The sequence below is a fragment of the Clarias gariepinus genome, chromosome 14 (genome assembly GCF_024256425.1).
Source record: "Clarias gariepinus isolate MV-2021 ecotype Netherlands chromosome 14, CGAR_prim_01v2, whole genome shotgun sequence".
Classification (NCBI taxonomy): domain Eukaryota; kingdom Metazoa; phylum Chordata; class Actinopteri; order Siluriformes; family Clariidae; genus Clarias; species Clarias gariepinus.
The window spans coordinates 25,257,448-25,318,395 of NC_071113.1; the positions used below are offsets into that span (position 1 = coordinate 25,257,448).

A 60,948-nucleotide genomic window follows, 5' to 3' on the forward strand; every position below is an offset into this window, starting at 1 on the left:
TAAAACCAGTTTACTTTTTTCTGCAGTTTTACACCTTTATCCACCAGAAATTTCCTTATTAAGTATTGGTTTGACTTGAACGACCCTTATAATAAATAGATGATACACCATTTATCATATACCATTTTACATTCATCAGATGTTGTGATGGTGCGTTTTGTGAGGTCCTTGGCCACCACACCATGCATATACTTCCCCAGTCTCCTTTTTTTTCTGGACAGAGATGTACAGAGACAAATCCACAGCCTAGAGACAGAAGAGTTGATTAGCCTGGTTCTACCCATCATGCATCATGTTGACAAATGATTGACTTGGAACAATATCTAAAGTGATGAGGATAAAGTACCACTATTCGAGTCCTCAGCAGAATTCTAATGTCAATTAGGTTTTGTGCCACAGCCCAAATGGAGATTATACTCTTGGCATTTAATCTCTCTCTCTCTCTCTCTCTCTCTCTCACTGCACCTTATCTCCTTAACCTTTAGTAATCATGAATAAGTAAAATGGTAAAAGTTCTTACATAAAATTTCAATCACTGGGCTACTTCATTATGCTCCAGTCCCCAGCCTTGCTCCATCAGCACTACGAACAAAAGGAAAGCAAAAAAAAAATCAAGATATAGAGATAGCAACATGAAAAGTAGAAAGTAAGACACAAATAGGCTTTGAGCTTTACCGTTATTAATGACTTGCTCCAAAAGCTCCCCACTTTTCCAATCTCAAAGAGAAGCGCTTGAAGGAGCTCGTAGATGAGGACGACCTTCAGAGCATTCTGTGCTCTTTAGTTAAGAAATTCGCTCTCCATTATGCCATCATTAGGGAAACAAGGATAAAATTACCTCATGCTTAATGATCTATGGAACCCACACCAAAATTTGTCTCGGATCTAATAAAACCCGAGCTTAATACACACAAATGAATCACCAGCCTATGTAAGGCCAGGTGCTGAATTATGGAAAATAGATTTGCCCGAGCAACTGAGACTGAAGTTTTTCAAATCAGCTCCTGGAATAGACTGTTATGGATGATTAAATTTCTTCATGTCTCAACCTAATAACTTTTAATATGGAAAATTCTTTAGGTGTGGTCCAAATGCTAGGCTCCATTGGATCTAGAAATATTAAGGTACAAATATAAGATATCTTTTAGAAGCCAATCAAATGACCATTCCATTTTTCCATCAGAATAATTTCTTTACGATTGATAATCTATTAAGTCTGTTACATTAAATCTAATAATTTACCATTTAAGCCTTGGATTTGTGCAAGCATGATTCTGCATTTGCATCTTCAAAGCAAGCTGTCCTCATTATTTTAATTCCTGGGTCATCATTTGTGTAAAACCTCCTGCCTCGCTGTCTCTGCTGCTTATCATTGCTAACCAACGCACCTGACCATCTACAGATCTGCCTTTTCTAGTACATATCCACAAATAAGGACAGATTTGATTTACTGATTTGTCAAAATACGGATAGCAGCATGGCAAACAGACAGCGACAGGCTAGTGCATTTTCTCTGCAAAGCCGGTTTCTGAGCCATAATGGCTTTTGCTGTCTTTAAACTTTAATCTTTCCTATTAATTCCCTGCAACTGGAGGACGTGAGCAAGTTAATGTCCTGTGAATGTGCTGCTCACTCCACAATCTCTTCAAGCTAATTACACTCAGGAACTAAATGGGTGGGAAATTGCTACCCGTTTGGAAGAGAAAAAATTTCAACTCCCCCTCTCAAGCTAAAGATTCTCTTCTTTTAAAAGACCCACACTCTTATACCACAGTGAATGAAGATTTTAAAAAAGAATAATATTCACAAACATGCTCTCTAAAGCTCTCCAAAGATCCATCCTGCATCTCACAGTTGCCTCTGTTGGGGTCACGTAATAGCCAACAGATGTTTTGTCTTGGAACAAGGAGCTGAACTGCTGTCTGTCTCACATAGATCACAAAAATTATGATGAGGAAAAACACGAGTTCAGCTGGCGAGAGAGGTTTTTATTTCAGCTTTGTGGTTAAACATAGATACAATATTGTAAGCTCTGGAAGAAGTAAGCTATGCAGTTTATGCGCAATATTTTTATTAATAATATTATTATATTCGTTACATTTGTATGCAGAAAATCTTGTGGAAAACCAATCAACTATGCTTTCTAGTCACGTTAATGTGTTGCAGGGTTTCTTTTATCAGGATATATTGTCTCAAATTTAACAGAATGTATTCCCAGCTTGACAAAAAGGGTACATATTTTTTAATTAAAATTAAGCAATTTAAACTCTCACAAAACACAGTTAAATGTAAGTGATCTAAAAAATTCAAATAAATTAAAATAAAAATTAATCCTTTAACTATTTTACAGGACACATGAGAGCATATTTTCAATATTTACGTCTCTGAAGGTTGGATGTTGTAATTTAAAAAAGGGACCTTTCTTTGATGCTTATTTGTTATATAAGCAAGAAATATAATAATATAAAGATATGTATAGTTAATGGAAAGAAAGAAAGAAAGAAAGAAAGAAAGAAAGAAAGGGGTTTACACTTGAGGGTATAGAAATCTTATATTTTAAACAGGGACAAACTGACCATTTTGATTCATACAAATTCACATTTCATACAAACCTAAATAATTCTTTTGACTATGTAAAGCTGCTTTGCGGCAATGAAAATTGCTAAAAGCGCTATACAAATAAAATTGAATTGAATTGAATTGAATTAAAGTGTTTAACGTTAAAACAAAGAAATATATATATATTAATAATTCGTTTAATTATATAGAAATTGGTTAAAGAAGTCTACAGTGCTACAGTATGTTCGCTTTCTTCTGCCAGAGCACCATCATCCTGTAGGTGGGGAGGTTGAGTGCAGAAGGAGGGGTTAGTCTAGGGGAGAGAGCCTCTTAAAATCAGCCAACCTGCAAAAGTAATGAATATTAAATCTGAGCCTAAATAACTGAGGTCCAAGTGTGACACGGTGGGATTACACCTACCGATTTGTCCTCAGTGCTCAGCCAGGCCCCGGTGATAACCAAATCAAATGAAATCATGTGTAACTGAGCACAGCCTGTGTCTGTCTACCGGTGTGTACATTTCAGCCCATCCGCTGAGAGGAAGAATCAGTTCCATAATAATAATTGTTTGCTGTACTAACAATTTCAATTCCGGTGATAGCTGAAAAGTCATACCAATAACATATACAAGCCAAATCCAGTGGGTTTATGGTGTGGAAATTCCACAAGGTCAGTGCAGTGTCCGTTAAACTACACGCTTTATACTTCAGTTCAATCATTTAAACATGGGAAAAGTCTAAAATCAGTGGAAAGATATGACAGTGTCTTTACTGAGCTCTTCTAGCTGAGTGAAACAAACATGCTTCACTCCACCAAATGCTTCTTCTGGTGTAAATGATGGCTGCCACACTATCTTCTCAAGCTACAGTGTTAAAGTTACACACAGCACTCGAAGAAGAACATCGCTTTGTCATGTCTGCTACATGACCATGGGTAATCATGTCCTCGTGCACAACCATGATTGACATGAAGCACAGCGGGGACTTGAACCAGAAACTCATCATCTTTACAAACACCAGTTTTAATAGTAGACGCGAATATGATCTATGTCTCTATTCATTCCTCACCTAGGCTTTCAGTAATTTAAATACTGTACAATCGATGTTTGAAAGTTTTTCAGCAATGTATGACTGTGTATGTACAGTATATGTACAGTATGGTGAATATTATTGTTGAAGCATGGTTTGTTTTTTGTGCAAATATAAGTTGGATTTTATTTGACTTACTGTACTTTTAATGTACTGTAAGTAGGAGAAAGCACAATTGCTAACCTACCTCTAAATCTCATTTAATCATTTAATACACTTATGTTTTTAATAAATTTAAATGGCTAAATACATAAATTAGTCAGTTGGTGTATAATTTGCTCTGACAGCTGCAATTTGAAATTGCAAATGTATACTTTTAAGATACTTACTAAAAAAAAGATAATTATTTATCAATAATGTTTTGATTGCCTTTGTTATGGGCTAATAATAACAACAATGTTTATTTTTAACAGATCATAATATAGGTATTTTCCAAAAGGTTAAGATGTTGCATCATGGCAAAGGTATCAAAATACAGTATGCCAAAAAATGAAAATGTTTAAAAATATGTAGTGTAATGTTTTTTGGGCATTAATGTTAAATCCACTTATTTTTCTCATAGTATGCAAACGGTATTTGTTAAAATAACTCAACCAAGTGGTAGAGATGGCTCAATCAGATTAGGTTTAACACATTTTTCAGTATATTGACAAAAAAAGTGCTTTACTAAATAAATGAGCAGTACATAAAGTGCTGATATGTTATTGTTTCTATAATAACAATTTAGAAAATTAACATAATCTAAAGCAAAATATATATATTCTTATTTAACAGAGGAAAAATATTTTCCAGTATTTTAGTGCCAGTGCTCTGTAACAGGTAAGAATTTATGTTTTCTAGCTCAGGAGATTCTTGAGGACTTCTAGGTAACAGGACAAGATGCTTTTTTAACTCCAAGGAAATGGGGCTGTTAAGGAAACAACTGTTTATAGCTGCTATAAAATAAGTAATAAGAGGAGCTAGCTTGTATCAGGGACATTCCACAACTTAAAATGCAACTATAAACTGATCTTTAAAAAAGTACATTGTTCTTTAATAAGCAAACAACTGTAAGTAGGGGCAAATTGTTGTGGTCTAAGTAGAATAAAACACATCAGGTTGTGGTGTTGTAGGAAAATAATAGCACGCCATGTCTTGTTTTCCCCCTTACTTGTATCTAGTGAATTGTAACAAATTCGAAGCCATGAGATCTCAGTGGAGAAATGTTCCACTGAAATTCTGTATTAGATTTTACAAGCTACTTGGGTCTAGATGTGTTTCTATTTACAGAGCTGCCTTTTTCTGTAACTGTAGTGATTTTCTTTCCCTCCACAACATTGTGCTGGGAGAAGAAGGGGGGCATGGCAGGGCCATGCAGCGAGTGTGTCTCTACCCTGTTTGATCTCCTTCTGTGGATGACACAGTAGGAAGTGGAGGATTAAAGGCCTTTTCAAACTGCTATCTAAATGCAGAACAAGCAGAGAGAAAGCTGCTCATTTCCTTCTCCTGAATGACACATTCACTCTCAGCGGGCATCTCAGTATTTAGACCTCGGCACTCTCAATAATGTTGGTTTGATGGTATTGTTTTGGCTGATGGATGAGGGAAAAGTTTACTAATAATGAAGTGATGCTAATTATATTTCAGTAATGATGTAGCAAACAAGATAATGTGATAATGTGATAATATTAGAACAGGCAAAGTAAAATGGGCCTAGTGTAGTTATGTAACGTTTGCTAAAGTACAATGCTGATGGTGAATATGTCATGACTGGTGTAGGATAGGGGTTCAGTAGGGTTTCACAAAAATTAATGACTATGAAATCAAACGGGTCACGGTGACGTACTGGTTAGCACTGTGGCCTCACACCCCCTCGGTCGAGGGTCTGATTCTTGCCTCGGATCTGTGTGCATGGTTTTTGCATGTTCTCCCTGTGGTTTGTGCGTTTCCTCTGGGTACTCCAGTTTCCTCCCACAGTCCAAAGACATGCGGATTAGGTTAACTGGCATTCCCAAAGTGCCCATTGTGTGTATGTGTGGATGTGTGTTCCACCTGCAATAGATTGGATATATGATAAGCAGTATAGATTAGATAGTATTTTACATGGCACTATTGGACATGATGCAGACATAATAATGAAATCTAGAATAGCAAGTAAAACTTAATAAAATCTTACCTTTTGGGTGATAAAAAAAACTGAACTGGAGATCCCTGCAGGCCACCTGCACTCCAAAAGTGTCTCTTTGATGCCCTTTTCTTTATCAGTCCAGGGTCACCACACGGAGCGACGGAGGGAGATCACTCGACTGAAAACTCTCCATGCTAATCCAATTTGCCACCTCCCCCAGCTACAGATAATTACTAAAATTAAAGAGAGGGGGAGGGGGGGGGGGTTAGGGTTTGTTGAATCGCTCTCTTGTCTCTATGGGGGAAACTCAAGCAAAGGCATTGTTCAAAACTAAGAGAGTGTGTTAACTACGGAGACTAATGGAATTCAGTGTCCGGGAGAACATTTACAGCCAAGTGTCACAGCATAACACACAACAACATACACAACAACAAACCTTTGATTTTTGTTCATTTTATGTTTGTTTCGATGGCAAATGGTAAAATTATTTTATATGTTTTTATTTATTAAGGAATTTTAAGGAAATTTGTAAGAATGTTTTTTGAATCCCCTGAATATTCTGCATAGGTCATTGTTGAATAACTTTATACGGAGTATTCTGCCAGTGTGAACTGAACACTGTTGCATTCATTCCTTGACCCAGTTGTTTTTGCAGATTGTGAACATGGAAATGTCCACATTTATAGTATAGTATTGTGCAAAAGCCTTGAGTTATCAATTATTTCTTCATATTTTACTTCCAAAGAGTCAGACTGTCTAATATTTCTAATGTAGTCTTGAGGAATACTTCTCCATGCTTCGTGATGGACATTTTAGGGGTTTTTTTTAGCTCAAGTTTTTGTCTCTGGTTTTCAGTCCAGTCCCTGTATCTGACCTGTTTCAGAGGAATGTTTTGTTTGTTAAGCCACACTGTGACCTATGCATCATTCAAGCCTAAAACACATCTAAATCAAGGCATGAACCAGTGGGAAACAGGTACAGATGAGGACAGATGTTTAGGCTAATTAATATACTGCTGATGCTGAATGCTGAGTGGTTGGAACAGACAAGAGGGGAAATGAGGTTGCTGCTGAGGTTAATACATTACCAATGTTTAAATTGTATCTTTAGACACTTTGCAGCCTGCCCCAAAAAATATATGTTCCCATTTCTTTAATTTAATATAATAATTAAATATAAAGAAATGTGTGGTGGCTCAAGACTTTTGCGCAGTACTATAAATCTTAGCATAAGGTGGCCAATAGTTAGTTCAAATACTGTATAAAGCCCAATTAGAATTGAGACTATGTAAAAGTTTAAAAGGTGAGAAGAGGTACTTGTTGTAACTGTCATTGGTAAATGTTTTTATTTTAAACATTGTTTCGCTTGTTTGTTGTTGTTGTTGTTGTTGTTTATTTGTTTGCTTTGTTGGGGTTTTGTTTGGTTTATTTTGTTACATTTTATTTTCAATTTTCTAATTGTGCAAATAACTTGATGAAAACTGTGATCACTCGCTCAATGAGTACTGTTACTACTATGAAACTGATAAAAAAAAATAGTTTCACATTTTCAAGAGACACCAATACAATGAGACCAGTGAGTCTTATACACAGACTCAGAAGCTATAGCTTACCTTTTAGGACAAATCCCATCAGACCATTTTCAATTATGTATGAGTAATTTTATACAGTATAAGTGGATTCTATTTGTATATAAAATATTAATAACAATAATTTTATGTTTGTATTTTTTGTTTTTGTATGTATTTGTATTTTTTTGCTTTGTTTTAAATTTGTGATATAGTGTATAGATTTAGATGATATATGATCAAAAAAGAATTTGTCCAGTTACCTTAATTTCTTAACACATTTAACTATTCACAGTCAAGCAAAATGTAGGCAATCTCACAACAATGATGCTTAAAGAGGCGCAGAAATTAAGTTCCTCCCATATTACATAACTACATGGAAAGAGTTGTGTTGTTAAATGACAGAATTTATGTTAAATGACAGAATATCCCATATCACTTTTTATTTTACATGGGAGAAATTAAAGTATATGCTGCAATTTTACTGCACATTGCAGTTTTACCTTTGGGAAAGTAAGGTGAAAGGCTAGAAACACTCAACTCTACATATCTCAAGGGGGAAAATTGCTATGGATGTAAAAGTGGAACCAGAGAGACGAATGTTTTGATGTTACTGCATGCAGTGAAAAGTCATCTCCTTTCTCAGGTACAGTGAATATTCATGCTGGCTTTTTACTTTTTTATTTTTACAGAGCATTCTAAAATATTTCACACTGTACTATTATTTTAGAACCAAATACACACATAACACACACAACACACAACAGTCCTCAGTCCCCTGGTGTTAATAAATGTACCCCCACATAGATATATACATATCACACATCTCTATATACAGGACAAAAAGTGAGATCAAATAAAATTATACCGTTTAAATAGAACTCTTTTATATGGTTTTAAAAATCTACAAAGCACTTATCTGGTTATCACTATACTAAAATAGTGTTTAATAGTATTTTTTTATATTTATCAGTAATCACTCTATTGCACCTAACATTTCAGTACAACTACAATCATATAAAATTATTTGATTAAATGTAATTATTATAGGTTCATATTCATTACTTGTAAAAAGCTACTTCTCTAATACTGCTAAAGCAAAAGGTTAGGAGAGCAACAACTGTAGTGTTCTACTGCCCTCTAGGGGTAATCTCTCTCTCTCTCTCTCTCTCTCTCTCTCTCTCTCTCTCTCTTTTAATTCCTATACCTGTTATACATAACACTGGTACTGCAGAATTAGGATTAGAGCCTGAACCAGTGTTTTTAAACCTCAGATTAACAAACATTTATAATGCAGCAATTAAAAGTGTACTTAAGATATAAAACAATGATAAGATCATTATTACATTATAAAATTCTGATTCTTGTGTTGGTTGTTGTTGTTAGACTAAGAATTTTTTATTAATAACTATTAGATTATTACTAATTTCTTTTAAATACTATTATATTAATAATTAATAATATTAAATTTGACTTCTTACTGTCCATATTTCCTTTCTAGTTTCTCAATTCAATATAACAGTAGACAAAAATACTTCCTCCTACATATGAACTTGCTCTTTCAATGATATCTTTATGTTAGATTATTACTATGCCACAGCATCGCGCAAAACTAGTTGGACAGAATTTAATGAAACTTTTGCAGTACTTAGATATCTGCCTGAAGTTTATCCTGCATCATAAGTGAAATCTAAATGTTGAGTAAAAGCCATATTATAAACGGCTATGTGCCATATTTAATAATCTAATTTACATAAGGTACTTGCTCAATGTAAACAAACATCTGCACCAATACATATTAATTTGAAAAGCTGAACTAAATATTTTTACTGGGATTACTTAATATTCTAATAATATATATAAAGCTGAACATTTTCCATCAATGCAATACAAGATCAATTTAAATTAATAAACTGATAATATACCTCCAGGGATGAGTCTTCAAATCCTCTCTCCAGGCTGTGTGTGTTCCCCTCATGCTCTGAGATTTTTTTCTTCTTCTTTTTTGTTTGTTTCTTTGTTTTTCCCATAGTGTATGCGCACCTGTGCCCTGTAATGCGTTGACACCCCATTCAGGTGGTCCCTTATCTTCCTTGGCAGGTGGTCCTGAGTTCCTTGGCATAGGATCCAGGCAATCTGTTAACCAGCGCAGGATTATGTATTGATACTAATGATAAATAATATGATTTTTTTTACTAACTTTAGTAATAACTTATGTGGTCTTAGTTTTACTATAATTAGCAGTCCATAGTTACCTCACATGATCACTAATATGAGTAGGAACCCTTTACTCTAAACGTATACCTAAACATTTCATCAGGTTTATATTTCAGTCGCCATCACGCAGAGATAATCCAGTAGGTGGCACCTAAAACACTCACTCATCTTCTATACAGCTTTATCCTGTATTCAGGGTTGCGGGGACCTGGAGCCTATCCCAGGTGACTTAGGGAATGAGGCAGGGTATAAATCAATCGCAAGGCACACACTCATACAAACACTCATTTACAAACTATGGGCAATTTTGGAACGGCAATTAGCCTAACTTGCATATCTTTGGACTGTGGGAGGAAACCCACCAAGTGTGGGGAGAACATGCAAACTCCATGCACACAGAGACGGGAATCGAGCCTGGCCGTAAATCGAACCCGGACCCTGGAGGTGCAAGGCGACAGTGCTAACCACTACACCAACGTTCCACCTCACCTAAGACATCACATTATTTATTTACCCAATAACTGGTGGTTATGACAGGGATTTCCTGTGTAATTATTCCGTGCCTGTGTCCTGTGGTCCATTACTGTGATCATTAATATTGTAGCATGAAGACTGATGGAGCAGAACTGGCTGATTTAAGACTACATAGCTGAAACCCAACTTGGCTGAGTTTACACTGGGTTGATTGACAGGTTTTAGTTAACACTATTACAATGTATCACACAGTAATGTGGTTGTGTATTATACATGAAGATGTATATGCACAAGGATTTTGATTAATAAATAAGTAGATCATGCAGGGAAATGGGCCGCGTGTCTATCTGTATGTAGAAATTGAAAGATTTTCATTTTAATATGCACTTTCTAGGTTGATATTTATTCATTTAAAAAGATTAAGGGGGCAAATTATATTCTGTAATGAAACAGGTGTCTGCCTAAAGTTATACTTTCAGAGGTTTGATATTCACTAAACATGAGCAAACAAATATTTCACCACTGCCTAGCGTCTATATTACACACACACACTGTACACATTACCCAATCACTGAACGGCACAGAATTACCTAATAATGCTTAATCTTTTAGTAATTATCTGTAGCTGGGGGAGGTGGAAAATTGGATTAGTATGGAGAATAGTTATTCTTTTCCAAATGAGACAAAATGAGATGAGACAGACTGCATACATTGAAAAGCAGAGTTTCATTTTGCAGTGTTGAAAAAGGAAGCATCTCACTTGGTTGCTTCCTTATCAAACCACAAAATCACACTCTGATAAATACTTAAGGCTTGTTAATCAGCTCATGAGTTGTGTTAGAAGCTGTGGGGAAAAAATAAAATTACCATAACATGATCAGAATTAAAAACCACATGACTACAAAACAGCTTTTGTGTTCTGCTAAACTACTGCATTGACTCAGGTTTCACATACAGGTGTAAATGCAGAAGAATATTTTGTAGCTACAATTTACTGGGGAAAAAATAATTTGATGCTCGCAATCATAGCACACAATCATGACTGCTGTTAACTTCAGCTTCTTCTTCCACAGATTTCCAGGAAGTTTAATGACTTACAAAAGCTATAATGCTTCTGCAAAACAGAGTAACATTTTGCGTATTTTCAGTGACTCAAGTCATTTACATTTATTTCAGGGTAATTTCACTGTACATTAAAACCACCTGTCTAATACAGTATATTGCAGGTCCCCTTGTGCTACCAAGCTCAGGCCCATAGAAGTATGGATTTTTGAAGGACCTGTGTAGCACCAAGATATTAGCAGTAGATCCTTAAGGTTCTGTAAGTTGCAAGGTCAGGCTCCAATAAATCAGACTTTTTTGTACAACACATCCCATAGTTGAGATCCGGGAAATTTAAAAACCAACTTATCCACATGAACTCTTTGTCATGTTTCTTAAACCATTCCTAAACAGTGTTTGCAGTGTGGAATGGTGCACTATTCTGCTAGAAGAGGCCATTGCCATCAGGCAATGAAGTGGTGTCCTTGGTCAGCAACAGTGTAACATCCACATAATTGCAAGGACGCAATGTTTCCCAGCAGAACTTTGCCCAGAGCATCACATTGCTGCTGCAGGCTTTTCTTCTTCCCATAGTGCATCCTTGTGCTTTCCCTGCCTTTGCTCCTTATATACATTAATGTTTCTTGGGCACCCATAATCCAGCCCCCCCTTAACTGGTTGCACTTCCTTGGACCTGCCTTTTTATAGTATTACTGTATTTTAAAGAACAATTGTGAAATTCAATTAGCAATAGCAATAGCAATATTCTCATTCATCTATCTAAATAAACCTCTCTACTGACTGACAGACGTTTTAAAGTCACATTGTTATAATGTTAGACTGCAGGTTGTCAAGTGGAGAGAGACACCTTCACTTTCATTCTATGGAATTGACTTTAAACTTAGTTTCTTAATGCATGGAAACAATCAATCAACCCTTTTTAGAAATGACCTAATGTTTTTAAACGTGTTTTGTTTTCATACAGTATACTTGTCACCTTTTTTTTTCATAAGTTTTCAAGCCCTTCATGTTGGAACTTGATTTCTTTCTGTTTCACATGTTCTTTTATGCTCTTTGTTTACATTTCTTTTCATGTGAACTGGGCCACCTTTTATAACCTGCAATGACTTTTCTCAGGGCAGTTTTTAATTTTTAACGTTTATTTTCCAAAATAAAGTGTATAAATATGTTAATACATTGCATTAAATATATTCTTTATTTAAAAAAGTATTTAATTAATTGTAGGAATTACGTAATATTTTAAAATTTAAAATGATTATATTTTTATGTTTACAATTTATCTAAATGAATTTTTATATGTGATATTTAATAATGTGGGGGACACAGTGGGGGACACCTCTGTGCATGGAGTCTCCAAGTTTCTTCTAGGTGCACTGGTTTACTCCAACAATCCAAAGAATAAACCAGTTTTCAGTTTGTAAATTGCCCATAGTGAATGACTGGTTCCGTGAGCATGTATGTTAAGCAGTTGGTGCAACTCATTTAGAGTTCCCCATCTTGTGCAACAACTTGTGGAATAGACTCCAGGCCCCCCATAAACCCACACAAGATACACATTAGAGAAAGTGAATAAAGTGTAATAAAGTGAATAGAAATTAGGTCTGTTGGTAAAGAATGTGGAAAACAGATAACAGATTCATAAATATTATGTATAAAAGAGTTTTTAAATGATAATTTTATTTATTAAGGGAAGAAAGCTGTCCAAACCTATGTGACCCTATGTGAAAAAGTAATTGCCCCCTTGCTAAATCATGAATGAAAGCTGAGTTAAATTTCACTTGCCACACCCAGGCCTGATTACCGCCAAACCTGTTGCAGCAAGAAATTACTTAAATACATCTTGTCTGAAGTCAAGCACAATAAAAATCTAAAAAAGCGATCTGAAAAAAAGATGAGAAACAAAGTGAAATCATCTTCAAGAACAGATAAGAAACAAAAAAGTAATTGACATGTGTCTGGAAAGGGGTTACAAAGCTATTTCTACGGTTTTGGAGTCTCCGATAAACCACGGCCAGAGCCATAATTCACAAATGGAGAAAACTTGGAACAGTGGTGAATTTCCCAGGAGTGACCGACCTACCAAACTCTTTCCATAAGCACAACGATAACACAACCTGGAGCTTATAAAATAACTCTAAAAAAACATCTAAAGAACTGCAGGCCTCACTTACCTCAGTAAAGGACAGTGTTCATGGTTTAACAATAAGAAAGAGACTGGGCAGAAATTACATCTTTGGGAGGATTCCAAGGTTCTTACCAAAAAGAACACAAAAAATTTCTCAATCATTCCCAAGTCTTTTGGGCAAATATTCTGTGAACCAATGAGGTAAAAGTTTAACTTTTAAAAAAATGTACATCCTGTTACATCTGGCATAAAACTAACACAGCATTTCTTAAACAAGCATCATACCAACAGTCAAATATACAGTAAAAGAATGCCTGACCATCAGTTCCCGGCCTCAAGCTTAAGGGTTATGCAGCAGACAAAACAACCCTAAACACACCACCATTTTATTTATTTATTTCATTATTAGTTAATTTACAGTGCTAACATTATTTTAAGGGTTTATATACCAATGATGTTTACTGCCACTTTTGTGTTTGGTGAGCAGGTCTTACAAGGGAAAACTGATCTGATGGAGAGTTAACAATACTACTTAAGGGGCTTCTTTTAACTTAGGCCATTAAGTTAACTTTCTGCCAATCAGATTTAATGTTCATTTAAAGAAACAGTGTGCCTTTAAATCGGGAGTATTTTAATTTATTGTGCTTATGTCGTTTCATTGTGAGATGTTGTGCAAATCTTGCATGGTTCGATAAATTCTGATGACTCACTTTACAAGAATTTCTAATTCTTTAAAACGTTTATAAAGAAATAGCTATACAGCTGTGTGTGTACAGTATGTGCGTGCGTTCCTGTGCGTGTGTGTGTGTGAAAGCGAGTGGGTGTAGAGGAAGTATGCTGGTGAAAACATCGATTACACAATGTGATTTTTGCAACAACAAAAAAAATCGAAGCACATGCATGCAGACATTTGAAGGTAAGCGAGGTTAATATTTTTGCCGACATTACTAAAAAAATAAACAATGTTATAAATAGAAATAGAATTTTAACAAAACACCAAAAATAATGTTTCAGTTGTCATTATGTAGGAATAAAATACCATTAATGTATCTAAAAGGATATTTGTCAATGTGTATGAATAGATTCCTATTGTACATTCCGAATATTTGCATTACGCATCCTAAAAGAGACATAATTGTTTTTGATGTATTTGTATAGTAACGTTGCTGAGCATTCCGTATACAGTGTGTGCAACAATTAAGAAAAAGAATGCTTTGCATGTTGAGGATAACATAATGCACGTACTGTACACTACATGTAAACTGATAAATGGTGTTGTGTGCGGTTTCTGTGTCCGTGCTGTAGGATGGCTGCGGTGCTGTTTGAGAGTCTAAGGGTCACGCTGTCTCGGATGCTGTGCGCTCGCGCTCTGCCCGGTGCGCTCGGTGCGTGCGCGCTCGCGCTCGTAGTGCTCCTCGCTGCGCGTCTCGCGAAGCTGCTGTGGAAACGGAAGCGCTTCTCCTGCTTCAGCTGCCCGCCGCAACGCAACTGGTTTCTGGGACATATGGGCATCGTAAGTTACTGTCCACAGCGTGCAGGAGAAGAGGATGATTAATAATAATAATAACAATTAGTTATATTATTATGAGTATTATTATTGTTGGTTTTGTTGTTAATAATAATAAAAATAATAATAATAATAATAATAATAAAATATAGCAGAGTCAAAAATAAGGACCCTGCAATTACAAATGAAATGACAATAAAGTCAAAAACAGATTTGCAGAAGGCTGTTAAGAAATGATAGAAGATACACTGCAGAAGACAGACAAGTATTAAGGCTGTGTAAAATGTAGAAAGATAGTTCAGTTTTGAAATAAAATTCATTACACAGGCTGACTGATTTACATAGGCAAAAGTATGCAAACCAGCTTTCCTTTAGCTGCAGCTGATCTCTCTCTATCTCTCTCACACACACACACACATGTGCTGTTCTATATAGGGGCAGTTTTAGCTCAGAGAGATGAGTTTCTGATCAGAAGGTCAGCGGTTCAATACTCATCTCCTCCAGATTGCTATTGTTAAGCCCTTAAGCAAGCCCCTTAACCCTTTTTGCTCCAGGGGTGCTGTATCATGCCTAGCCCTAGGGTTCTGATATATTAAAAGATAGAATTTCACTGTGACAAATAAAGGCTTAATTTAACTATCCTGGAAATACCTTTAGAAAATGCTCCAGAGAAATATCTATCACATCCAAATCATTCTGCCCACACAGGTTGCACCCTGCATGTGTTGAGAGCATAGTTGAATTCTTACTGGGAAAACTTTTTACACAATGATCTTGTCAGGACAGAAGACCCAAGGGCTTTTACACAAATAAATATGTTATACACAGCCAGGATACAAACCAGTTTGACAGCCTTTAGAGGAGAGAGTAACAGTCTTTCATTTATAGTCATCAGTATTATTTTCCTGTCTGAAATGATATGATGGTTGCCTGTGATGCTTACATTTTAGTTTAAAGCAAGCTAGCTATTGTTGAAAGGAAATTTTGTCATTACTGTTTGCTAGATACAGTTTTGCTTAAAAGTTTGCATAACTTGGGATAATTTTCAAGATTTTATTATTTTGTTTAAGTGAGCATTGAGCATTAAGGCAAAACAAATGTATTTTATTTCTTACTGGACTCAAGTGCGTATGTAAGGCTGAAGGTGAGATTTTTTTTATGTCTTTTTCCTTATTAATAAAGTTCAACAACATTATTAAGCAGGTCCATTGGAAGTTCTTCAGTCTTCCCAATGGTGCAGTATTCAGCCAACTCAGTGCATTACCTCATGAGCTGAGAAAATTACTGAGTCTTTATGCACAGACACTAATTACATTTACAATGAGTCACAGGTGTGGAAACCTTTCTTTAATAACCATTTAAATCTGTGTAATTGCAAAATATTAAAAGATACTCAACTTGGCTGTCCTCCAGCATCTATCACTCTTTACAAATATTAAATAGAGTATTAAATACAACAGAACATATTGACAAAGAGCTAAATAATACCTGTATATTCTACCAAGGTGCAGTATCAAACTACCACTGGCTCAAAATTTATTCTGGGTCACAATTCCTACTGTATATAGTGTTAGAATAGTGCCGGGCCAGTGCTAGCAAAAGCCAACAATGTTTGAAATAAAAATTACACTGGTCCGCACTGGCACTCAACACTGGCACAACAAAATGGCTAATGGTGACCCAACACTGGGTAAAAATAATTTGCTACCTGGTTAGACAGCTGGCTTAAGTGTTTGCAACAAACCTTTCTATTGACATGATGGCCTGGTCATTCAGTACATTCAGGTCATCAGCTGACTTAATTTTTTTGTCACCTAACGTTGCTAAGCCTAGACCTGACCAACTGAAACAGCCCTTATCATAAGACTGCCTCCAGAGGCATTGTACTGTGGCCACTATGCATGATGGGTGCATCGCGTCCAAAGTGCTTTTCTTCTTACCCTGATGAGCCCATCACCCTGAGCTCATCAGATCACGTGATTTTTTTTTCTATTGGGTCAAAGTCCAATCCTTTTTCTCCCTACCTTAAAGGGGTCATACAGGCCTACATGCACTTTTTTAAGCTGTTTGGACTGAACTGTGTGTTAGGAGAGTGCGTACACAACCACTCTACGATGACCCCTTTAAATGATGTTTAAGTGATCTCTAGTAATAATTTTTTTAACAACTTTTTCTAAGGGGTTGACAGTTTAGCATTGTCCTTCCAGGATATATTTAATAATGAGTTGGAACATTCTTAAACCAATTTCAATCATTTAAAATTTACTAAATGGTTTGGGCTTCCCATAATTCAGGCAAATAATTTGAATTGCACAAAAAATTCTTCTGAAGCACTGACCCTTTTTTTTTCTTTCGCTGAGGCATACAGTATGTAGTCTTATGTGCAGGTTAATAAAAGAGTGCTGGTCCTATTTATCAGCTATGCAAATTATCTCTACTTCCACACACCAAAGATGTATCAGTTAATTCCTGGAAATTCAGCATAGTTTACAACCTTATTACTGTACAACTGCCCTGCTAATGTCTCTCTGGTCTTTTCTCTCTTTCAGATCCGGTCTGATGAGGTGGGTCTTCAGGAGGTGGATGAGCTGATAAGGACATACCGTCACTCCTGTGCCTGGTTCCTTGGCCCTTTTTATAACCTTGTGCGTTTTTTTCACCCTGACTACGTCAAACCTTTGCTTCTTGCTTCTGGTAAGTATTATTGTTACATGCACTTTTTATTATCATCATTATTATATTTACAGTGTTGTTGTTGTTAGTTATGGAATAAAATCAACATTTATTGTAATTACAACAAACTTTATGGAATGTACACTAATTAACAAACAGCATATAGAGTATGTACAACAATATATTCCGCTTGTACTCTATAATGATTTACAGTATTAGTAATTATGTATGTCAATATTTTTATTACCAGCCTCAATTACGTATAAAGATGAGCTGTTCTATGGGTTTATGAGGCCCTGGCTTGGTAAGTAATATTGCCTGTGTGCTTTTTTTTCGCATACACAATACACACATCCACATACAGTACAAACATACATTTGTACAAGTGTAGTAATTTTCTGCTCTGTGTGTGTGTGTGTGTGGGGGGGGGGGGGGGGGGGGTAGGGTCTTTTGGTGTTAGCTTACTAGCACTGTCAGTGCTGTTTCATCTACAATTCAAACAGTATTAATATGGATCATACACTAAATTTAGCTCCATGTTCATCTTGCAAGACTGTTTTGTCAGGATTGGAACTAGGATAGATCATCATAGAAATGCCCTGAAGTGATGTCAGAACAATAATATCAGGGCATGTCGCATGTAGATAGTATTATTATAGTTATACAGTGAAACCTTTGATTACGAGCATAATTTGTTCGTTCTTTTCACACACGCGCGCACACAACACTGTTTTATCAGAAAAGTAAACAAGAAATCTCTCTAATGACACTCGATTGAGCGCCACACTAACGGAATTACTGCTGTAAAGTAAAAATAAAACAAATTAACCTGCACTTTACCTTTGAACAGCAGTGAACAACAGAGCAGTGTTTCTGTGTAGAGCAGAGAGAAAAAGTGTGTGTCTGTCTGTGAAGGATGGGTCTGTGTGCATGTGTGGCACAGTGTCCAATGACGCGTGCGCAAACAGACACATACAGCAGACTGAGCCTTGAGCAGAGAGAGAAAATGAATCTTTAACCTCTCTAATGAGACTTCCTTTTGCTTTACACGGGCGCTGTACACACATGCATACAGACACAAAGTAAAATATGTTTTACGCACACACACATAGTCACAGTGATATAGTAAACAGTACACGCATGCACAAACGTTGATTATACGAGTGAGAAGCACGCACTAAGACCCAGCTTGGGAGAGGGTTACCCACAATTCCGCAGTACGAGAGAGAGAGAAAAACCGTTGGCTCAGTTGTGATCACATGACGGTCGGTGTCAAAACAAGAACCGAATGCATGATACATGATACTCGTTACTCGTAAACCAAGACTTGTTCATTTTCCAAGTCAAAATTATTAAAAATCTTTGCCCGTCTTGCGGAACACTCGTAAACCTCGTTACTCGTAATCTGAGGTTTCATTGTAACTGATAGACACTTGATCAGGACTTCTTTTTAATCAATAAAAACTGTTGATAGAAATCTGTCAATGTTATAAAATTATATAAAATCTAATTCCTTGCTGGTATTTTATACAGAAATAAGTGGGTTTAGTTTATGTAAATAAATACAATAATTGCATGTCACTAAAAAATATGTAAATGGTCTGTTCAAGCACAGTTGCTACACAGTTGTTATTTGTTTAATCAAATACAATTTTTATTTTTTTACATAGACAATCATACTGTATGATATTCAGTAAAGTGCTTCTATAAGTGCCGGTGACCTAAAAAAAATAACTTCTCTCCAATTAAATAAATTGCGCTAGAGAGTAAAATTAAAAATAGATTTTCCAATAAAGTTTATATAAGGATAAGTATTTAAAAATATATATATAAAAAAGTTACCAAAATAAAATATTATTAAAATAGAAGTCAAATTCAATGCTCTTGTAACATTTTAACATTTTAAGATCTGAACAAATAAAAATGAATACAGAATTAATGCCAGAAGAAATGCTAATAAGTTCATATACAGTATGTGATGAGTTCTGTAAGACAGCTTTGTGTGTTAAAATTTTTTTCTTTATATATGGTTCTTAAAACGTTCTTCTCAATTGAATCAGCTGGTGAATGTCTATAACATTTATCCTGTGTAGGATCACAGGGGGGTTGAAGAGTTTGGGGCACACTCATACACCCAACACACAACAGGCAATTTTTTAAATTACAACAAGCACACAAAACATAAAAACATGAAGATTCTACACATAAACTATGGTTTGCTCAGAGCAAGGTACACACAACAACAAATGACAAACACAAGACAAACAGTACTATAAATGGTGTCCATATCCTGGTAATGTCTCAGGTGATAGTAATAACCTGTGGCTGATGGGAAATGTATATTATATACACAACTGTCAAAAGTTTGAGGTCACTTTCTAACTCCATGATCGTTCCTGATTTTTATTTCTTTCTACATTGTAAAGGAATGCTGAAGGCGTCCAAAAAATGCATTAATCTCCTTTGAACAGTTAATAGTGAGATATATCAGCTACTCTAATCTGAGGTGCTGTTAATTGGTCATTTTTTAGGCTGATAACTCTAAATGAACTTCTTTTCTGCGGCCAGAGGTGTCAAGTAACGAACTACAAATACTTTGTTATCTTACTTAAGTAGAAATTTTGGGTATCTATACTTTACTGGAGTAATTATTTTTCAGCCGACTTTTTACTTATACTCCTTAAAAAAAACATCCGGATAAATCACACCATCCAGATGGAGCGAATTTGATTGTGGTTGGATGAGAAGTATAAACATACCATTCCGACACCCTATTGGTTTGTAGGCGATCCATCGCACCTGCACATGACGTCACGTCACACACTTCAGCAAGGACGTTTAAATAAATTTGCATTTTTCGGTCGATAACGTTGTGATAAGAAGATGTCCGTAATAGAGACTCAAGATTCGAGCGAAATGTCACAACCAAGCACCAGCGAAGAGGTTGGTAGCCAGGAAGAACCAACCAACTCCTATACATTCCTGGCCATACCTCAAAGAATTTTTCGAAATGGTTGGACGCAAAAACAGCTCCTTTTGAATGCGCTGCAAGCTCTGTGCACCCAAGTATCACGAGCTAATGGCTTTCAAAAACTCGCCATCTAATTTGAAAAAGCATATTAAGTTAGGTTGGAATTTTGTTATCATCAGTCGATTATAACAACAACACATTTTTCTTTTTCTTTTTTTATGAGGTGTTAGCCAGTATATAGGCCCGTGGCACCGCCTAAGCTTATCCTTAATGCCCCCCCCCCCCCACATTACTTTTACTTTTATACTTTAAGTTTTGAAACCAGTACTGTACTTTTACACTCTTACTTGAGGAAAAAGCTTAAGTTGATACTTCTAAAGAAGTATTTTTAAACCCTAGTATCTATACTTCTACCCAAGTAATGAATGTGAATACTTTTTTCTGCGGCAGAGGTAGGTTTTGGTCTCGCCCTCCTGGGATGGCCTTCATGAGAGCCAGTTTCATTATGGTGCCTGACGGATTTTGCAAATGCCCTTGACACAATACTGTTCTCGCAAGAACTATTACAGAAAGGCTGACTTCTGTGTCTTAAAATAACAAATAACTGTCGTTTTTGTTGTTGTTATAAAATTAGCTAATTCCATATGTGTTATTTTATAGTTTTGGAATCCCCAGTATTGTTGTAGACTGTAGAAAATTAATCATTAAACAAAAACAAAGAAATTTGCAAGTGACCCTAAACTTTTGAATGGTAGAGTATGTATATTACTGTATATAAATACATTTAGATAAATTTACATTTAAACAGTATAAAGATTTTCAGCACAACCTTGACAGGGACGTTTTGGACTGGTTGTATTTGCTATTGCTTTGGTTAAATAGATTGTTTCTGCCTAGATGTTGTCTTTGAAAACATATACATATGCTTCGGATAAATATTGATTAAAAATTTCCTCTAGTTTTATTAAAACAAATGTATTTTAATGTTGTCTTTTTGTCTGTTAACCAGAATTCAGTTCAGTTAGCCTAGGGCCTAAGTTAGGGACTAAACTACTTTATGTGTGTCATCATGAACATGTCATACTGTGCTGGAGATTCACTTGCTTCTCTTGCAGATTGTATGTCATAATCACATGATTTCAAATTGCCTAAATGAACTGTCTTCCAACACCCCGAAACAATTGCTTATTTGTGCTTGTTTAAAGACTCTAGTGATGATCTATAGGAATCTCTATACACTGTTAGTATACACCATGTGTGTGTGTGTGTGTGTGTAAAACAGGACAGGGGCTTCTGCTCAGTAATGGAAAACAGTGGGCTCGTCAGCGTCGGCTTCTCACTCCCGCTTTTCATTTTGACATCCTGAAAAACTACATTAATATCTTCAACAGCTCTACCGACACCATGCATGTAAGTCATCCATCCACCATGCACCATGCATCTGACACATTACACCAGTTGTTAGTTAAACATGCAGCTTTCAGCAGTGTTTGTAAGAATGTGGTTTGTAAAAGAGGAAATCAATGAGAGAAATGCGTCCTGGGTAGTGTGAGTGGGTTGAGTGGTCAAACTTACAAAGAGCTAAAAAAAAAAAAAAAAACATACTTCTGTTTTAGTCCTTAAATGGAAATCAGACAAACACAGTTTAAACAAATGTACTTAAATGTAAAATTGAGCCACTGTATTGAAATACATAAAAATAACTTTATATAACTTACAAATCCCTTGCAATATTAACCTTGGTGCAAGTATTAGGTTTATGCTCTTCTTTGCCTACAGTATGAAATGTTAAAATTTCACATTATGGATTTTTATGGTGGACATTCAACATGAACAGATTCTTTTATGTGTAATGTTAAAAGAGGCAGCACAGAGGCATAGTGGTTTGCATTGCCTCAAAGGCTAAGGAAGGCTTTCAGTTTTAAGTGGGCCCAGTTTGCATGTTTTCCCCAGGCTTGGTTGATTTCCTAACTGGTTTCCTCCCACAGTCCAAAGACCAGCAGATTAGGGTAATTGTCATTTCCACATTGCCCGTAGTGTGTGAGTCAGTGCATGTACCTGATGTACCACACCTTGTGCCCAAAGTCTGGTGGTAATGTTTACCTCTTTCCAATGACATGTACAGTATGGGACAAGTGGCATAAAGAATAAGTGAGCGAATGAGTTCATAGTAGATTATGAAGCAATGTCTTGTATCAGTGCATTAAAGGTAAAGCTAATAAGAGACAGTTTGTGTTTGAAGGTTCCTTAGACAGGGCAAAATCATCCAGATTAGGCTAATTGCTGTTTCCAAATTAGTGTGTGCCCTGCGATTGATTAGATGGATTAGACAGACAGACAGACAGACAGATAGTTAGATTTTTAGAAAAAGAAAAAATTGCAAAATAATAAGAACATTTCTATGTACATGCATATGATGATTGTATATACAGGTGGCAACCTAAGTAACTGTACTGTACATAAGGCGCACCAGCAAGTTTTAAAGAGGGATTGAAAGTACATGATCATATTAGCACAATCATGTGGACAATAGAATGTATAGCAGCCTTTTATACAGTAGTGATGTCAGAGAAGTAGCTCCCTCTCCTAACACAGAGCAGAGTTATTATAAAGTCGAATTGCATTCAGGAGAAAAAAATTCCTGCTTCCTGTCACAGTCAAGATAAAGTATTAATTTACTGAAAGTGCTCTGCTGTTTACCCAGAAGGTTGTGGAGGGGATGTGAGGTGTTCCCCATGATGATTAACGGTTTGTGTAGCATCCTTCTCTCCATTCCAGGGGAGTCTCCAATTTTGAGTCAGCCTTATGTTTATGACCGTTATACAAGTTACACAGCAACTAATGATATTCTACATGAAAAAAAACTTTTCCTTTAAAAAAAAAACTTTTTTTAAAATTTATTACACTATAAAGTAACTGTAAATAAAACACTGTATTTTTATGGATAATGATAGATGAATTGCTGTGGTGTAAAATGAGTAAAACACTTCCTCGTGTCATCTCAGGCCTTTATTTATTTATTAATTTATTTTCATTTTTTATTTAACCTTGTAAAGTAAGAATCTAAATCTACATAAAAATTTTATTGACAATTCTTGCAATCCTGTGCTGTTTAGGAGAAGTGGCGCCGCCTGTTGGCAGATGGAGAGAATGAATTTGACATGTTTGAGCACGTGAGCTTGATGACTCTGGACAGCCTCCTGAAATGCACTTTTAGCTATGACAGCCACTGCCAAGAGTGAGTAGGGCCCAGTCAATACACACACACACACACACACACACACATGCATGCACCTTAATGATTTCCAAAGTAATAATAAGTTATAATTAAAAAAAAAAAAAAGAATTGATGGTGTACAAATTGAGATAGTCACAAATGTTCTCACACTCCACATACACATGTATTTAATGTGGTTTTTTTTTTCTGACAGGAAATCCAGTGAGTACATCTCGGCCATCTTTGAGCTGAGTGTTTTGGTGGTGAAGAGGCAGCGCTACCTCCCTCATCACTGGGAATGGTTGTATAAGCGATCTGCAGAAGGACGGCGTTTTCATCGTGCCTGCGAAATTGTCCACAACTTCACCGCCAACATCGTACAGGAACGCCGCTCCCAAATCCTCCAGAGGGGGCAGACGGAGAGCTCCTCACAAACAGGCACAACAGGCACTACGAGGAGAGCAGTTGACTTTATAGAAGTGCTGCTTCTGTCGAAGGTGAGAGAGTGATTTCAAACAGAAATTACCAGATTCTGTTCTCTGAATTGAACCTGAATCCAGGCCAAACGTAGAAAGGATCAGATTAAGGTGATGATACATAGGGATGGATAGGTAAAGTGGGTCAACAGTCTACATTTCATTTCATTTTTTTATGACTGTTATACAGTACAAGTTAAACAGCAACTAATGATGTTACTTACATTTAGGCATTTGGCAGACGCTCTTATCCAGAGTGACTTACATTTTTATCTCATTACACATCTGAGCAGTTGAGGGTTAAGGGCCTTGCTCAAGGGCCCAACAGGGACAACTTGGTGGTTGTGGGGTTTGAACCTGGGATCTTCCGAACCGTAATCCAATGCCTTAACCACTGAGCTACCCCTTTTCTTACTTAAAAAAAAAACTCACTATGAAGTAACTGTAAAAAACAATCTGTACTTTTAGAAATAACTATAAACTTCCTAATATTAAAAGTAACTCAAATTCATGGCAATCTCACTCTCAGTTAATTTTTGATCTGTTAACTCATATCATCTGGCGACCGTAGAGCTGTGATGTGACAACATTACCTATCACGTCATTTTTTTTAAAATTTGTTTTATTTTGTGGACTAATGCAATATGATAACAATTTCATTTACAGTGTATATTTAAGATTTATAATATAGAAATAAGTTTTTAAAATATATCTTACTTATAAGATTGAAATTAATTACCCACCATTAGGCTGTTAATATTACATTTATGTAAGGATTTTATTAATCAAGAATAATCTACTCACTTAAAGCAATTCAGCAATAATACACTGGTAGCCAAAAGTATTGAAACAAAATTGAAATTCATTGTTTTAGTGCCATTCTTATTTTTTTTAAATAATGCCAATCAAGTTAATAATACTAATTTGTATTTTATACAATAGAATTGCTGTACAGCCTCAATATTTAGTTTTTTATTTAAGTCCTTCATGCTTCAAAATCTGCTGGATCCAGCTGTGCATAGAGTCAAAAAGACATCTGCAGTACTCACTCGTTCAGCCCATCACTTGTCCAACAGTTTTCTATTGGGTTTAGATTCCAGAATCTGAGCGCCATTGTAACATAGAAAAATTTTGCTTAATTTTTCAGTTACTTAGCACAACTCTGTGCACAGGGAGAACTATACTACATGGCATATGCTCTCATTTGGCCACCACTGTAGACTCGTCACAATATTCAGGGCTCATTATTTCCTTTTATGCTTTCCTTTCATGCACCTTTGCTTTGAAGCTTAACTGTAAATGAACCTTTTAAATGGGAGTACATCATTTTGTGAAAGGTTGTGTGGGAGAGATCGTGGGAGTTATATTAACCCTGTGAATCATAAGAGCAAATCAAGCTAACACATTTTTATTTATGATGGACCTCATGCACTTTTATCACAAAGAAAGAAATTCTGAGAAAAGGAAAAAGAATGTTAGTGATAAAGAAATTCACTAACGTGCATAAAAAAAAATAGCCATGCATATATTTTCTCATTCCATGTTATTTTTAGGTGACACGTTGATGGAGAGGTAGCACTGTGCCTTACATCTCTAGGGTCGAAGGCTCGATTCCTGCCTTAAGTTTCTTTGTGTGGCGTTTGCATGTGAGACAGAGTTGGCTAATTTGTGCTTCCAAATTGTCTGTAGTATATTTGAGTGTGTGTGTGTGAGATTGTGCCCTGACTCCCCAGGGGTACGCTCCAGGTATTCCATGACACTGTACAGGATAAATGATATAGGGAGTGAGTGAGTGTTGTTTGCTGAGAGATGTCTCACATTGCAATGTATACCATACTTCTGACAAACCAGAATGTGTAGTTTTTAAACAAATCAATAAATTATTCTAGATAAATAATTTTAGATTGGAATGACCAGTGACGAGTCTAAAGGTGTAAGTGTTCTTTTCTGGCAGGATGAGAACGGGGAAAGCCTGTCAAATGAGGAGATTAAAGCACAAGCAGACACATTCATGTTTGCGGGTAACATTTGCTGCTTTTCATCTTTGCGTTTATATTTTCAAGCACAGAAATGATATAATACATGGAACGAAGGAAGTTCTCAAGAATGTTTGTCTGCTCTTTCTCTCTTAGGTCATGACACAACAGCGAGTGCGATCTCCTGGGTTCTGTATAACCTGGCCATGCACCAGGAGTATCAAGACCGCTGTCGTTCTGAGATCAACACTCTTTTGGAAGGCCGTGACACCGATGAGCTTGTCTGGTTCGCAAGTCACTTATTCTGCTCAAGTTCTCCATCAGTTTTCATTTTTATGAACAATCAATTAATTCATTAATCTATTTTCATATGCATGTATAAAATGTTATCTTTAAAAAGGGTATTCAGAAAAATGTCACTTGGTAAAAGTGGTAAAGGTTTCAATATATTTTATATTCATTATTTATTCAATAGACATACTTATTTAAAAAAAAAAATAATCTAGGAGTACTGGTAAAGTTTAGAGATAAAGGAATTACTCTGTGAGGCAGACTATTACTCAAAGAAATATTTTATATTCATCTGTCAGATGCTGCACTTACTGTACAAGAACTGGCTCTCAGCTATAAAGTGTTACATGTGTATACTAAGCATTTATTCAGATAGACATTATGTATTAGGATGCAAATTCAGGATTGCAAAGAAGCAATTAAGATTAACTTGAGGGATGATTTATATATTGCGACTATTTTTGTTTTACATGTCTTGTTTACTATTGAGATAATTTTCGTATTTTTATTGAATTCAGGGAAGACCTCAGTAACCTGACCTTTACCACCATGTGCATTAAGGAAAGTTTGAGGCTTCATCCCCCCGTGTTGGCTTTAACCCGATACTACTCTCAGGATATGAATGTTCCTGGGGGACGCACCCTACCAGAAGGTAATCAATCACTTAGTTATGCTTTATAACCTTTATGATAAGAGTCAATTGATGAATGCATATCCAGTTGACCCCATATTCACTATAACCAAAAACTGTTTATTTTTGACAAAGGAAAACAGTGCTGCCTTTTATTTCTAGCTGTTATATGTTAAATATTTAAAAATAAATCAACGTTTCATGCTTCACGTTCATGTACAATGACTTCCTGTTTAAAGCCAGATAGACCAGCATCTGATTAATGGTGACATTATTTTTTATTCCATAAAAGAGCTTAAGACCAAAGTGTATGTCCTTTCCAGCTCTATTTTTAACAAGCTGGGAAATGCAAAGGAAAAAAATTTACTTTGCTGCACAGTCTATGTGACAAATAAATGCTTATTTTCTACATTCACTCATTTTGTTACGAAAAATTGTCCACCAGGGGGAGCTGTCAAGACTCAAATAGATTTTAGGTTTATAAACCTTTTTTAGGTTTAACTTTATTTCAAAGACACTGTGATCCTTGTATTTAATCTGAGCCTCTATTTAAACTCAGTAGTTATTAATGGAGAGCCTTGTTGATTCATACATATTTTCTCACACATTTCCCTAATTTTCTTTTGATTTTGTAAAGCCGTTTTGCAAGAATGACCACTGCTAAAAGCGCTTTATAAATTAAATTGAATTGAATAGAATTGAATTGTTTGCAGTGCAGTTAAGCATATATTTTCTTGATTACAGGAGCTATCTGCCTGATCAGTGTTTACGGCACCCATCATAATCCAGATGTGTGGCCTAATCCAGAGGTGAGCAGATACCTGAACTACTATTTGAAATATAGACTTCTCTAGTAATTACATCTTACTACAATTTGGGTTATTTATTTCATTATTTCATGAAGTACATTTAGACTTATAGATCTAAACCCTATGAAAAGGTAAAAGTCATTATCTTTCATCATTAGGTCACCTCTCATTGCAAGATGCAAGATCTCAATAAACAATGTAGGATTTATATGTTAAAACGTTTTGACAATCCAATATATGGTTAAATTGTTTCAATACGATTCAGTTGGCAAGTTTAAGACAAATATGCATCAAGGAATCACAGAGATTCATATACATACGGTAGAAGCCATGTCTCCTTTACTGAAACTCTCCTGACAGACAAAAAAAAGTCATGCTTCTTTCACTGAAACTAACAGGAAGTTAGGCCACATCTCTTCTCTTAAAGCTGATATTGTATAATGCTGATTATACAACAGTTAGTTCCGATCGAGCAATCGGGTTGGATAAGAGGCGCTCCACAAGTGGTGATAATGGATAGTAATGGGAATGGGACATTTAATTATTTGTATCACTCCATGTGCCAGGTATTCTAATGATTGTTAATTACAGTATGTCGATTGCACAATGTGTGAAATTAGGTCTTTATCATCTTCACTACAGAGGAGGATGTAATGCCTGTTATAGCAATGCTTTTTAACCTCTAGTGCAGTAACTTTCCATGTAACGCTATATGGGATTTAACCCTGGAACACAGCAGTTATCAATTAATATACTAAAGTGGACTAAGTGAGAATATAAAGAGAAAAGATTTACAGCACTGTCCACCACCTGCATGGTTTATTGTCCGCACATTTTGGCTACATAGTACCAGTAAGAATTTAAAACTACTTTTAAATACAATAACTGTCTTTCAGTCATGGAAGGATGTGTGTTAATGGAGCAAAGTAACTAAATAAATAAAAAAAAACAAATAACAGTCTGTTGATAATAAATTTTGTTTCTGGAACTGTTGCTCGGGCTGCACCCTTGTATCAGACTTAGTATCAGCAATATAATCTCCCTCTTTTTTTTATCAATACCACTCTCTCCCTCCTAAGTGATATTGCTTTATCATCATTGTTTCTTGCAGGTGTATGACCCCATGAGATTCGACCCTGACAACCAGAAACAACGCTCCCCGTATGCTTTTGTTCCCTTTTCTGCTGGACCAAGGTGAGATTTCTTCTTCCTAATCACACAGCTGCACATACACTCGCACGCAGCTGATCTGCAATGTGTCCTGTGTTGCAGGAATTGTATTGGTCAGAACTTTGCCATGGCAGAGATCCGTGTGGTTCTGGCACTCACTCTACGGAGATTCAGGATTCTTCCAGGATCAAAAGCTGCTAGTCGTCTTTACATGCTCACGATGAGAGCAGAGGGGGGGCTGTTTCTATCACTGGAACCCCTGTCACCACCACAAAGCTGAAACACACACACATAGATGACTGTAGCCTACTAGCATTTTACCATGTCGTACTGTACAACAAGCTTAGTTTAGTAGCATCTGTACTGGAAGAATGTTTATGGTGCCAGAGATGCAGGTCACTTGTTGATCAACAAGCATCCTCAAAAGCTTCCAGACATCATTAGAAATTGTCAGTAAGGATCAGCAATCTTTGATTTGTCTTTACACACTGATGTGCATATTTTTTCAATTTCCTTTTAAAACTCACCAGCACAATTCTAGGTAACAGAATAGGAAACTACTTCATATGCATAATGTAATCTGTGCCACAAATGATCGATTCTGCTCTTATATAATGGTCAAATGTAAAGTACCAGCCAAATTTTTGGACATGCCTTTTAATTCAATAGGGTTTTTGGACATGCCTTTTAATTCAATAGGGTTTTTGTTTGTTTTAACAGATTCATTTTCTTCATTCTAGAACAATACTGAAGAATTTAAAATTATGAAATAACACATATGACAACCACAAGAGTAAGTTGTCATTTTCACACATGAAAAACATACAGATCAGCTTGCAAGAACAGTATCGCAAAACCCATCAAGCACCATGATAAAAAGATGAAACTGGCTCTCATGAAGACCTTCCTAGGAAAGCAAGACCAAAACTTACCTCTGCTGCAGAGGAAATGTTACCAGCCTTAGAAATCACCAATTAACAAACAGCCCCTCAGATTTGAGCCGTTATAAAGGATTTACAGTGCATAAGTAGCAGATACATCTTAATATCAACTGTTCAAAGGATATTATTGAAGATTTTAGATGACTTCGGTTTTGTCTTTCAATATAAAAAGAAATGAAAAATTAAAAAAAACAATGCAATTAGAAGGTGTGTCCAAATGTTTGACTGGTAGTGTATGTAATGTATTTTATGACTATTTAGGATTCAAGCCATGCACTTGTGTTATATAAAAATTAGTGCATTACAATAAAAATACAACATTCATACTTTTATACATGATATACAAAGATTTTTTATTCATAGATGTACTGTATGTTAAATAATTTTAGAAATTGAAAAAGAAATGATTATGTTAAGTGACATGTTTATTGAACACCTTTAAATACTTAAAAACAAGGGTCATTGTCATTTACACGTCAGACAGTTTGGCAGATTTATGAGTAAGGTGACCCACAAAGAGATTTCAGGTTTTTGTCCTCATTTCTATACAAATGCTTGTTGTAAAATAAAAAATGAAAAAAAATGTTTCCTGGTGGTTTTACATATTTTCATGTATTTTTTCCATACACTCTTATTTCACACTGTTCCTGTCATTGGACTAAACAAGGAGTAAAATGTGGAATGTGTGCAGGAATGTACATGAGCTCACCTAACTTTATTATTGAACAATCCATCACTGTAACATCTTAGGCAAACACTTTCACTGCAAATAAACAAGCTCAAACCCATCTGCTCAATGCCTAAATAAACAACTGCAAAGCCAACTACTTCTTGTGCAGGAAGTCAATTTTAATTTCATAACAATCCATTCAGATTAAAGAGAAAGCAGGTTTAAAAGGAACAGCTCATCCAAAATAATAATAATAAAAAAAAACTACACATCCTCAATGTAAAGATTGCTTCCTGAACTTACTAGCTATTAGTTTAGTATTATGCAGTAATATTGCTTTTGCAGTTTTTGACACAGTATGGCACACTTATCTATAGAAATGAACAAACTAATGTGACAGAGCTAAAAATAAAAATATATATATTTATATAAAAGCCTAGCAGACATCATAAAGCTAAAATCACATTTTCTACAGTACAAGGTTCGTAGTCTGGACTAGTAGGTAGGAAGTGTAATAAAGTTTTTGAATTTGAATTGAGTTACATTTCTTATATCACTTCTATCATCTGTAGTATGTGTGTGTGTATATATGTGTGTGTGCCTTGTGATGGATTGGCACCCTGTTAAGGGTGTACCCCGCCTTGTGCCCTAAGTCTTCTGGGATAGGCTTCAAACCAAACAACCCTGTTCAGGATAAGCAGATGAACAAATGAACGAATACTGGACTTACATGAGTCTGGCCTTCAGAGTGGCGCAGCGGAGATTGCAAGTTTAAATCCCAGGTCATGCTGTAGCTTCCGGCTATACTATAGAAAGCTGATTGTCACGTGGCTCTGAGGAAACATGATAATCTTCGGGCTATAAGCAAGAGTTGTAGCTTTGATGGTGCACCAATGATGGACAGGAATTGGCTTTGTCTTAAATAGGAAGAAATAATAATAAAAAGACAGTCTTTACCTAATTGCGTGTTGTTCTTTTTCTACACATTTACTGTTATTGGTATGATGGGTGCCAATGGAGTTTAAAGTAATAAAGCTAAACTACTGTAGTAATAAAGCTAAACTAGTATTTCAGATGTAGCACTAACTTAGCTAGCAACTGGTTTCTAGCAAAGGTAAGCATTAGCCGGCAATAAAACAGGAGAATAAAATCTATTTAAGTACAGTATTTCAAATTTTTCAAGCACAAAGTAAATTATTATGTAGACATCTAAAATGTTTATTTTAATTTCAAAATGTACAGCAGAACCTCATTACGAAATTTCCACATAAAGATTTGAAAATTTTTAAGAAATTTGCATTGCCATACAAAGCATTTTCGGCATACAAACGATAGAATAAACCGAACCAAACGCCAGCTAGGTTATGCGTACTTGCGGGTTTTTATCGGAGGAAAGCAAAGTGAAGCAAATTCACGAATGTTTCCATTTTTTTCAGTCAACGAACGCTGTTTAGAAAGAGTTAACCCATGTGTTCAAAAGCTACGTGATTTTTCACTCGTTTCTTCATAATCTTGGTAAAATCACAATACAAATTTTCGCCCTAAGAAGTCACCTCAACAACGCATTAAAATTAATGTGCCAAGACTTCTCTGTATATGACTTGCGACTTTTGCACAAAACCGGAAGTATTGCCAAAAATCATGCAATGCACCTTTCTTTGATGCACTACTTTGCTTTAATTAAAAAGTGTGGTGTCTCTTTTTTGAAGAATCTGTTCCTCTTTGTTTGTGTGTATTTGTTTTCAACACTATGCCAGATGTGTTTCTTCCTCAAATATTATATTAACCCTAGTCACGTGATAAGCGACTACGCCTTCATTCGGTAATGTTCGGAACAGTTCATGGTAAAAAAAAAAAAAAAAAAAAAAATGACTTGTACTTTTAAAATGAGAAAATGTGAGTATTATTATTAATTTGGTCATAGAAACAACCAAAAACAACCAGAAAACACGCGATCGGGTGAATCTGTTCTATTTCTTTGTGACCCATTTTTTACTTTTTTCATTAGTCATGTTTTTATAGTTGGTTAAACTGAAATAAAATTAAGTTAATCATACCGCCTATGGGTTTTTTTACACAAATATTTTAATTAGGCTACATTGTAATTAATCCCCCCTTAAATGAATATACACTTACTGTACAGTGATTTAATGCGTGAATCACAAAGGCCTGCACGGACAGCACTGTAGTTGCGAGCCATGTAATTCGCCAAGCAATTTCGAACTCAATTTCCCAGAAACACTCGGGGTTTTTTTCTGCTCCAATTAGAATCGAGGACAAGAAAAATACTTTGGGAAAGAATCTGAGGAATTTGTTTCCTGTGAAAGTTACTGAGTAGCGCAGGGATGCAGACACTGTTTCTCATGAGCAACATGCGGAGTACAATGTAACCGGCTTAAATGTAGCGCGGCTTTTATTTCTCTAGTCTTTTTTTTCTCTCTCTCGTGATTCCAGCAGGACGGAATAAACTCCGGGAATGGCTGAGCCCTTACTGAAGCGGACCCTGTCCAAACTCCGGGGCAGAGAGAGATCCCGGCGCAAAACCGAGCCCAGAGTCAGCGGTAACGGTACTCCTGCTTCTAACACCAAACTCACATCACAATCATGTTTACTGTTTATGTGAAATGTTAAGCTGTTTATCTTTGTTTTGTAAGCAAACCTCTGTTTATTGCTTGTAAGTGAAAAACAAAACATGCAGTCAGAAGGAGAAAGGTCTGGGGCATGAAATGATTAGGACTGATGTGTGCTTTGTTAAGCTAAATTAATGATTAAGGATGCTCGAGACTTGAGTTTGATCCTGAGTAAATTAGGAGATGCATAATTCATGTCTGTCTTAGAAACACTGGATCATTTCATTTCCATCCAAGCAGTATTGAGCAATTATAGCTGGGTGGTTTGTAAGACCCTACCTCCTGAAATTAGAGGAATAGAGGACAACTTCTGAAACTAAGAAACAGCCTGCTTGATTATTGAATTGTACACATCGTGTTTCATGCATTTAATTTCCTCTAAAACTTTTTGAAAAGTTTGAAAAATTTCATTTTTAATGCAGACTGTGACAAAAGTATCCGTGCCTTGAGGAAATTGTCCTTAATTAAAGCAATTCCAAGTATAACACACCAAATATGTTGAGACCATGAGTCCATGGGGAGCATGAGAGATGACCTTGTTGTGTGTGTTTACAAATAAAGTGCAATTACTGTATGTAGAGCATGATTTGTAAATAAAATCTTAATGTCACATGTGTGGGATCCCCAACTTTTGGGAAACACTATAATAATTTAAAAAATATAAAAGTATGCAATGATTTATTTATTTATTTATTCATTTATTTATTTACTTGTTGGGAATTTCAAGTACAAATTTAAGTGTAAAAAGATTTTTAAAACTGCACAAAGAAGGATAAAATATATCTAAAAAGAGATAATGAGCAGATCTGGACTGGAAGGTAAAATCTCGACAGTTAAGGTTGATTGAACCTTGGAATAGGAAACAGCAGTTTCATAATAGTCTTTTCATTTTGGGGTTGTTGAACCTTCAGTGTTTGTGTACACTGCCTGGTGCTCCTGGAGAGAGACTACATCAATGTATAATCCTGTAGCTATAAATTGTAAGTCCAGCTCATTGTATTGCTCTGATCAAACTAATCCAGATGTTCAGGGTCAGGGTTTTTCATCCCCAGTGTCGAAGTGCTGAGTTTTCAGTTTTTCTTATCCACATGTTTTGCTGTGTTGTTCGAGCTGCATGTGCATGGTGTAGAGTGAACAACAGAAGCAGGGAGGAGGGAGTCATCTCCTGTGTTGAATAAAGTGTTTGTTAGAGCAGGATCTTGTCACCAAACTGATGGTGCTGAACTCCTGACACACACACACAAGCACGGTCGTCAGTTGATGCGTAAGGTCAGCTCATGCCATATGGTGTCCTAGCTCCTAAAGGTCAGAGTGATAACCTGCAATTAACTCCTTCGAAGTAACTAAATCTAACTCTTCAGAAGTAAATTTACTTCATATTGAGTCATCCGGTTTCTGATGCTTCTGTTTGTTTTAACACCCGTTCATTTGGTGGTGCTACTTTCCCAGTTAAAATAACTGCTGTTTGTGGGCGTTTTTATGTCCAAGCTAAGTTTGATCAGTCTTTCATTTTAATCTCGTTGACTTGATGACATGTACGGCATAAAATACTCTGTTTTTTCAGTATCGCCACACTGACATTAAAATCTAAATTATTTTTGGATTTATACACAGATCATACATAAGGTTGGTTCCTTTTGGGCCACTGGGGCTGCTCTGGCCCCCAAGACCTCTAGAGGTGTGCTGTAGTGTCTGGCACCAGGATGTTGCCAGTAGGTCTTAGACCTCTATGGATTAAACTTGTTTGTCTGTTGCATCCCATGGTTGCTCAGTTTGCTTTCTGGGCACCAAGTGCAGTGGGCTGTTGCACTGGCTGTCCTGGTGCTTTTTATTTTTGCCAGCATTGACTTTTTTTGGTCATTATTGTTTTTTTGGTGATTTGTGCCGCTTTTTACGGTGAGTCTTGGGTGCCCGTGATCCTGACACCAGTTTACTGGTATATCATTGATGTTGAATATTAATATGTTAATGTTTTTTGGTGGTAATGTTTCAGCTGTTCAGTGTATATGTTTGCATTTGAGACAGTAAAATTTAGCATTTTCTCCTACTTGCACCACAGCATCTCTTGTTGCCTGTTAAAAAATGTAACAAGATCAGGGAAAAATATTTATATCGAATCAGCACCTACTGTGAATTTCACGATAAATTGTATCAGGGGGTGTTCCCCGGTGATTCTCATCCCTGTTATTTATTTAGGACACTGTATTAGTTTAATGGCAAACAGTTTTAGCTAGTCTAGACTCAGTAACCTAGGCTAACTGGTTAGTCTATCTCGACATTAACATTATACACAGTGGTAAGTTTTGGATAATTTATATTTGTGTAAGTATGCTAGGTCAGTCCACATTGCCATGGGCTTTAAACCAGTAGCCAAGTTTTCTACCATGTTGCCCACAGTACTTCTAGGAGACCCCTTTTTGATTCAGAAACAAACAGTCATATTTAATTATGTATTTTAATGTGCTGATTTAAAACAGGACAGTTAAAACTAATGATCTGTGACTGTTTTTAAGCTATTGGTGTTTTCATTTAAGCCCTTTATATAGGCCTACTGTATGTTTAACACGGTATGAATAAGACAGTGTAAACCTAGGTGTTCATTGTATCTGTTTATGGATGTTTAATAAAAACCAACAGTTTATTAATACTCTGATCAAATCGCTCACTTTGCTCACGACTTACTGCTCCACAGTTTAGTGGGGAAAATCTGCCAAGTGCAGTCAAACTTCACTATAGATCTTACTCCAGTTAAAATGTGTTGTAGCCCATTAGGAACACCCAGTTTAGGCGTTCCCATTTTATGGTTCGTGAATAGTGCCCCAGGAGCATATCTTGTAAACCAGAGCACACTGACAATTGTAAGCATTGTTTTTATTTTCTGAAACCCAAAACAAACCACATTTGATTACTGTTAAATATTTTTTCAGAAGCACTTTGGTAGTACAGCATTGCTGTAGTAGGAATGTCATATAATGTTTGTAATAAAAGAAACAAATTTAACTAAAGCTCCATCTATATTGGCCCAGGAACTCCTCTTAAATGCATTAATGGTATTATAATTATATCCAGGGGTCTGTTCTTCGTACGTCGCTTGACACATCCGAGATAAACTGACACATCTAAGATGGGATCATCATGATCTGGCTAAGTTGGTTCTTCGAGCACACCTGTTGTTGATGATTAGTGTAGCCAGATTGAGTTGTCTAGGATTATTGCACGTTTATGCGTTGGTTTAAAAGGCGATATGCATCGACAGCAGAAACACTGATCACAACACTTTTGATTGGTTGATGAAATGGCAAAAGGGTGAGCTTAATATTTTTTAGTAACACGTGTTATGCGCTGAAATGGCCCCCTGCCATAGATTGCCCCTCCGTACGTAATCACTGTCAAATGTTATATTAGAACATAAATTCATAGGTTAATGGTTTACAAATTACAAATTACATGAAAGAATAAAATAAGCAATATAGAAATTAATATGTTGTATATTTTTCAAATACAACATGTATACTTTTATATTGTTTAAAATTAGTTTTGTCCAATTTTTCATTATAAAAAATATTTATTTTTATATTTATTTTTATATTTATGACAAACCCCAGAAAAATAAATGTGTTACAAAAAAAACATTATACATGAATTTGTATTAATGGTCTTGACAGTTGTCTCATGCCTAAGGTTTATTATAATAGTTATATCATATTTGTTAATAATAAACCTATGAATTTATGTTCTAATATAATATTATAATATTTGATAGCGATTATGTGGGGGGGGCAAATATATATATATATATATATACATATATATGCAAGATACTTTTCTTTTCCCACTTGAGTCAGTCCATGTCAGTTGTGCTCTTTAACCAATCATATGTGACCTCGCCATTTCAACCAATCATAACCCGCCAGGGGCGCAGCATTAATCCTGTTTACATGAAATAAACCTGCAAGCTTACGGACATGTTGCTATGACAGCAAATGCAAGAAGCGCATAGAAGAACGAAACAATCCAAGATCAGGACAAATCCACAACAATCAAATCCAGCTAACTTAGTTAGCGACGTACGAAGAACGGACCCCAGCACTGCATGTTCCATGTTTGTTTGAATTTGGAAATATGAATATTAGTCATTATTCAATGTTTAAGGTTGGTGGTTTGTTGATAGGTTGTTGGTTTCTTGTTGGTTGATTGTTTTGGGTTGAGACAGTGGCGTAATGGTTAGCACTTTATTCTCACTCCTCCAAAAAAGTCAAGAGCCTTAAGTCCCACCTCAGTTCTGTGTACATGGAGTTTGCATGCTCTCCCATTGCATGCTTGGTTTCCTTTAAAGACATGCAGATTAGGCTAATTGGTCTGGTGTTCCCAAAGTGTGTGTGTGTGTGTGTGTGTGTGTGTGTACATGTTTGTGCTCTGCCATTAATTGGCACCCCATCTAGACTGTTCCCAGAATAATGCCACATAGTGACGTGGGATAGCCTCCAAGCCTTCCACAACCCTGTACAGGATAAGCAGTATAGCGAAGCAAGATAAATGATGGTTGGTTGGTGTTGTAGAACATTGCTATTAGATTGGCGTCATATGATCATGATGGACTTTATAAATCCACCTTAAGCTCTACCAATATTGGTCCAGGAACTTAAAATTGGTCAGGAATCTCAAATCCATTAATGTTGTTATAATTATATCCAGTACTGCAGGTCAAAGTTATAATTAAGAATGGAATGAAGAGATGTTTGGATTTTAAAACATTACTACTTCATTACTGATAAAAGTCATTACTTGATCTATTCAGTACTCAGTCAGAAAAACACATCACAATGTTTAAGGCAGTTATAGTTACAGTGGACACACCATTATCTGCAATATTACAGGCTGCCTTTTGTCAGAAGAGATAATGATGCTTTTCTTAGTATTCTTATCTTTAAAGGTTGTTAATATATAAAATATAGGCAGATTAAACACTGTCATTGATGACAATCATCTACAGATCACAAGAAAAGAATTCTAGCTTATTATATATAAATTATATTATATTTAAATATATTTTAAATCATGATACGAGGAAAAAGGTTAGGCTTATGCAGTGGGAACATTTAATATTGACACATGACTTACTGATACTGTGTGAATTAATGAAGTGGTTTTCTCTCTCTCTCTCTCTCTCTCTCTCTCTCTCTCTCTCTTTCTCTCTCTATCCCTCACTTGCAATGACTAAAATAGGGAAAGTAGTTTGCTGGCTGGTCTACATTAACGTGTGTGTGTGTGTGTCTGTGTGTGTGTGTGTGTCTGTGTGTGTGTGTGTGTGTGTGTGGGTAAACACCATGCCACTTTTGTTCATAGTGTGTGTGTGCTGGAGTGTTTGTCGTCAGTTCTGATGACACACTGTGAGGTATGGGGTTGGGAGAAGGGGTAAGACAAGTATCTTACAGTATGTGTGTTGGTCTGAGAGAGAGAAAGAGCGAGAAATGAGAAGGAGGGGGATGTATGATAGAGAGAGTGATCAAGACAGTATGTGAGAGGTTCTGATGTAATAAGTGTGCAAGAGGAACAAGAAATTCCTGTGATGCCTCAGGGTTCAGGCTTGTAGTTATGATTAATATATGTTTAATCTTACAGTCCAGAATATGTGTGTGTGTGTGTGAGAGAGAGAGAGTGAGAGAGAGAGAGAGAATCAAGCAGGGAAGTAATCTGTCCAGCTGCACTGTTATGGAGTTATCTTTATGTTCCTCACAGTGTGCATTAGGCTTGCTAAAAAAGCTTTCTTGTGCGTGTGTGTGTGTGTGTGTGTGTGTGTGTGTGTGTGTGTGTGTGCGCGTACGTGCATGCTGTGTAATGACTGTCAATAGAACTCTTTATCTTAAGCATCTGTGAGCCACGTGAGACTAAAGAAAACAGCACTTTCTTTCTCTTTGCTCGCTTTCCAAACCATTTTTAGCATTTCAGAATTCCTTCTGCTTACTGATTATGTACTTTAGTTTTAGTTTCAATATATAATTTATGTTTTATTTCAGTAATGTGAATTTTTCACAGAAGCAGCAACATGTAACCCAAGGTGCTTTTGTTACCAAGAAGTGATGTCAGTGTCGATGATGTTGCAGGGTGGATGGATTTTGTCCAGGATAGTTCTTTTAAATAGCATTCCCTGCACATAGTGCTTGGGAACACTGAGCACACTTTTAAAGCACACTGTGGAACAGAACACAGGATCAATATTTTCCAGCCTGTGAAGGGCACTGCACGTTCAAATTATTTCCTGGAAGTCTGAAAATCATGTGCTACCTTATACTGTAATTGTATTTTTGCATAAATTTATTTTTAAAAAGTTTACCTTACACCAAATGTGATTTACACAAAAATGTTGTTAGTTATTTAGACCTACGGCGACTTAAACACACAATCTTTATCCAAAAGACTGGCTTTGTAATTAACAAGCTGTTATTTATGGGTTTTAAATAGTCGATTGTGGTTGGTTTGGTGGGTTGTTGTTGGTTAGTTGGTTTGTGTTGTTGGCAGTTAGTGGATATGTTGCTTTCTTGATTGGTTTGTTAATGCCGGTTAATTGGGGTTGTTTGTCTGGTTGTCTGTTGGTATAGGTTAATTGGTTATTGTTGGTTAGTACATTGTTGGTGGTGGTAAGTTAATTGGTGTTGCCTGGGTGGCTGGTGGTGGGCGTTGGTGGTTGGGTTAATTTCTATAGTTGGTTAGTTCTTACGGTTGCTTGGTTTTTGGTTGTTTGGTTAGTACTTACTGTTGCTTGGTTTTTGGTTGTTTGGTTTATTCTTGCTTGGTGGTTGGTTGTTTGGTTAGTTCTTACGGTTGCTTGGTTTTTGGTTGTTAGGTTAGTTCTTACTGTTGCTTGGTTTTTGGTTGTTTGGTTAGTTCGTACTGTTGCTTGGTTTTTGGTTGTTTGGTTAGTTCGTACTGTTGCTTGGTTTTTGGTTGTTTGGTTAGTTCTTACGGTTGCTTGGTTTTTGGTTGTTTGGTTAGTTCTTACTGTTGCTTGGTTTTTGGTTGTTTGGATAGTTCTTACGGTTGCTTGGTTTTTGGTTGTTTGGTTAGTTCTTACGGTTGCTTGGTTTTTGGTTGTTTGGTTAGTTCGTACTGTTGCTTGGTTTTTGGTTGTTTGGTTTATTCTTGCTGTTGCTTGGTTTTTGGTTGTTTGGTTAGTTCTTGCTGTTGCTTGGTGGGTTGGCAGTGGTTGGTTGCTGTTGTTGGTTGCTCTAGGGTGTGGGTTGGCTGGTTTTGGTTGGTTGGTTGTTAATTTTGTTCTGGAGCATCAAGCTGGGACTTGGATTAAAAATTGTGGATGTGTGTCAATATGCTTATTTAATTTGTTCATGGAAAAAAAATCCTATATCCTCCACTTTTTCTGTGCTGTCTTTGTGTTTCTTAGCATGACTCTTCTAGACGTGTCATCTCAAAAATAGTCTCTAATAATACCAAAGTATCCGATTGAGACACTGTTTTGGGGATCTCGGATCGTCAGTGAAGTACTTTATTCATTACGAGACCGGTCTTCCTCCAGGTCTGCATCCTGTCAGTGTGATGAAGATTAGCCTATTTATATTCTCAATCCGCTTGTCTTTTTTTACCCCTTCCTCTTCCTGGACTTCCTGACAGCAGCTTTGCTGAACTCTTCAGTTTGTTACTGTAGACTTACAGTAAGAAATAGATAAGATAAACATTAAAAATGGAATACTGGTATAAATAATGCTTCCATTAACATAGCTGTTCTTGTGGAGCAGATCAGACAGACTACTTCACCCAGTCATGAGAGGGCAGAGGAAAGATGTGATGATGTGTAATGAAGGAAAATTTTATTACAAACTTGCCTTACAAATGTGCACGTGTGTGTGTGTGTGTTTGGCCTGGTGCGGTTAAAGAAAAAGAGACCGGGAGAATCCGTCTGTAATCGGTTAACCAGTAAATGACGAAGCTAATCTGTTGTAAATGTCTCATTTACTGTCTGCTCTGGGGCTGTGGCTTGATTATGTAACTCTTCCAAATAAACAAATCAGGACAGTTCAAAGTGGGACATGCTGATGTTTACAGTGGAGTATCCCCCACTGCGTGTGTGTAAGACGTCAGGATGTATGGACATTTATCCCACTATCTGATCTGCTGAGAAAGCAAGACAGTGGAAGGGCTTGAGACATTAGTGAGTGTACAAGTAAAGGAGACTTAGGTGTATGAGTGTCATGAGTGAAGGGTGGGAACGCAATCACAGCTGACTAAGAGGTGCCACTGTAGGTGGGAAGGGGGGCGATTGCAGGAGAATGAGGGGCATGAGTGCAGATGGGTGGGTAGTGGGAGTGTAGGGTGTGAGGGGTACGAGTACAATGGTGTAATGTGTGCGAGGGAAGGAGAGTGAGAGGTACGCGTGCAGGGGATCGAGAGGTACAAGTGCAGAAAAATAATGAGTGAGAGCGCAATGCAGCAAGCGGTGCGAGTGTAGTAATGTAAGAGGTACGAGTGATGGGACTCCAAATGAGAGTTAGAGACAGTGAGTGAAGAAGAGGGAGCACATGAGTGGAATAAAGCTTTAGGGAACTACAGAGTTAGGAAGAAAATGAGGTAGTAAAAGACTTATACTAGGACATAATCTTCAGTAATGATTTTTAGGGAAACTCTTTAGCTTTTTACAGGCGTGCACACACAGAGAAATGCATCATGGGAAAGCCATGTGTACTGTGGGAAAGGAGACCATAGTGCCCTGTGGACTTCATCTTGATCATTTTCTGGCATCTGCAGTAGAAATGAGTTAATAATTGATGGTATTATGTGTCATGATATTATAAACACTTTCTCAGGATATTGTTCTATTCAGGAGGCAGTCTAGCTCCCGTATTAAATCAGACAAAAAGTAGTTACAACAGAGTTGTTAGGCAACAAGAAACCACTTATGTCAAGCATAGAATGAGCTTATAAAATGGATTGAGCTGACAGTAATGATTTAGCTATCATTGTTAAGGCAATTTTTTTCCAGAAAAGTTGGTAGATTGGTAGTTTTGTATGACCACAGTTACTATGTTATTACACTCTTCCATTGCAAGCCAGACTTTCAGGAACAACCGCCAACATTGTGTAATGCACATGAAATTTAAGCCATTAGAAAAATTAGACTTGGGCGTTTTCACATTAGGGCAATCGTTGGAGAGGTACAGTACAGCATGCTCATCAGAGATCACATCAGATATGAAAGCCAGTTGTACCTGAACAGAGATTGTTGTTCAGATGCAACGTCATCTGTGCCATCAGTCTCCTCCGAAATCTTAATGTGTGCATAGCATGCACCAATCTTATCCTCTAACCTACATATCCATAGCTGATAAAGTAGGAAGGCACACACCTTGCTATTAAACCAAGTAGGGGTATACTGCCACCTGCCGTGTCATAGAGTGTAAATACGCAAGTGTACCCCAGTACAGAGAACAAAAATAATGTGAATGCTGGCCAGCGGAGGAGTAGGGGGGAGGGAAGCAATCATTCCTGTGCAGAGGGCATATTAATCGTAAAAATAACTTTGGACTAGGTTCCACTAGCACCTGATCTATATAAAAAGGGATAAATTTACCTGGAAAAAAAAAAAAAAATTCTGGTGTATAGTGGAACCATTTTGCAACTATAAAATCTGCTCAATCCAAGCACCCAAGCATGACAAGGCAGCAATATTTTATCCTTACATCTCCAAGAATCTAAATCCAAGGAAGGAATATAAAGTTACAAAAATACAAGTTAAATTGTATCTTTCTTTTAAAACTATTTCTCATGTTTAAGTCATAATTAAATTGCACTGTTAATTCTTTTATATTGTCCAATCACAAATTCTATAACACCAGGCAGGCAATTATTGAGTAATTGTGTTACTTTTAAGTTAAATGGTAAAAGGTAAATCGTATGTAAAAAAAAAGTGCCAAGGTATGTTCAGAAATGTTCTGTCATAAATAAATATGCAAAAAGATCCATTGGAATGCACAAATTGATTTCGACCTATGTTAAGATATATGATAAAGTAAAAGCTAATATGTGTTGTTTTTTTGAAGAAAAAAAAAAAAGAAAACTTTTCATTTCACTCAGCAATAGCTTCTCTTCCTAAAACTATCCAACACTGAGCGCTTAGCCAGTAGTCAGTATTAGTCAGGGTATAACCATTTGTATGCACTGGATGATTTCATGGTAATCAGCTTTCAACTTGCATGTTAAGTTAAACCTGTAAGTTAAAGATTAAATAAAAGCCAACAACAAAAATGTGATTAAAACAAAAACTTTTCACTTCACTTACCAATTGTTTGGTGTTAAACTACAATCTTGCAAACTAAATCTAAAAGCCTAAAAATGTTAACCCAATGTTAATCAAGCTATATGTTGAAAAAAGATTAAATAAAGATTAAAAGTCTGAAGCAATTTATTTTCTAACTGGCTAAGAATCTAAAACTACCGTGGGAGCTTAGCCTGTTTAAGAATGCTAGGCATTGAGACAGACATAGATAAATATGGTGTAATATCCTGCTTATCGTAAACATTGAAGCAATTACTGTGATACAAAAACACCATTTCAATACATGGCTATGGGAAATATGTTAAAATAGCTGTCCGTTTTATTAGGAAAAATTGTTTCTGTCGCATGGAAAAGTTACTCTGGAGTGATAATTATTTTTGATTTGCAGCAAAGAGGTTTAGAACAGTTCTGCATTCTCACAGGATGTCTCAAATTATGTGTGTGTGTGTGTGTGTGTGTGTGTGTGTGTGTGTGTGTGTGTGTGTGTGTGTGTTCGTGTTCGGGTAGGGGCGTTAGGGCTGGTATTTTTTGGGAAAACACTTAATGGGTTGTTCGAGCCATGCATTCTCAGCAAACTTTTCCACCACTTTTCCGAACACGGCAGGACACAGCTGGAATTAAATAAGAGCTTTCAGTTCAGGGAAACACACATACACATTTTATATATATATGCCGTGAAAAAGTATTTGCTTGTTCCTTATTTTTGTAATTTTATGCATATTTGTCACAATTAAATGATTAAGTAATAAAAACAAATGTTATAAACCCGAGCAGTTAACTCGAGTAAATACAAATTGCAGTTTTGGTCCAATTTGAAAAAGTAATTGCTGAATCAATCCTAAATCATGAATGAACTGTGATTTTTGAAGTTGAATTGAATTTCCACACTCAGGCCTGATTACTGCCAGGAGAAATCCAATAAATAGAACCTGTCTGACAAAGTGAAGTGCACAAAAGGATCTCAAAAGTAACATGATCTAAAGAAATCCAAGAGAAAATGAGAAACAAAGTTGTTGGATGTATCAGTCTGGAAAAGGTTACAAAGCTATTTCTACGGCTTTGGGACTCCAGCAAACCACAGTGAGAGCCATTATTCACAAATCGAATAAACTTGGAACAGTGGTGAACCTTCTCTGAAGTGACCAGCCTACCAAATTTACTAAAAAGAGCACGAGGATGACTCATCCAGGAGCTCATAAAAGAACACACACTCATCTCCTGCATGTCAGACACATTTCAGCACAGCACATGCAAGTCATCAGAAAATGCTAAGTTAAGAGATATCAGCTTTGTTGCATCCTTTTTGGTAATGATCAGCAATCTTTTATTTTGATCTTTTATTAAAGGGAACCTATTATGCAAAATTAACTTTTTTGTCCTTATTTTATTTTGGGTTTAAACAAGCCAGTTAGATTTTTCCCTATTGTGACCTCATATAAGCACTACACTGGCTTGTTGTTTAGAAGGAGTGAAATTTTAGTATTGTACAAAAAAGCATTATTTTAGGAATATTTTAGGTGGATAATTACCTTTTGTTCTTTGCCCCACGGGTCTAAGACATGTGTTCAATTTTCAAATATAAGACCTTTTAAACTCTACACTGCATAGTTTGGGTGAACGTTGCCTAAAATTTCTGTTCTTGGCTAACAGGAGTGGAACCTTTTCCTTGGAGGATGCTGTAGATCTGGCGGTGTGAGCAACGTCAAAATTGCCAACTGTTCACCTTCCCTGTTTAATTTTCATTTGGATTTTATAAAGTTGGATTATAAAGGTTTGCCCAGTAATCTGAAGAAAGTGCTGTAAACTTATGCAGTTTAAGCAAGAACATAAATATTTAATAGGCTGTGTTTTATTAGAAACATATAATTATTTTTTATTTAAGTTACAAAATGTTTGTGTATGCTTTTATAGTTCTTAGGGGGGAAAAAAGAAAAAATCAGAATCAGTTAAAATTGATAATGACATGGACTTTTAAAAGAAACCGAATCAGTATCAGACAAGAAAATTGCTTTTTATTGTATATATTTTGTATATAATTGTATATATAGCCTAAGCATATGTAGCAGTGCTGTTTGAAGTGAGTGAATCAGGATTTAGGTCTCTGTAGTCAAGCATAAAGTGTTTGGCAGAAATGAATGAATGGTTATTACATTAAAAGTAAAAAAGCAAATGACTGAGAGGGAGAGATTGTATAAACTAAACTTTTTACTCAGCTTTTCCTGTAAAGTTTTTATTAAGCGCGCACAATACTTTCATTGAGCTTACATCAGTACTTCTCCGTACGACTTTGTAGCGCAGTGTTGTGTGTGTTTGTATGGATTGTGAGCAGAGCCCATGTGACAGCAGTTTTTATTCAGTGGTGTTATTATAACGGAGCTTAAAGCTTGAGTGTCCTCCACATTCCTCATTATGTTTAAAGACAAGATGTTCTGTGCCGGATTAATTAATCAGGTGTGTGTGTGTGTATGTGTGTGTATGTGTGTGTGTGTGCGCGCGCGTCCTTTTCTCCCAGCATCCATGCAGTAAGGGGAACATGAACCTCTGCCCTGTGGGTGTGTATTTTTGGACACAGTAATGAATAGTGAATAGGGTTAACTGTGTGTGTGTGTGTGTAAAGCTATAAGGGAGACTGCTGTAACAGACTGGTCATTGATGAGTGTTAGGCTGCACAACAGCTGCTTGTTTAGTATTATGATGACGAAGGGGCGCGTGTGTATGTGTGTGTTTTTCCTATTTTCCATTTTTTAAAGTTTTGTGTTTCTTTAACGTTTCTTTTTCCCTCTCGGCCTCTTTAAGTCTCTTTTTCTCTTTTTGCCCTTTTTTGTCTTCCTGTTCACATCTGTCTCACAACTTCTCTCTCACACCTCTTTCCTTCTGTCTTTATCCCTCCCTCTAGTGTCCCTCTAAGTATAATTTTTCTTTTTCTTGCTCTTGCTCCCTGTCTCTCTCTTTCTGTTTCTCTCCTTCATTATTTTTCTGTCCCCCCCTTCACTCGTGCCACAGGAAGTTGTTATCAGGTCTAGTAAACCTCCATCCTGTGTGTGTCCCTGCTGGCATGCATGTTTGTGTGTATCCGTGCATGTGCATGCGTGTGTGTGTTGAAATGCCCCTCTTCCTCTATAAAGCTGTAATCTACTGCTCCTGAGAGGTCCTTGACCTGCTGTTGGAGAGCTGACCCTGTCTCTGTATCAAACACGTTACAATCACTTAGTGATACTTAGTCGTGACCTACATGGATTACCATGAATTAGAGCCGATTTCTAGTTTCTGTAGCAGCACGTGTGTTCAAATGATTACAGGAACAGAAACACTAGCTTTGAAAATAAGTTTAAAGCAGATTGATGCTGGTGAAATCTGGCCTCGATTCAAGATGCTTGACATTGATGGAACGCTGGACAGAATTTAATGAAGCTTTGCCAGTCCTTCAGTATTTGCTTCGAGTTAAACCTGTCCTCCGCGTTTCGTGCCAGATTATAAACCGCAAGATTTGACAGCGTACTGTGCATGTGGCTGTGGGCAAACTGTGGGCGCGTCTTAAATCGACTAATCGAATTTAATGAAACTGAGTACTTAGATATAACCTGCACCATAAGTGAAATCACAATGTTGAGTAGTAGCATGAACAGTTATGTGCCAAATTTAATAATCTACTTTAAAATAAGCTATTGGCTCAATGTAAACAAACACCTGCACCGATTTATACTAATTAGAAAAGCTAAACTGAATATTTTACCTGAGATTAGTTCATATTTTTACCTCTGAAATACTGCAGTGCATCCATTAGAGCAAAACTGTCCTGCTATCTGGGTTTGAGTGTGACGTTGCTATCTTCTTGTCAGTCAGAACGATGCTAACCAATTGGGTGCATCCGTGAGCTTAGTGTGTTCAGCTGCTTTCTGATCTCGCATGAGCGATCATTAGAAATTATGTATCATTGTCTTTACTTGTTTAAGAGGAAGCACATGTTCAACTCTTCAGCTGCTAGTTGTTGTGTGTGCTGGACTCATCCATTTAAAATCTGGTCAGCAGTAGTGATGGATGATGGAGGAACCTTTAAAAAATGGGAACTCTGTTGTGATTTAGTGGAAGCAGATTAATGTGTTAGCAGTAAATACATTTTTGATCACTTTTGTCATCTCAGGTACACTGTCATTACAGTAATAAGCATATCTGACTGAGATGTTCACAGTCCCTTAGGTTTTAACCTGAATTCAGGAGCTGACTAAGATATTCTCTGTGTCATGTTGATCTGTTAAGCTGCAGCGAGAAGAAGCTTCCAGATGTGCAGGATGTGAGAGAGAAAAGGAGGGGGTAGAGCCGAAGCAAAAGAAACAGAAGGGGGAAATATGGAGAGGGAGGGGGAAAAAAAAGTCACATTCTGACTTCTCTGACTGTGTTTGCGCTCCTCCTACTCTTTTTCTTTCCCAGTCCTTTATGTGTTTTGTTATGTGCTGTAGAAATGCATGTCAGAAATGTTATTTTTGGAGAAGAATGCACTCCTATTAAATGATGCAAAGGTCGATGACTGTCTCAGGCAACACATGGATTATTCATTAAACTTAATCACTCTCCGTTTCGTGGCTTCGGCTTTGCGCTGATCCAAAGAGCCATTCTTTATGTAGGTAGTCACATACCCAAGTGCCAAATAGGGTCTAATAGACGGTCTAATAGACAGTCTGTTTCCTCTCTCTCAGATGGACCGAGGAAGACCGAGCTCGTCCATAGCTCTTCATCATCCTCGGTGACCGAGATTGCAGATGATTTCACGAGATACACACAGATCACTGTGGCCAAAAAACAGAATTGGGCAAAACTCTCCTCCGTCTCCCAACAGCTCCCAAGCCTGAGCTCTGTGTCTCAGGAGCGAGAAAGCTGCTCAAGCAAGGCCCAGGCTTCCAAACAGGCCTCTCTCAGGGAAAATGGTTTCGAGGGGAGATGGAAAGATATACATAAAGATGCGACCTACCCCAGAGTTTGCCAGAAAGCTGACATGGCTGAAGGTGCTGAAACAGGTTTTCCTGAGTTAGTAACCCCTCCGGTCAAAGAATACTGCGCCTCCTTGGGCATTGGGAAGCTCTCCGGGCAGGGAGTGTACCTTCAGCACCTGGAAAGGAGCAGCCGAGCTTGGGTGCTCTCTTCAGGAAAGACCCAGGGTCCGGATGAGGCCTATACAACCTGCTTCACTGAGAGACGGCATGTGATTGAGAGCGAGAGCAACATTTGGTACAACCCAATCCCAGAGGAAGAGGATGCTCGGGCTGGCGGAGAGAAGCTGAAGGAGAAGAAAAAGGAGAAGGATGTACTCGAAGATCCATGGAAAAGAAGAGAGATAAAGGGAGCATCAGAGGAACGGAGAGGTGAGAAAATAGTTCAGTGAAGAACAAATGTTTGAGCCACTGTAATAAATCGAGTACAATTATTAATACAAATTTACTTTTTTCTTTCCTCTAAGCTATCCATATGACTTATACTTATGACTTATGACTTATACTTATACAGAACTATACAAGTATAGTCTAGCTATACAGCTATTTCTGTATAGTCTCTGTATAATAGTTAAATTTGTATTAAATCCACCTTAACTTGGCAAGGTACCAAAGATTTGGGATTGCTGAAGCTTCATATGGGTCTCAGCTGAATTTTGAAATGGCTTATTTCATGGAAAGAGGGTTGTGGAATTTGACCCAGATTACTTACATTGTACTTGTGTTTTAGGTGTCAAACTTCAAGGTTGGTGTGCAGAGCAAGATTTTTGCCAATGTGCTATATGTATACACACCTTAATTCTGATTTATGACAGAACAAGCCAACCTTTAAGGTTGCTTAATTACCCTGTGGGCTTCTGTTAATTTTATATATTTTTTCTCAGGGTTTCAAAATCCATTTTATTAGTCACTGAGCACAGCGTAACAGGAAATGATTAGCATTCCATGCCTTGTAATAGTCTGTGGGAGATGTTTTTCCCCTGACATTCCCCATGACATTCAAATTGATTTTAATCATTAAGGAATGTGAGTCCAATAGAATAAGACAGAATGGCATTTCTTTTCAGTTTTGTAATGATGTTTCGAACACTTCCTGCTTTATTCACTAACTTTACATCTTTCCAAATAGGTCATGTTTTTATGAGTTTTTTTTTTTAACAACATGTTTTATGAGATAACAGAAGACCGAAATGAGAAGCAGTAATTATTGGCACCCTTGACAAGAAGGGGCTGAATCTTTGCGATGACTTACTTTCTATTCGTGCAATAAATGATGCAACATGAAGATGAGTGACAGACCTTGTTGAAAAACTAACAACAAAGTGTCTCTATAGGGTGTTGGCCTTACTTTAATGCATTGTTGATGCTAAACATTTCTACAAAACAATCCTTACCACCCTAGATGTGGTTTAGCTGTCACGTTAGATGAATAAAGAAAATGGTGGAATTACTAAGAAGAGTTTTAATTTTTCATCTTCAACATTGAAACTGTAAAATCTAAATTTCCTAAGAAACTCCACATCACTCTTTCAGAATGATCAGTTTGTGATTAAAATTCATAAGTTATTAGTCTCTCTGGGCTTGTGTAATATTTTCAAGCAAACATCTTAAATATTCTCTCATTTTATTTCCTCACAGATGTTCACCAACAGTCTTGTCATCCCGATGATCATTATCTGGGTCGTGGTAGTGTTAATGATGGTGCCAGTGGGACTGCGAGGGGTTCAGCAGGCTCTTCTGGCAGTCCTGGAGCACAAGCGAAAAGCTCAGGCGGAATCACGAGCAGCAGCAGCAGCAGCATGATGGAGAAGATTAAATCCCCCGGCACAGTACGGCGTCTCTCTATGAAGATGCGCAAGCTGCCAGAACTGCGTCGTAAGCTTAGTCTGCGCTCATCACGTAACCAGAGGCACGTTCAAGGACAGGGGGGTGGTATTGATGCACCAGGGGGCGCCGATGAGGCATCACCTCCCAACGCACGAAAAGAATCCTCTAGCAATGTTATCAGCAGGTACCATTTAGACACCAGCGCTCCCGCCAGACCGAAACGTCGATCATCGCGCATGCGTTCTGCAAGCAAAGGTGGTTATCTTAGCGATGGTGACTCCCCTGAGCTTCTTCCCAAACAGGGTTTGACTGAGGGGTCTCAGGGATCAGGTCAAGACACACCGGCGTCATCAACAGCTCGCGGGTGGCAGGACGCAGTAGGCTCATTCCGGCACTACTCGCTAGCAGAGCAGCCGAAGTGCGCCCAGAGGGTGTCCGGTCTCCTCACAGTGCATCTGCTCGGTGTCTCTGAACTCGTGCGATCTCGCACGGCTAAAGACGTCTTCTGTGCCATCCAGGTGGATGGAGTGACACGAGCCCGCACTGCTTTGCTCACCTGCTACGAGACGTCGCTCTCACTGAACCACACCTTCAACCTGGAGCTAGAGCGAGCGCGCATGCTAAAGCTGATTGTTCTCACACCAAGTGCTAATCATTTAGATGAATCTACTGGTCCTGTTGGTCAATCACGCAACCGGGTATGTTGCCTCGGCGCCGTGGCAATCCCTCCTCTGTTTAAAGGTAAGAGATTTGGGAGTGCATGTTTTATTCTTGGGTACATATTCATTCATTCAGTTGATCATCTATTAATTTGCTTTTTTAATTAGCTATTACTGTTTAACATGAAATTTGTATTGAAGCAGGCTCAGTTTAAAGAGTTCAGGGCATTTTTGTATGAATGGGTTCGTCATGTAATATGATTGACTAAGAAGTGTGTGTAATGTTCCTCACGTTGTTCATTTGAGCTGCATTTACATCATATCGTTTGTAGAGGAGAGCTAGACATCAGCCTTACATGAAGTATGCTTAAGGTCTTAATACTGCCTTAACGTCCTGTTGGAAATATGATTTCATTATAACTCAGGGTCTTGTAAATACAGCTGCTGCAACTCAAAATTACTAGTCGGAATTGGAAATTTCAAATCTGATATGATTATCATGGATGATGTGTGAGCAATTGAGTAAAACAAGGGACCTTGATAAAACTTAATCCTGAGTAATACACTGATCCAAGCAAATTTAAAAACATTCGGCTACACTATAAGATAATTTCTTCATTTGTACAGAAGCGCTGTAAATCATAGGTGACTGTTGATTCGATTCAGTAGTTTTAATAGCACTAATATTAGCGATAATCTTTTTTCCTGCTCCACACTCCCATCCACTAGGTGGCAGTATTGTACCAATCGCATATAATTTAAAAGATAAAGATGCAATAATCTTGCTAAGCATGAAAATGCAAAAGATGCAAGCAGTTTTTTTTTTTTTTTTTTTTCCTGCAAAAAAATCTGTGGTGTATTTTTCAGTTGTAAATGTTTCTAAATTCACAGCCGGAGGCACAGAGAGAGCTGATTGACCGAGCTCTCTCAGGGGGGAGGGATGGGAGGTACTTACGCTCCCACATTAATCACGGCTCTACAGCCAATCAGGGGCGTCCGGAGCTCGCGCACGGGGAAGGAGCGGCTAGCGCTTTCCTCCGAGTGTGTTACTCCGCCCCAACGGTGCGTGAGCGAGCAGTTCGAAAAGATGCGGTCGGCTGACGTCACGCGGTTCGGAGGAAACACGTGATAGTCTTCGCCCTCCCGGCTGAATGGTAGTAGTAGCCTTAATGTGGGAGCCCCCTAGTGACGGGGAGGAATTGGCCGCGACTAAATTAGGGGAGAAAATTGGAAAAAATATATATATTTAAATAAAGTAAATGTTTCTAAATAATTGTTTGTTAAAAAAAGAATCCAAAGCCTAAACAATTAAGTTTAGTTAAATAAATTAAATTCAAATTTGATTTGTCACATACACAGTCATACACAGTACGATATGCAGTGAAATGCTTGTAGGACCGCCGGTGACCTTAAAAAGAAAATAAAAACCATATAAGAAATAAATATTAATAAAAAGAAATACGAAAGAAAATAAATGTAACTAGTAAAATAAACAAACTGTACAAATAAGGGCATACAAAATGAGCCTACAAAAGATTAATTAAATCGCACAGCTGTACTATACATACACATGTTCATACTGGTTAGATGATTTACTAAGATTTTCCTGAATTATTATTTTGCATTTACGTTTCTTCATCCTCCGTGTGTGTTTACGGAAAACTCTGAGAGCTGTTCAAAGCGAAATCCGGTCCTAGAATAGATCTGGTAAAGGTCTGATACTTGTGCTGCAAGCTTAGGTTTCCCTCCAGTGAGATAGCTGCAGCTGTACAGAGCAAACTGAAATCACGACGCCTGCCTTCATGCAAACATCCGAACGAAGCTAATCTAACTGTAGTTTCCCCCAAATTACTAGTCTAACTGTAGTTTCCCCCAAATTAACTGTTTATGTATTTACTCTAAACACATCAATATGTTAAATCCCCATTTACGTCACGTGTAATTCAAACCAGATGTAGAGGGATGGTATTTAGTGTGAGCATTAGTGTCACTCCAGCCATAAGCGTGTGAGTTTTGGCAGAGCCTGTGGGTATTAGCCGGTATTAGCTATCTAGCTAGCTATCACTTGTATGTAATGGTGTCGATGTCAAATAAACAAATTCCTTTATTGCTTTACACACACTTCATTTGAAATCTTTAAAATGATCATGGACTTCCTTTAGATACTTTGCATTCAGTGTATACACAAGTCTTGTTTGTATCATTTATTATTCCTAGTGAGCTTTCAGTTTTCTTGTAAACAGTTAGTTCGCTTTTAATTTAAACGTTAAAGTGCTAGCGGTCAGCACGGGTTTAAATGGTATTTAAAAAATGTAAAAAAAAAAATAAAAATAATTAAAAAAAAATAGGAACAGGACGTTTTACTGGATCTTGTGTCTGTTAGTGAGTTTATGCTCCCTCGGTTTTGGCCCCATTCTCCCCTTCTGGTTGTTTATGTTTTCCCCCCCTTCCCTGCTTCCCTCCCTCCCGTCAGCCTCCCGGACACAGCAGCTGTGTGTGAAGCTGGAGCCGAGGGGTTTGCTCTATCTGAAGCTGACTCTGTTGGAGCAGTGGGAGGCGCCAACGCCCCGCCTCAGCGAGCTGCCTCCTCCCTCAGTATTCGGCGTGGAGCTGCGCCGCCTGGTGGAGAAAGAGGTGTGCAACCTCAAAGTGCCTCTCATCATTCAGAAATGTGTGGCTGAGATTGAAAAGAGGGGACTCAAGGTAAAACTCTAATTTCTGTTTTTTGTTTTTTTTTTAAATGCATGAATTGAAATTTAACCAAAATATATATAATGCATAATTTTACTGTTAAACATTTAAAAATGTCAGGCCTGGCTAAGTGAGGGGTGAAATGCAAATTATGCAAATTATTTAACAAATAATTATATTTTATTGCTGCTAATTTGCTTTTCCTTGGTTTTAGAGTTTATCAGCAAAGTTCATTTAAAGACACATTTCTAATGAAGTTTTCATCCTGATTGATTAGATTTAAAAGCTGATAGCTAAATAAGAGCTATTGAGTATATTCTGATCATTCGATTAATCATTTCCAATAATCTTTAGAATAACTCATTATCAGGGTGGTCCTAGTATACATTTATCCTTCTGAAATAAATGCACCAAAAAGTTTTTTTTTTTTTTCATGGATATATATTTCATGGAAATATTTTTTATAATATTCCAGAAAGAAACATGAGTTACAGAGTTGAAAACAAAGTGATGTAAGCAAATAGTGTAGTAAGAGATTCTGCAAAGAAGAGGTGTAAAGTAGCACCACACTTTTTAATCAAAGTAAAGTTCAGATAGGAGAGGAGTTTTTCAGACTAGAGATTGTTGTTGGAGATTTTCAAGCTGCGGATTTTTATGTGATTTTTACACACTTAAATAGATTTGTATGAATCAGCCCCGGTAATTCTTGTGGTTTCGTGCCTATGCCTCAAGTCGTGAACATTTTGAAACCAAAATGTAACTTTGATAAGTTTTGAATTAGAATTTATTAATTTAAAGTCTGCAGTATATTCATTTGTTCTATAGACTGACGATATAAATGGTGTGTGTGTGTGTGTGTGTGTGATGTATAGGTTGTGGGTCTGTATCGTCTCTGTGGCTCTGCAGCAGTTAAGAAGGAGCTGCGTGATGCATTTGAAAAGGACAGTGCAGGCGTCACTCTCGATGAAGAGCTGTATCCTGATATCAATGTCATTACAGGTGTGTTACACACACATTATATGTGTGTGTGTATATATATATATATATATATATATATATATATATATATATATATATATATATATATACACACACACACATGCACACACACACACACAGCTGGTGTTCAGTATGATGTGACAGAGTGCTGTGTCTGCAGGCATTCTGAAGGATTATCTGCGTGAGCTGCCGTCTCCGCTTATCACACGGACTCTGTATGAGGTGGTGCTGGAAGCCATGTGTATGAGACCAGCCTGCAGGAATGATGACACACACCGATCACACAACACCGTCACCCTGCTGCACTGTCTGCCTGAGCCAGAGAGGGTACTGTCTGTGTGTCTAAATTAATTGTGTGTATGTATGTGTTAATCTGTGTGTGTACGTGATATCTGACTTTATTCTTTGTTTATAAATCAATTGTCTCTGTATTAATCCGTGTATGTCAGATTTGTGTGTGTAAATCCATGTGTGTGCGTGTGTATTAATAGCGTCTTAGTGGGTGTGGGTCTGTGTGTTTAAATTAATGTGATGAGAGAGAGAGAGATGTATATGAGCTGTGTGAAAGAGTTGTGTGTGAGTGTGTGTCGAGTTAGAGAACTTCCACAGCATTAACAGAATGTACATTTGTTCTCACATGCCTGATCAAATAACTCTTGTATGTGTACACTCTCTTCAGGCCACACTCTCTCTCCTGCTGGATCATCTGAGTCTGGTGGCTTCCTTCAGCGACTGTAACCTGATGACGTGTCAGAACCTTGCTGTGTGTTTCGGCCCTGTTCTGCTCACCCCGACGCAGGACTCATGGAAAGGAGCGGGGCCTTACGCTTTCCCATCGGCCCATGCCGAATCTGGAAGCAGCCAGGGAGGAAGGAGCTTAACCCACCAGGGCATGGAGATGGCGAGCGCTGTGGACTTCAAGCGGCACATCGAGGCTCTGCATTACCTGCTGCAGCTCTGGCCGAGTGAGTGAGAACTTAACGTCTTCTTTTTTTTAGTGCATGTTCCCAAATCTTACCTCCTCCAACTAAAAAAAAAAATTCTATTAAAGTTCCAACAGGAAGAGTGATTGATCAGTCACCCTACCATTTAGAGGACGAAGATGCTCCTCCTCCTCCCCACCCCCAGAATTCCCTGCAGCGTCGCTCTCAGCGACCGTTGTTACGCGTGGAGCTGCCGTTACCCCAGGACGTGGCGGTGGTCTCACGTAGGGGACGGGGCCGTCTGGAAAGCCCACCATGTAACCGCTACGCTGGCGACTGGAGCGTGTGTGGCCGGGACTTCATGAGCAACGATGACGCCGATTACGACGAGGTGGCAGGCAGCGAGAGCGATGAGGAGAAGAAGAAGGACTGGGCGTACACGGACGATTTTGCGCTGGACTTCGACGCGCCGTTTACATGCAGACTGAGTTTGAAAGACTTCGATAATCTAATCTCAGATCTGGAGCGCGAACTCGCCAAACAGATCAACATCTGCCTCTGAGGAAAAAAACTAAACAAAAACAAAACCTGTATCTGCAATGCGTTCAAATCAGTCAGCAGGAAACGAAGCAATAAGAATTAAACATTTACTATGAAGAATAAAATAATTGATCATCCACGACATGAGATGCCACTAAACATGAGACGTGTTTATTTATCAGGTTTCATGTACAAAAACCTAAAATATGTACATAAAGACCTGATGCTGGGGAAAAAAAAAAAAAAGAAAAATGCACTGCAGATACAGGTGTTCGCGCATGCAGGTTAATTATGAAGGTCGACGACAAGCAGGAACTTCTGCTTCAGTAAAGTGTGAAGTTATATTTAATAGAATACACAGACAGAGGTGTGTGTAGGGAAAATCATGCAGAGCCCCAGAAACACAGGTGTTAGGTTTCATTCACAGCACAAACACTATGAAGCAGACATGATTGGTCTAAAAGGGAACGAGTAGTAAATAATTTTTTCTAGGGATGTCATGGTAATACACCCCAGCTCCTTAATGTCCCACCAGAATCTCTGGCTTTATGGTCAGGATTCACTAACGCTACAGTTTCTACGCTATTTTACACACCATTTACTGTATTATACATTTCCTGGGGAGTTTCCTAGCAAAGCTAAATTATAGCATGTCGCTTAACGCAGCGCTCGCCAGAGGGTACAATCTCGTCGCACAATACAAATTATTAGTTAAGCAGGAAAGAAACATGCAATGATTTTTTTTCCTTGAGAGCATCATGACTGCATTGAATCTCAAACATGATCTTGATGGTCGTAAACTTGTCCTTTTTTGGACAGGTTTCCATTTGGAAAGCAGAATAAAAAAAGCTAATTAGTAGTGCTGCACATTTTGATAAAAAAAAAAAAAATCACTTTGCAGTTATTAATAATTAATATAACTATTAAATTTACTATTTTGAATTCAAAGATTTATCGAGGCTAACACCAAATAATTGGACAAATGATCTCATTAGGAGGATTTCTCTAATTAAGTAAAAAAATAAATAAATAAATACCTGTACTTCAATTATTGACAAACTCTACACAATTATCCAATTATTTGCCCATTACCTGTAATAAATTGCAACCTTCTGCATTTAAATGATTGCATGCCTCCGTTACACAATTTTGCTTTTTTTGCCATTAATTGTGCAGCACTACTAGTTACTAAGGTTACATGTCTAATTTCGGCTTGATCACATTTATTATTTTACTGCATTGTTATAAACTGCTGTTTAACCTGAACAAATTGTCCTAACTGAAAACCACATTCCAGCTCTCTCTTTTATACTAAAGTAAAGAAACCAAAGAACACAAATTTATCCATTTTTAGATACAATTAACTTTATAAAGTGACCAATAGTCACAAGTTAAATTCTATCACTAAAATGTCTCCTTTTTTTTGTGGTCAGAATTTACACTTCATTTGCTGACTTTATTTGAATGGTTTTTAAAATTATAGGGCTAAATCTGGATTTTCGATACACGACTATTGTTTTAAAGCAGCAGGAGAGCCTGTGCGGTTCCTATTCATGCACGTCGTCGTTCCCTTTAAAATAAAGATTCCCATCCAGTGTGACGCGCCAGCGGCGCTCAGGCCAAGTGTTGCATAAGGTTTTCCACTGGGACATTCCATTTCTGGTCCACACTTAATGCTGGAGATGCTTTCTCTGTTCTGTTCCTGAGTTCAGAAAGACTGCATTTTATTCTCACGCTGATGTGTTTCCTGTCCCAACTAGCCCTGTCAGTGATGCCTTAATGGAAACAGATTTTTTTCCTTTATCCTAAATGTAGATTATGAGCCAGCATAAAGTCTTGACATTTGAACTATGAATATGTTTTGGTCGCTAGAAATGCTTTTTAGCCTTTGAACTACCATTCAGGTGTTTGTAGTCCAGTACTTTTCAGTATTAGAGGGAAAATTGCAATTTGCTTTGACTGAGAAAGATAAATTACTTAATTTGCACAGTTCACTTTGAGCTTGTCGGTATTTCAGCGAAGAAGAAATGATTAATTCAGGATCTTTCAGGCCTGAAAATGAGCACAATGTGCATTAGCTAAAAAGGACACACACACAAAAACAAACTCCCAGACCAAAGACGTTTGATGGTTCTTTTGCACTTCTGTATTTTGTATATGGTTATATTATGTTGCTGCTTTCTAGGTTGAGTGCAGTACACGGTGTTGCCGTTGCTGGTGTAGCACTGTTTCTTTTACATTTGAGCATGGTACATATGTTTATCTGACTGTGATTTAGTTAAGTAAAAAAAAAAAAAAAGGACATAAGGAATTCAAAGGCCATTACAGAGCAAAGGTTGCTCATTATGCAAAATGTTGTAATCATTTTTTATTCTATATAGTATTATTTTGTATTGCACATTTACAGCAAGCACTTATTATTTTGTTCTAGGTAAAAAAAATACTCTTAAATTGGTACCTTTAAGTGCCCTTCAGTGTTAACCAAATACAAATAAAAGCACAGTATTATAATTCCTCAGCAAATTTCTCGTGTCATAAAGAGTAAACCAATATTGTATTTAACATTTGGAATTGTGTAATTTTTTTGTAAATCTTATATTAAATACTAAGTAACTGTGTATTTGGCTTTCGTGTCCAACCTTTTGTTCACTCAATCATAAGTGGGAATTATTTTTCATTATTTGACACTTCCAGGAACATGTCAGTGGGTTATTGATTGATTGAGTGGCCTGCAATCTCAGCCCTAATGAAATTTTTAAGGACTTGTGTGTTTGGCTTCATGACCAGCTGGAATCCTGGACCTGTCAGCTCAGAAATTCTTCCTAAAGGTCAATCTTCTTTGTCTCATATTAGATATAACCCACAATGCACTGTGTGAGAACAATGTAAATCATTTTTAAAGGATAAATCTAGTTATAAATGGCATAAGCAGGATATGAGTAAATCTGAGATGTAATCTAATGCCACTATCTGTATCTGAGATTTAAACTCAATAGTTAGGTGTGGCATAACCTGGATTTTTATTATTAGTGGTGCTTGCGAAGCACTATTATTATCTCACAGGCTTATTATTCTTTTTCTTCTGTTTATTATTCTTCTACTATGGATTGGCGCATAAAACTCTCATAGATTTAATATGTGTGTCATTTAAATGTGCCCCAGGGGTAAAACTAATACCCTTGTGCGGCGTACTGTATGTTCTGACGCACCTTGCAAGCCTCTTTAAATGTGGTACATTTTATCTTTCTATGAAATTCTCACTCTGTGCTAGAATCCGTCAAAATCTTTCTTAATATTAAATCTATGATTGCCTTTGATTGCCTGAGTTAAATGAGCCCTCCCCCGTGTCTCTACAACAATGGGATCCACAGTTAGGTTTAGTTTCAAAGTTTCTATGGAAGTTACCATCATATGTTAATTGCCCCCTGCTGGGGCAGTTTACCACACACCCCTTAGAAAAGACATGTCAAGCACACTATTTACGAATGAGATGCACAATTTAAAACCTCTTTCATGGGTCTATGACAAACGCTACCAGACTAGTCATGCATCCAATTCCCCATTATATGTCAATGGGGCAAATTTGGGCACTTGTTTTGCCCCGGCATTAAAACATATACCCTCTTGCGGGGTATGTTCTGACACAGAAATTGACAAATAAAGGGGACTTTGGTGTAATACTAGTCCCGTACTGTTCTTTGTGGACCTGTAAAAGAGATATAAAATCATGCAGCTAGTTTGGGAAAGGGGTTAAAGAGATGAGGGCAGATAAACCCTGTGTGTGTGTGTATACTGTATATATATATATATATATATATATATACTCAGCAAAAAAAGAAATGCCCCTTTTTCAGGACTGTGTATTTCAACAATAATGTTGTAAAAATCCAAATAACTTTAACTTTATCTTCATTGTAAAGGGTTTAAACAATGTTTTCCATGCATGTTCAATTAACCATAATCAATTAATTAACATGCACCTGTGGAATGGTCGTTAAGACCTTAACAGCTTACAGAAAGTAGGCATTTAAGGTCACAGTTCTAAAAACGCAGGACACTGAAGAGACTTGTCTACCGACTGTGAAAAACACCCAAATAAAGATGCCCAGGGTCCCTGCTCATCTGCGTGAACGTGCATTAGGCATGCTGCAGGGAGGCATGAGGACTGCTGATGTGGCTAGGGCAATAAATCGCCATGTCCGCACTGTGAGACGCCTAAGACAGCGCTACGGGGAGACAGGAAGGACAGCTGATCATCATCGCAGTGGAAGACCATGTGTAACAACACCTGCACAGGATCGGTACATCCGAATATCACACCTGTGTGACAGGTACAGGATGGCCACAACAACTGCCCGAGTCACACCAGGAACACACAATCCCTCCATCAGTGCTCAGACTGTCCGCAATAGGCAGTCCATGAGGAGTGTACCAGTTTAAAGTAGCAGTTTGTACACAGGTGATTTTAAAAGACACCACCACTTAGTTTCTCAGATATTTTTAAAGATTACAACACGTATACCTTTTTTGTCAACAGATCACCTGCATTTTTTATGTTATTTAAATAAGGCATGAGACTACGGGCACACCCCGCACCGCGCTTCACGATGAGACTACAGGCACTCCCCTTACCGCACTCTGGGTCAAGGCTACGAGCACGCCCTGTACCGCACTCTGGGACTAGGCTACAAACGTTACCTGTACCGCACTTGCCGCGAAAGGCCGACGAGCACGCCCCGTACCGCTGCAGAATGTGACCATGGTAACCTATACCTTTGCGGAAGGGGCTACAGGCCCCCGCACGTGCCCGAGGGGCTACATCCCGTACCTTTGTGGGATGTGGTTATGGGTGAACCATACTTTTTCGGGTTGTGTAAA

The 60,948-nt window shown here is 37.3% G+C and overlaps 2 protein-coding genes across 3 annotated transcripts; both read left to right on the forward strand.

Annotated features, from left to right (window-relative positions):
- Positions 1 to 14,061: 14,061 nt before the first annotated feature.
- LOC128540768 (cytochrome P450 4F3) lies at positions 14,062 to 30,425 on the forward strand. The gene is made up of 13 exons (XM_053510747.1): positions 14,062 to 14,115; positions 14,505 to 14,712; positions 17,256 to 17,400; positions 17,630 to 17,683; positions 21,633 to 21,760; positions 23,467 to 23,588; positions 23,782 to 24,064; positions 25,998 to 26,064; positions 26,176 to 26,305; positions 26,829 to 26,962; positions 27,686 to 27,750; positions 28,862 to 28,944; positions 29,023 to 30,425. Exons 2-13 carry the CDS (start codon positions 14,506 to 14,508, stop codon positions 29,198 to 29,200), a joined length of 1,596 nt encoding a protein of 531 aa, XP_053366722.1. The 5' UTR covers positions 14,062 to 14,115; position 14,505; the 3' UTR covers positions 29,201 to 30,425.
- Positions 30,426 to 32,856: 2,431 nt separating this feature from the next.
- LOC128541329 (rho GTPase-activating protein SYDE1) lies at positions 32,857 to 58,688 on the forward strand. Of its 2 annotated transcripts, none has more exons than XM_053511696.1 (8): positions 32,857 to 33,098; positions 48,141 to 48,803; positions 50,070 to 50,999; positions 53,391 to 53,620; positions 54,481 to 54,607; positions 54,768 to 54,934; positions 55,287 to 55,572; positions 55,659 to 58,688. In XM_053511696.1, the coding sequence occupies exons 1-8, from the start codon at positions 33,008 to 33,010 to the stop codon at positions 56,090 to 56,092; spliced, it is 2,928 nt and encodes a 975-aa protein (XP_053367671.1). In that variant the 5' UTR covers positions 32,857 to 33,007; the 3' UTR covers positions 56,093 to 58,688. The 2 variants fall into 2 exon arrangements, with proteins under 2 accessions (XP_053367671.1, XP_053367672.1); XM_053511697.1 differs by having other exon boundaries at positions 32,857 to 33,092.
- Positions 58,689 to 60,948: the final 2,260 nt, after the last annotated feature.

Excerpts from the sequence above, each read along its gene's own strand:
- LOC128540768 (XM_053510747.1), top strand. The coding sequence starts at position 14,506 with ATGGCTGCGGTGCTGTTTGAGAGTCTAAGGGTCACGCTGTCTCGGATG. Across the intron at positions 23,589-23,781 it reads TATGACAGCCACTGCCAAGA|GAAATCCAGTGAGTACATCT; the intron begins GTGAGTAGGGCC and ends TTTTTCTGACAG. Across the intron at positions 26,065-26,175 it reads AGACACATTCATGTTTGCGG|GTCATGACACAACAGCGAGT; the intron begins GTAACATTTGCT and ends TTTCTCTCTTAG.
- LOC128541329 (XM_053511696.1), top strand. The coding sequence starts at position 33,008 with ATGGCTGAGCCCTTACTGAAGCGGACCCTGTCCAAACTCCGGGGCAGA. Across the intron at positions 33,099-48,140 it reads GCCCAGAGTCAGCGGTAACG|ATGGACCGAGGAAGACCGAG; the intron begins GTACTCCTGCTT and ends CCTCTCTCTCAG. Across the intron at positions 54,935-55,286 it reads GTCTGCCTGAGCCAGAGAGG|GCCACACTCTCTCTCCTGCT; the intron begins GTACTGTCTGTG and ends CACTCTCTTCAG.